At 49.7% G+C, this 70,804-nt stretch overlaps 2 protein-coding genes and 1 long non-coding RNA gene across 8 annotated transcripts in view; 2 read left to right on the plus strand and 1 right to left on the minus strand.

The window, feature by feature from the left end:
* Positions 1-15,478: 15,478 nt before the first annotated feature.
* On the minus strand, positions 15,479-24,028 carry GLRX5 (glutaredoxin 5). The gene is made up of 2 exons (XM_084791441.1): positions 23,688-24,028; positions 15,479-16,058 (listed from the first exon to the last, which is right to left on the minus strand). Exons 1-2 carry the CDS (start codon positions 23,968-23,970, stop codon positions 15,883-15,885), a joined length of 459 nt encoding a protein of 152 aa, XP_084647567.1. The 5' UTR covers positions 23,971-24,028; the 3' UTR covers positions 15,479-15,882.
* A 119-nt stretch (positions 24,029-24,147) lies between these two features.
* Positions 24,148-26,102, plus strand: LOC311603144. Its single transcript, XR_014780964.1, has 2 exons — positions 24,148-24,486; positions 25,916-26,102. It is a non-coding gene; the product is annotated as an uncharacterized lncRNA (long non-coding RNA).
* Positions 26,103-44,042: 17,940 nt separating this feature from the next.
* Positions 44,043-70,804, plus strand: part of SYNE3 (spectrin repeat containing nuclear envelope family member 3) — a 94,996-nt gene continuing 68,234 nt past the window's right edge. The window contains exon 1 of one of the 6 annotated variants that reach the window (XM_084792460.1): positions 44,043-44,185. In XM_084792460.1, the coding sequence (XP_084648586.1) occupies positions 44,152-44,185 (34 nt within the window). In that variant the 5' untranslated portion in view covers positions 44,043-44,151. Of the gene's footprint in view, positions 44,186-44,272; positions 44,383-48,647; positions 49,056-49,078; positions 49,194-56,755; positions 56,981-70,804 lie in introns of those variants that run through there. The other 5 variants (XM_084792461.1, XM_084792464.1, XM_084792462.1 and 2 more) reach the window with 5 other exon arrangements.

Genomic DNA, 70,804 nt, shown 5'->3' on the forward strand with positions numbered 1-70,804 from the left:
GTCTCGGTCTCTCAAAGCCCTGGGCAGAGTGAAAAAAAACATTGCTTTCTGTCTCCCAAGGGAAAGCAACAGCTGTAAGCAATGGCCCATGTGTGCCCTCAAGGAGCCTGAGAGGCTGCTCCTCCCTGCCTGTGCTACGTTCAGGTCCAACGGGCTCCTGTCACTTGAAATACTTCTGCCACTTCGTTCTAACCTGGTTCATTTCCTTTATAATTTCTGTAGGTTTCCTGTTATCAATTACAAACCCACATTTTTAATTCTTAAAAACCCTATTGTCCATCAAAGGTGGCATTTAAAAAACCAGTCCTAAGATCCTTAAATGTCCTTTTACCAGACAGGCAGTTGTGGCATACACCCTTAATCCCAACACTTGGGAGGCAGAGGCAGGCAGATCTCTGAGTTTGAAGCCAGCCTGGTTGGTCTACAAAGTGAGTTCCAGGACAGCCAGGGCTACCCAGAGAAATCCTGCCTCAAAAACAAAAAACAAACAAACAAACAAACAAACAAACCACAACACACAACATCCTCTTATTCAAGGGCCAGGAGGTAGCTTGCTTAGCACCACAAAGCCCTGCATTACATCCCTAGGACCATACAAAACAGGTACAAAACATGCCCTTTATTTTACTCTGACATAACCATGCTTTGCTCTTGTAAACTAGGGTGCACAGTGAAGAAACTGCTGACAGGACCACTCCATGGTAAGGTTAAGGGAAAGAAAGGTTTTCATTGTAGGTGAAAGAAAGAAAATATCAGCCGGGCATGGTGGTGCATGCCTTTAATCCCAGCGCTCAAGGAGGCAGAGCCAAGCAAATCACTGTGAGTTCGAGGCCAGCCTGGTCTACAAAGCAAGGCCAGGACAGCCAAGGCTACACAGAGAAACCCCATCTCAGAGAGGGCGAGGGGGACAAATATGCAGAAGCGTGTGGAAGAGTCCAGAGCAGAGAGAATAGAAAGCAGACTGCATATGGCCAGGGCTGTGTGCAAGAGGAGGGAGAAGAGCGAGAGACAGAGAGTGAGAGCAGATAGTAAAAATAGAGAGAGAGTGACTGGGGAGCAGGCAGAGCATATGAAGGGAGCAGGAACCTGAGGTGCACAGGACCAAAATGCTAGGGTGCAGTTTCAACTGTCCAACAAGTCCTTATGATAGGGACTGAGGGAAGAGGCCGGCATGGGAGTTTATATGCCACCATGGGTATGTGTCAATGGAGCCACAAGTTCCTGAGGAGTGCTGGCTTTTATCTACCTGCCAGAAATCCTCCTGCAGTCCAGCCTGAGCTCATTTTTAGGTATATGAACTGCCTGAGTCCTTGAGACCTAAGAACTGGTACCTCCATCCATTTGAGTTCCACCAGAGGCCATTTCTCACCTTGGAAACACCTCGTCCTCCAGTCTTCGTATACACACTGTAAACATCCTCCACATTCTTGCCAAAAGTGAACACAAGGAATACCTTCGCTAACCTGGGCTGCGCTGTGGGTGGCAGAAAATCCAACTTCCCAAGCCAAGTATCCTGTTAACCTCAGCCCCAAAGAGGCCAGAGACAGGAGGAACCCTGGGGCTTGCTTGCATCCTTCTTTGAAGCCCAAAGGGGTTCTTGGTCTCAAAGGAACAATCCAAGAGTGGCCTACTGCCCTCTTCTGGCCTCTGCACATGTGCATCAGTGCAGGCACCTGCACTCGCAAGCGCGCGCGCGCGCACACACACACACACACACACACACACACACACACACGTGCACACGCAAACTAAATCTTTATAAAAAGGATGAATGCAAGGCATATTAAAGACGTCTAAAAGAAAGAAAACCAAGGGAGATAAACAGGGAGGGAGGGGGCAGTAAAGAGAAGAGGTGCAAAGAACGGTGGCCCGGGTCTGTAATTTCATCTTGTGGGAAGTAGAGGCAGAAGACTGCCAATTTAAGGCCAGTCTAGACCCCACTGGACAGGACTTAGGTGCACAGGCCCCAAATGCGTCAAGGGAGCTTGGAAATCTGGGAGATGCAGTCTTTATTACTGAATGTGCTGCATGCAGCTAAAATCAGCTACAACAGAAGGGAGGAGGGTGAGGCGTAGCCATAAAGACGTGAAGTGATCCTCCCAACGCTAGGCAGATAAACAGTGCAGGGTGTGGATTCAAACCTCTGAGCCGGCCCTCAGCCATGAGGGTCTGTAAGCCATGGCCTCCACCAAGTCCCTGCCACCATGTGTTATGTAAATAAGTTTGATAGTCTACTGTTCTGCCCTTTCAGTCCACTGACTCTATCCCCACTGCTTTCCCTGTAGAGAACCAGGTGGTTCCAAGAAAGGATACATTTCCCCTTCACAAAAGTTTCCAACCTTTTGCTACATGGATCCTTCGGTGAAATACAGTATAGAAGACAGGCCTGCTCTTGAACCAGGACCAGCACTCAAACAACATTGATGTGATGGGGCTGCTACTGTCCTGATGGATGACAACATCAGTAAGGACACCAGAGCCACTTTGCTGCCAGCATCTCCAGGGCTGTTTTCCAAAGGGGACACAGAAACCCTTGCCACCAAGGTGAGGGGTGAGAAGTGTTTATGATGGAACTCCACCCCCCCACCCCCCCACCCCATCCCTGGGGCCTGATCCAGCTGGGAAAGAAGGTCCTCAGCCCTGGGTCCTCAGCTGGTGCAAGAGGAAATGTCTCCTGCCAAATGGAGCCTGCATTTTGCAGGGCCGGGGACAGGCTGAAATTGCAGCTATTTTTCAATGCCTCAAATGTGTGTAGGCTAGCAAAAGCTAAAAGGAGAATCTGTTGACAAAATGATTCTAAACTCCATGAGGAAGCCAGAAAACTAACACAAAAGGAAACTGGGGGGGGGGGGTGGAAAAGGAAAAGAAAAAGCATTGCCTGGTGGTACAGAGGTATGGGTCACAAGTTCAAGGCCTAATTGGACTAGAGAATGAATTCAAGGCCAGCCTGGACAAGTTAATGAGACCCTATCTCAAACAAACAAACAAACAAACAAAACAAAACAAAAACAAAACCCAAAAAGGCCAGGACTATATTTATAACTCAGTGGTAGAATTCTTGTCTAGCTATATGCAAGAACTTGATTCTACCTCCAGTAGAGAGATGAGAGAGAAACGGGGGGGGGGGGGGGGGGCAACAGGGGGGGTAGAGAAGAAAGGAGGGAGGAAAAGACAGAGACAAAAGAGGTAAGTGTAAGGATATTAAATAGTACTACCTCATTTACTCTCCCCAGTAGCTTCACGATAGACTGGTGCAAACCCCACTTCTGATAAATAGAAACTGTAGCTTTGGCTCTTCTGTATCCACTGTGTCCATCCCCTGATCGGGTCTGTGCCCACAGGAATGGCTCCACCAAAATTTAAATCCACGAGTTACAACCAGCTCCTAGATTCAGCATTGTCTTTGGACAATAAGCCTACAGGAAATTTTCAGCACATACATGCCTCACGCTTCCTGTCTGAGTTAGTGTCCTTTCACTCTGAAGAGTCACCATGGCCACAGCAGCTCTTCTAAAGGAAAACATTTAAGTGAGGCTGGCTTACTGTTTCAGAGGTTTAGTCCACTATCGTCATGGCGGGAAGCATGGCAGCGTACAGGCAGACATGGTGCTGGAGAGGAGCTGAGAGTTCTGTCTAGATTAGCAAGTGGCAGAAAGAGAGAGACAACAGGCCTGTCTTGAGCATATGAAACCCAAAGCCCACCTCAGTGACACTCTCCCTCCAGCAAGGCCACACCTCCTACTAGTGCCATTGCCTAGGAGCCTGTGGGGCCATTTTCATCTATAACCTCACATTTTCCAAATCTTCCTCATACCCATGCTCCAAGATGAGTCTCCCTGTCACCCTTGGAGGGAAGGACAGATGGCAGCAACGCAGAAACAGTGGAAGCCTTTCCCGGAGGTAGGGTGGGGCTGTGCAGAGATTCTGACAGTTCAGGGACAGACAGGCTGTCCTGGGTATGACGCAGGTGGACTCCCAAGTTCTTAGGAGATTTCTAAACAACTGAGGCTATGTTTTTTGGATGACCTGCTTTCAGCCTTTGAACAAAACACATTTTTAGTTGAAAATACATTTTCCTATAATATATTCAAATTATCAACTCCTCCCTGCTTCCCCCCACCCACCCACCCAAATCCACACACTCTTTTTCTCTCTCATTAGAATATAAACAGGCATCTAAAATAATAATGATGATGATAGTGGTGGTGGTGGTGATGGTGGTGATGGTGGTGGTGATGGTGGTGATGGTGGTGGTGGTGGTGGTGATGGTGGTGGTGATGGTGGTGGTGATGGTGGTAGTGGTGGTGGTGATGGTGGTGGTGGTGGTGGTGATGATGGTGGTGGTGGTGGTGGTGGTGGTGGTGATGATGGTGGTGGTGGTGGTGATGGTGGTGATGGTGGTGGTGATGGTGGTGGTGATGGTGGTGGTGATGGTGGTGATGGTGGTGGTGATGGTGGTGGTGGTGGTGGTGGTGGTGATGGTGGTGGTGGTGATGGTGGTGGTGGTGGTGATGGTGGTGGTGATGGTGGTGGTGATGGTGGTGATGGTGGTGGTGATGGTGGTAGTGGTGGTGGTGATGGTGGTGATGGTGGTGGTGATGGTGGTGGTGGTGATGGTGGTAGTGGTGGTGATGGTGGTGGTGATGGTGGTAGTGGTGGTGGTGGTGGTGGTGGTGGTGATGGTGGTGGTGGTGATGGTGGTGGTGGTGATGGTGGTGGTGGTGGTGGTGATGGTGGTGGTGGTGATGGTGGTGGTGATAAAAACAAACAAATGGGAGAACAAAACAGAATAGGATAAAGCAAGCAAACAAACAGAAGAAAAAAAAGAGCCAAAGAAGAAGCTCAAGGATGACAACACATACAGACACTGAGATATAAATATTTCCACACAGAGAAACATACAAACTAAACCAGAAAGCCTGATGTTTAAATAAAAGATCTGCAGCACTCGGGGAGGCAGAGGCAGGTGGATCGCTGTGAGTTTGAGGCCAGCCTGGTCTACAAAGCGACTCCAGGACAGCCAACGCTACACAGAGAGAACCTGTCTCAGAAATAAATAAATAAATAAATAAATAAATAAATAAATAAATAATCTGTAAGGTAAAAAAACAAACAAATAGCCCATACAAAGCACTGTGAGACAAAGAAAACCTCCAAAGCTATAATTGATTTAGTTTTCTGTTGGCCGTCTATGGCTAGGTGTGATGGCTGCCTTTGAGTGTGGTTTGTATACCCAGTGAGGCTCCCTTGGAGAAACCTAATTTTTCCTTTGTGAGTACTTATCAATTGGAGATAGCTTTGGGGTTAGGGATGGGGGTGGTGTCTACTTTCACTCTCAGCACTGGGGGCCCCCCCATCTGGCTTAGATCTGTGCAGGCCTTGTGCATGCTGCCTCAGCCTCTGTGAGTACATATGTGCGTCAGTCCTGTTGTGTCTGGGAAGACACTGGTTCCTTGGAGTCTTCCATCCTCCTTGACTCTGACAATCTTCTGCCTCCTCTCCCACGGGGTTCCCTGAGCCCTGAGGGGAGAGATTTGATAGAAACCTCCCATGTAGGTCTGAGTGTTCTGAAGTCTCCCATTCTCGGCACATACGTCTCTATATCCCCATGTGCTGCAGGAGAAAGCTTTTCTGGTGATGCCTGGGGAAGACGCTGATCGATGAGTATCGCAGAATGGTATTAGGAGTCATTTTTATTGCTACACTCCTTTAGAAGATTTTCTCCCAGGGCCGTGGCTTATCTAAAGTTCTTGGCCACCCAGACAACTTTGAGCATCGGTTCCATCATGTCATGGGGTAGGCCTCAGTTCCAGTGAGATAGAGGTTGGCTACTTCCACAATTTTTGCGCAACTATATTGCACCAGCATAGCTTGCAGGTAGAGGTCACCACTGGAGGTTGCAGGGTTTGTAGCTGGGTTGGTGTTTACCTTTCTCCTCTCATAGTGTGCAGAGTACTTTCCAGTACCATGAGCACGAGCCAGTAGGGATGAAATCTCTAGGTTTGGATGGGTGTTGTCTTCAGCAATAGGCCCTTACCATCAGTTTGTGGAGAGAATCCAATAATCTTGGCAATAGCCTGGGTGGATTGGGGGCTTCCATGGGGCCCATTTGGCCAACAACTCAATTATATGTAACCCATTCCCAGAACTGACTGTTATATTTGGTGGGGAGTGATGCCTAGTGAGGGTTTGTTTATTATTATTATTTAGCGTTATTAGCATTTATTTATTAGCATTATTTAGCAACTCCTATTTAAATTTCTTCCATATGTGTGTGTGTATTTTTTTAAAGAAGCTTCTACTGTATTAGGTTTCCACATGACCCTTCAAATGGCTCTTAGTATTAGCTGTCCCTCCCTGTAGTCTGTCCCTTACCTACCTCTTCCCTCTCTCCCCATCCTGTTGACTCTCCCATTCCTCTGTGTCCAAGTATGTGTCATGTGTGTGTATGTGTCCCCAAATGTATGTATGTGTCCATCCATGTGTATTCTCCTGTGTGTGTATGTATGTGTCCATGTATATGTGTTCATGTGTGTGTCCATCCTATGTGTGTATCTGTGTGCATGTGTGTCTGTTCACATGTCTATCTGTCCATGTGCGCGTGCGTGTGTGTGTCCATCCATTTGTCTCTCCATTTTTCCATCCATCCATCCATGTGTGTGTGCAGGGATGTGTGCAAGCATGCATCCATGCATAACTATCTATGCCATTTCCCCTTATTAGGGAAACCCTTACTCCATTTCCATACTTAACCTCTGTAGTTACATATAGTGTAGCCCCTGGGGAAGAATACTTTGAGTTCCAGTGCACTGTCTTATCTAAGAGAAGCCAGCTCTGTCCAGTACCCAGGCTCCTTTCTTCTCCCTCTACTCTGCACTCTATAAACCTTGGTGCTTGCTGTTGCCTTAAGAAAAGCAGATGTCTCTGTGAGTTCGAGGCCAGCCTGGTCTACAAAGCAAGTCTAGGCCAGCCAAGGCTACCCAGAGAAACCCTGTCTCAAAAAACAAAACAAAACAAAAAAGAAAGAAAGAAAAAAAGAAAGAAAATCTGATGTTCTTTATCACCTTTGTCTCTGAGTTATTCTTTAATGGGAGCTATTAATCACCTCCATTGTACAGGCGAGGAAACTAAGGCCCAGACAACATGAGTGACTTAACCACGTTAAGTGGCAGCCAGTCTTCCATTCCCAACCTTCCTCCCCTGTTTCCAGAACAGCTCTCAGCCTGAGGAGACCACGGGATGCTGCTCTGCTGCTTTGCCTGCAGACGTGAGACACACCATGCATTTCGGATATGATTGATACCAAAACCCTTTTCCTGGACCCAAGTGCCTGAGAGCAAGATCTGCTTCCGTGAGGGGAAGCACGGATGCTGTACAGGGGATAATGTACGGCAGCCTGATTTGCTTCCACAGGAAAAATTCTAGAACGAGGCAGAGAGGGCCCCATTTTGGAAGCAATGGCTCCATCTTCTGGTTTTCTATGGTATAACATCCCTAACCCTTCACCCCTAGGACACCAGACCTCAAACATCTCAGGCACCCTGGAAATATTCCATTGATCTTCTATTGTTGGCGCTCAAACTTAAAACTATGTAAGTGTTGCAACCACCTAGAGTTTAAGGGTAAAACATTTTTTATGTTTTTCTTTCTTTTTCTTTTTCTTCCCCCTCCCCCCAAGACCAAGTTTCTCTGTGTAGCCCCAGCTGCCGGGGAACTCCCTCTGTAGACCAGGCTGGCCCTGAACTCAGAGATCTGTCTGCCTCTGCCTCCCGAGTGCTGGGATTAAAGGTATGTGCCACCACATCCAGCAAAATTTTTTTTATTTTTTGGTTTTTCGAGACAGGGTTTCTCTGTGTAGCCTTGGCTGTCCTGGACTCGCTTTGTAGACCAGGCTGGCCTCAAACTCACAGCGATCCACCTGCCTCTGCCTCCAGAGTGCTGGGATTAAAGGTGTGCGCCACCACGCCTGGCCCCCAGCAACATTTTTTGATTACTTAAAAATAGGTGTATTGAGGGAGGGAGGGAGGGACGGGAGGATACAAGTGAGGGGGAACCAATTGAGATGTAATCTGAATAAATTAATTAATTAAAAAAAATAGGTGTACTGATTCCTAATGAGATATGTTTTCTGCCTTTCTGGAAGTTCCATGCAGTGAGGGCTTCGCTGTGCCATTACACACAAAGATTCATATGCACAAATGTATTTGTTAAACAAGAACTACGTGAGGCGGCAGGTTTGGATTAGGGCTCCCTCACTGGACCTCCAAACCACCAGAAAGTCAACATGGAGTCATTCACACCAACGTCTCACATCACCCAACCAAACCTCAGGTACCTGACCTTCTGAGGAGCATGGGAACTGTATAAAATAGCAGCTTAATCCCCAAGCAGCCTGGCACAGTACTGAAGTTCTCTCCCTTAATCCTTCCCCAAAAGGTAACCCGATATTCTTCAACCGTTGTTCTGTTCCTTCTCCCATCTCTGCCTTACAAGAGAAGTGCTTTGTAAGTGGCCAGGCTGCTTTTATTGTTCGTCCCAGCCTTCCTTTCCTCATCTTTGTGAAGCCAGTGTCTCCGCTGAACCCCGAAGAACACTTAGTCCACCTAATGAGATGCAGCACAACCCAAAAAGTCGGCACATAAAGCCAGTTACAATACCCACATCAGTGCCGCTGTTTTAAATGACGCTCAAATGTATGCATGCTTATAGACCATGTGCGGGCTTGTATCCAAACCCGTGCACCAGGGGTCACATGGGCAAGCTTGGCTTAGGTATGGGGAATGTCATGAACAAGTCAAGGCATAAAAGATGACACTGACTGAAATTCTGGAGGAGCGGTAGAGGCTTGTTCTCCAGACAGAGTACTAAGTACCCAGCACTCAGGAGGCAGAGGTAGGTGGACCGCTGTGAGTTCGAGGCCAGCCTGGTCTACAAAGCAAGTCCAGGACAGACAAGGATACACAGAGAGACCTTGTCTTGAAAAACAAAAAAATAAAAAAACCACCACCAACAACAAAAGAAACTTTGTCTCAAAAAACAAACAAACAAAAACAAAAAACTAAAGCCTTCTACTTAACCATATCTTAGAGCGGTCATGTCCTCAGTTTGTACAGATACCAAATCAGGCATCCCAGCCCCAGAGGCTCCCCCAGATCCCCACTGTGGGATCTGAAGATGCTGCTCCCAGGGACAGGTGTTGTGCCTGTGGCCGTCCATCTATTTCTTTCTAGAACCCCAGTGGCCCTTACTGTGGAAACTTTCTTGGCACAGGATCCCCAAAAGAACACATGCCCATTAAAAGCACTAAAGGAGGCCCAGAGCTCCACCCGCGTGCATCAGCCATGGATCCCCAGCTCTCCTTGGGTTCCTTCGCACTTAAACACAACTGGACACGCCTCCAAATATCCCTCCCAGTACCCAGAAGCATCACAAGGCCTGAGGCAGAAGCAAAGTACCCAGTGGGCATGGAACATCCTGGTCCCATGCTCAAAAGCCCAGGGAGAGTAGTTGTGGTGTTTCCTCTGAACCAAGAGATACACAGCAGACATTTGAGGGACAGAAAAAGGAAACCAGAGAGGGTTTCCTAAAGGAGAACAGCATCCAAAGGCTGAAAAGAGGAGAGAAAATATTAAATTAGAATTGGTTTAAGAGATCCAACCAATCACTAACAAGGATCAGAGGTGGGGGGGGGGTTCCCAAGAAGCCACTGGAATAAGCTTCAGAACGGAAAGACCAGGCTCTACAGACTGAAAGCCACTGGAAGATAAAAGAGGAGAGGAAAGAGAATGCGAAGGGAGGGGAGGGGAGGAGAGAGGGGAGGGGAGGGGAGGGGAGGGGAGGGGAGGATGTGGCTCATAAGGAAGCACATACGCCAAAGATTTTTTTAAAGAGATCTTGAAGTGATTTCTTCATAAAAGGGGGATGGGTCACAAATACCTTCCACTATGCTTTCCCACCAGAGCTATAGCTGTTTATGATAATGAGGCCATGCTACCAAACTTGGAGGGCGAATGTCTCTGGTCACAGCCAAGCCTTTCAACAACACAATGGACATGACAAGACCTTTTCAGAAGAGCTGGTCTCACAGAGTGAACCTCTTATTTGACCATGTTGCCAGGAGTTGGGGAAGGGGGATTGTGACAAAGGGAAAGGCTGATGGGGCGGACAGAGGAAGGAGGGTGGAGGTGAGGGCTGGGGAGGAATGTAGACAGGAAGTGAGAACTTAGCACTCAAGACAACAAGTGGCTCTAAGTGAGGCAGCAACAAACACAGGGAGGCTGTGGAGGGTCAGAGAGGAGATGCAAGGAGAGCCTTGCAGGGGGCGGGCCTTACACAGCTGCTTCCTGGGATGTCACAGGAGACCATGAAGACTCTGGCCCGGCCACATGTTCATCTACCACATAGAGCCTTGGTGCCTTTCTCTGGGCATCACATTTGCTCACTGTCTGTCCATCTACCCAGGCCCACCTGCTGCCACTGATCTCTCCCTGGGACCTTCTACTTCCTCAAGTCCTTGGTTATGGGTGACCAGGAAGCAAGTCCCAAAGGCCTGGCCTCCCCTGGTTCTTGGTAAGGAAATGAACACATCCTCAGTAGGCAAGAGTTATTTATCTCAGACCCCTTACCAGAGCTGTGCCAAAGCACCAGGCAAGGCAGGACACAAGTCATCTAGCCAGACATCTAGAGTAAATTACAGCATGCAGGCCAAGGCTCGCACTGCAGCCCTGCCACTCACTGGGCAGTGACCTCGGACATGCAGCCTGATCTCATGGGCTCTCTGTGAGGTCATCTGCTAAAAAGGAAATAATGCCGCACATGCACTAATCTTTTGTGAGGAGTCAGTGAAATATATAATCTCAATAATATGTCTGTCCCCTTACGTAGCTGCCGTACCACATGGTGTCTGTCCACCATAAAAACCCAGGGAGGCAGACACACTATAGTTTCTTAGGGCTGCCATAAGAGACTTAGAGATTTAAAACACTGAATTTTTCCATCCTACAGTTAGGGGTCTAAAGTGCAAAATCAGATTCACTAGACTAAAATCAAGGCCTGTGCTCTTTACTTAGGCTCCAGAGTAGACACCCACTTTGCTTTTTCTAGCCTCTATAGGCTGACTGCAATCCATAATCCATAGCCCTCAGCCCCTTCTGTCACCCTCAAGGACACCCCCTTGTTACACCTCCGCTCTGACTGTAACCTCCCTGCTCCCACTGCTACAACTCTTGGCGAGGACCCAGGAGACCATCTGCTGGGCCCCAGGTAAAATTCTCAGGTTCTGGAGACAAGGGTCACGGCACCCACACACAGTGGGCTGAACAGCATCCCTCACCCTCGCCTTATAGCCCAGCACTTTGCTCTGCAGAGGTTACAGCATGGATCTGAAACAAACCCAAAGGTCTCTGTGCTAAGACTTTCTCCCCAGAGTTACACATTGGGGAAGTGGCAGGGCTATTAAAAGGTGCCAGCCTAGTGGGAACTCTTTAAATAGCTGGTATGTGCCCTTGAAAGAGCATGGAACCCATCTGATGCTGTCACCTCCTGCCCATGCTAAGAGAGGTGCTGCCCCACTACACACAACCCCTGCCCCCTTATACTTAATTACTTTACCAAGGCAACAGGGCCACCTAGTCATGGCCTGGGACCTGCAAAGTGAGCCCTGTCTTCTCTAGTTCAGGTATGTGTTACAGTGAGAGAACGCCAGCACCACCGTTCACAGGAAGTTGTACTTAGGATGATGGTGTGCAAGGCATTTCTGCAATTTTAAAGCCAGGATAGCGGGAAATGGGCGATCTGTGCCCAGCTTACCTGTAAGGGCTCTGAGCAACTTCTCCTTCAGGTTCAAAGTATGTGTACGTTTATGCCGACCCTGGTCCCTCATGGCTGACAGCTGAGCCCAGGCCAGCCACAATCTAGGACAGGAAGAGAACCCACCACTGAGGGCTCCGGTGAGTTCTCCAGGAAGCACCAGTGATGGGCCCGTCAGTCATCTGGAAATATTTCCCACGATGCATCAAGAAATCACCAGGCATCTCTATTAGGGGGACCCCAGGACCACAGTGCTTGCTTCTGACAAAATGGGATAGCCTCTGGTTAAACTGCTCTTCTGAGTGTAACTCCACACAACACAAGCCCAACATTTTAGCTCATTAGAGATTTCTACTGTAACAGGAAAGGGAATTATTTTAAAAACCCTTTGGCCATCTATTGAACCTAACCTTACAGACGTGTGGAGTACCTTCTGCCTCAGTTTGCAGTGACAAACACCATGACCAAAAACAAGCTGGAGAGGAATGGGCTTATGTCATAAAAACAGCTCCCAGGTCGCTCTCCATCACTGAGGATGACCTTACATTTCTGCCCTGCTACTTTCATGTCTTAAGTGCTGTGGTTATGAGCACAGATGTGGGCATAGGGACTAAACCCAGAGCTCCCTGTGTGTCAGGTATTCTACTAAATGGAGCTACATTCCAAGTCGTGATTAGCCATGTTCTGCCACAAGACAGAGAGACCTCCCTCTATTCCCTTTAAGCTTTCAAATGGCGGCAAATCAGACAGGGCCATATAAAGTCCTTATTTGACCAGCATAAACACACACCAAGTCCTCTTTAATGGCCCTGTTTTGAGACTGAGGTAAATATAGCGTTTGCACTTGTCAATCAAGCAGGAAAAGGAATGCACTCAACCCGAGGTTTGCTGAACAGCTGGGAAAGACAGAAGCACAAATTTAGAATGCTGTTCTGAGTTACTGGCCTGTGCTGATCAGCTGGTCAGCTACAAAACTACCTGTGTTACCCACGAGCGAGGAGGGATCACCAGTCAGTTTTCACATACTTCTGAGTTCGTTCCCTCGTCACCATACCCCCCACAGACAAGGGAGCCAGCTTGATTTCTTTTCCTGATGCTGTGATAAAAATATCCTGACAAGAGCAACTTACGGTTCCAGAGTGACAGTATCAATCATGGCGGAGGCAGCAGGCAGGGAAAGCATGGTGGCAGAGCAGGAGGCTGGCTCATCACATCACACGCACACTCAGGAAGCAGTGTGAACAGGAAGTAGCCAGACTACAAAGCCACAAGGCCCACCTCCAGAGACTCACTTCCTCTGACAAGGATCTACCTCCAGAAGGTGCCACCACCATGTGCACACCCTGCCACCAGCTGGGGACTAAGTGGGGGACACTCCTCATTCATGTCACTACAGGACCTGACTTCTCCTCAGTTCAGCCTGCTATGCAATATACTACCTAGCCAGGGCAGCCAGACCTCTCTGGATGGCTGTAGCAGACTCCTACCCATGAGTGAATTCAACAGGGTTAAGGGAGATGAAGGTGTGGCTCAGTGTTGAATACAGGAGACCTGGGGTTGAGAGTCACAAAACCATCAAAAAGTTATGCTGGGGGGCTGGAGAGATGGCTCAGAGGTTAAGAGGACCGACTGCTCTTCCAGAGGTCCTGAGTTCAATTCCCAGCAACCACATGGTGACTCACAATAACCTATAATGTGATCTGATGCCCTCTTCTAGCCTACAGGTGTACATGCAGGCAGAGCACTGTATACATAATAAATAAAGAAATCTTTAAAAAAAAAAAGTTACTCTGTATCCTAAAATAGTTACAAAAGATAGTTGAAATGAAGCTGGTGACATTCATGGATAGCACTGCCAGTCAGTCTCTGATGCTAACAAAAAACCACCTGAAATAAAAATGTTCATTCTTGGGCTGGAGAGATGGCTCCATAGCCAAGAATGGGCACAACACTAACAGAAGACTCAGTTCAGTCTCCCAGCACCGCCTTTAATGCCAGACGTGTGTGGAGCTATCTAAAGTCACTGGAGGGCTGGTGTGGTGCTGTCTGTATGAGGAACTTCCATGGCAGTCTAACCCTCACACTGAACTCTAATTACACAGACCATGAGTTATGTTGACTCCTATGAGATAACATCTTCAATCTTTCCCCTTGGTTATGGTGTGCAAAGCATACAGAAAGCATTGTTCATCAACTCTGGGAAGACGTCACACTACTTCCAGAGACTCAGCGGGATCATTCCCCAGGCAGCCTATTCTAGTCCAGCTAATATTCTAGAGAATGCCCACAGTGCGGTTTAGCTAATACGTTTTTTGTTTGTTTGTTTTTATCATTTCAGTGTTTCCCAAATGAGCCTAAGGAACACAGGCAGATCCAGGAAAAAGCCAAACACAGCAATAATGGAAAAGCGACTCACTCTACAGCTTGCATGGCAGCAAGGGGACAACCGCAGACTGATGTGTGCGACCCACGGCCTGGCATTCATGCACAGGCAGGGGTCATTGGTTAAGGGGCAGGGCTGGCAGCATAGGCAGGATCCTGAGCACAGCCTTCCCTCCAGGGCTCCTCCCTTACCTGCTGGACAAAAGGCTTCCACGATCTATGAGGAATCCACGGGGGCTCAGCTACATGCTCAAAAGAGCTGAGTGTGCAATTACTGTGGTATAGACCTTCACAGACTAACACGCCTTTTCTTCTCCCTTTAGCCTGGAGGTTGTCACTCATGAGGGCCGTTATCCTCTGATCTGCGCCCCCGCCCCCAGGGTCTCTAGTGAAAAGGGGGAGGGGTGGTCTTGGGACAACACTTTCCTTCCCTTCTTTGTGAGTCCCAAACCCTGGGAGCCCCATCCCTTCCATCCTACCTCAGGAAGGGAGTGTGGCTAAAGAGGTCTAAATACACAAAGCTTTCCTCGACCAGCTTCTGGGAGTCCAATACTCTGTGCCCTTTCCATGGGAAAAGGCCACCTGCCTCCTGCCTGTGATTTCTAGGCAGTTCTGTCTGGCCCCTGGAGACTGAATGTGGCTTCCGGCAGAACCAGGCACACTGGGTGTGTCCACGGGTGCGGGGTGAGGAGTCAGGTCCTCCACACCACTCTCTGGATGGATCAGCCCTGGGGAAGTCCCATCAAGACACTGCACTGGGGAACATACGCAGTTCCAATTATTTCCTCTGAGGCCCCATTTCATGAGGAAGAAAACGCTTCAGAGGCCAGCTGATGCCTCCTCCCCATCTAGCGGGGGTGGGGGTGCACACCGACATTGCCTCCAGCGCAGTATCACCACCTAGCTCAAGGGCACCTGCACTCCCGAGGCGCCTTAGGAACTGCAGGGCAGCCTGGGTGAGTGTGAGAGTCAGTGCTGACTAATCACTCAGTAGGAGAGCGCACAGGTAAGCCCTGGGGCTGCACACCGCCCTGGAGTCCATTCTCAGCACTATGGCGACAGGAGGCTGTCATCCCAGCACCTGGAAGGTGGAAGCAAAAGGATCTGAAGGTCAAGTTCACCTGTGGCTAAGTAATGCGTCACCGCCGGCCTGGGCTGTACAGAAGTGGGGAGGGGGAGTAGTGAGAAGCAGAAGAGGGGGAGGAAGAAAATACAAAGGAAAGGCAGCTAGTTCCCAGCATGCCACAGAGCTATACTTGCGGGGTTAACTACTCATACACACGCATGGTCTGTGTTGGCAATTTATTTAAAAAACAACACTCCAGCCATCACATTTTCTTCTCTGTCCACCATTTCCCTTTAGAAGTTACAAAAACATCAGGGGGTTGCCATCTTTATAACCCAACCCACAGACAAGAGTTGGGAGTGACCCCTGAAGCCGGCAGAGAATACAAGACAATGTCAGAACAAATCTGGGTCACAGCAATACCGGATTACGACATTGATTTACAGTGCAGTGGTGAGACGGTCACCAGAGGGTATTCTGAGCCAAAGACCAAAGAAAAAGCAGCTGCCTACTTGCAAGCCGGGAGGCCCAGCGCAAGCAAGGCAGCAACAGGACACCACTCAGTAAGGCTTTTCTGGCAGCAACTGTGATGGGGAGGGCGCACTGCTCAGCGAGGACTGGAGCCTTCACTTTGAGTCTTGGTCCTTCTCATCTGTCAGGGCGGAGCGGATCCCCAGCTTTTTCAGTTCCTCCACCAGGTCCCCATTCTGGTGCATCTGCAGAAGGATGTCACAGCCCCCCACAAACTCGCCATTGAGGTACACTTGCGGGATGGTAGGCCAGTTGGAATAGTCTTTAATACCTGTGGAGAGATGGGAGAGACATCACTGAAGTGATCAGAAGCCAGTGAAACCTCCACCACAGACACCACACCCTGGCTCCTGCAGAAATCCAGGCCCCTCCCTAGGATGGGTCCCAGAGCCAAACGGACAGCACATCACTTGACAAAGCACAGCTTCTCCCCCAACCTTCAGCCCCTGAGGTTTGTGTTAGGATCAGGTAAGGCTCTCGGTAAAACAGATCCATCAGCCAGGGACTCACCCTGGCAATGGGACTGTCCAACCAAAGCACGTGAGACAGGCAAAGCTATAATTATCCATACAGGTCATGTTTTCAGGGAAGAAATGTCACTTCCAAATGTGCTGTGAAATATGAGTCCACCCTGAACTCGCAGGCTGACTGGGTGACCCCACCTCTGCCTTCTTCCCACGGTTCTGAGCGGTGAGGACCACCACTGACCTACACTCAAGACACTGAGTGCATTCTGCCTTTGAGGATTACTGAGAGGCACAGAAAACCCTGGCCGATGCTGCAACTCCTAAGCCCCAGGTTCTCAGCTCCCTGGATGGCCAACTCTACAGAGCCTGGTGCCAGACACATGTATGTAGCACGTGGTGATTAATACTATATGCGTGTGTGTGTGTGTGTGTGTGTGTGTGTGTGTGTGTGTGTGTGTGTGTGAAGGGCTGGGAATATAGTTCAATAGCAGAGCATTTGGCTAGTGTGAATGAAGTTCAGCAAAAAATTAACAAAGGCATAAATACTGTAGGTGTTCTTAATGGCAAAAATGAGCATACAAATACACAAAATAAGTGAGCAGGTGCTTCCAAAAAATACAATATATATAAATCTGAAAATTAACCACATGGTGAGCTTTTTATATAGATAAACTAAAGCACAGGCCTTGTTCTTACTACCCTAACATTCAATACTTTTTTACAACTAAAATTACACAATTTAAGTTACATCCCAATGGTCTCAAAATCTCTTAAGATACTGCCTTTCTCTACAAAGCACTGAGCTGCTGTAAATGACAGAGCTGGAGGGAGCCCATGTTACAGCTTTTATCTTGCTTCTCCAGACAGCGAACACTGAGAAATGGTGGCAGGCTGGGTGTGGTGGGAGCCCTCGGCTAAGGCTGGCCTGGACTTCCCAGAGGCCCTCTCAAATCCTACCAGTCTCCACAGCCTCCGGTATGTAGCACTCTAAACTACCTCCCGAATCCAAGGCTTTCACCATACTGATGCAGGGTGCACGGAACCCTGAGACTACTCTGTACATGGGTCGTGTGTATTTGCTCTTTGTTTGGACCTTGAACTTGACCCTCAAATACCACCTATGGATCAGCTGCAAATCTGTTACCCTTGTGACGGGTAGGGTGTGGGAGTGAGGAACCATTTAAGCACAGGCTTCGCTGAGTCTCCTGAGGTGGACCACCTCTGTACGCGTTGCCTCTGTGTTTCACAGCTCAGCTTTTCTTCCCTGGAAACTTACTGATTACTTTTGCTGAGCATCCACTGATTTGAAACATCAAAATGAAAATACACTTGCTGCCTGAGGGCCACCCCAAACTACCTTTGGGAGAAAAGCATGAAGTGTTTTCCATCATCACTGTTTATCTACTTATCTCCCAGAGAGACAGAGCTTGCCCTCACAGTCCATAGTGGCAGGAAGTCACAGAAGCAGGCCACGCGCTACCAATTTTACAGCTCCTTACTTCACCCAAGCCCTGGCTGGTCACACACGTGAGACTCTGCTCCTGAGGACTGTGCCTCTGAGGGTTCTCCACCACAACACCCATCGCCTAGCTGCCAACAAGTGGCTCTCACACCAGAGACTGTCACAGCTCCACTCTGCCCACTGTCTGGCCTCATGGCTCACATGTCAAGAACTGCACCTCAAGGACAAAGGGCAACCTCTTGGCAGGACTCAAGGTGCCACATGCTGATGGGTCGTTGGGATTACTTTTGTTATTGTTGCTTGCTGGGAGGTTTTGTTTTGTTTTTGTTTTAGACCAGGATGGCCTTGGAATGCCATTTGTAGCCCAAGCTCTTAGCCTCAAAACTTGCAGAGTTACTCTTGCCTTCACCTCCAGAGTGCTGGACCTCAGGTGTAAGCCACAGACCCTGGCCTGTGAGCCACAATCTAGTCTCTTACTCTTCTGAAGACGTGAAGTGAGTAAAGGTCCAATCACTAGAGATCTGCACCTTAACACTAAGGTGCCCTGTAGGGATTGTTTAAATATGGCTTATTTACTTCCCAATTAGTTTTCAAAACTGTAATATTTAATGACAGTCAGGTAGGAACTCTTGAAAATTGGAGGCTCAGAGTAAGACTGGGCTTTAGTGGTAATCATGCTGTCTAGACAGTGATCAAGTTCGGTAGATTGTTGACTGGAAGTCACCCTAAAAGCCGAAACGCTGAGGGATTCAGTTCACTCACTGCTGCCATCAAAAACAAACAAACAAACCCAAGCAGACCACACTGCTAGGCTGGGTTCCTAATGTGCTTCCTCTGCATGAGGACTTTGAGTCTGAGGTCCCAGAGCCCATGTCAAAGAGCTGAGCACGACAGCACATGCCTGTAACCTCCCAGCTCTGGAGGCAGGGCTAGGAGGGGGTCCAGGGGTGTGCTGGCCAGCCAGTCTGCTGGCTCCAGGTTCAGTAAGAGACCCTGCCTCAGAAAATTGGGTAGAGTTACTGAGGAAGACGCTTGACATAGACCTCAATGTCCACACCCATAAGTATTTGCACCCACACTTGAGCCTCCTCCCCAAAACATAACAGCTTATCAAGCCAGAAAAAAAAGAGAGAGAAAATATATGTAAAAATCCCCCTGCCCTGTCCACTCTCAGGAGCTCTCCACACTGAAGCACCTAAGCACAGCACATGGCTGTGGTTTTCCTGGTCTCCGGATGTGGAGTAACCCCAGAGTCACATCGGGCTCTATAGTCTTGAGCTAGGTACATCACATCCTAGGATTACATTTCCTTCATCTCTCCCACCTTGGACACTGGGGATCTCAGCATGGAAACTGCAGCACCCCAGGAGAGGACAGCAAAGGCTGACAGACAAGGCTCGGGTACACACATCAGCGGAGCAGGCTCACTGGCCTCAGAGATGCAGCAAAGGCCCCCAAACTCAATTTCCTCAGCTGTAAAGCTGATCTATGCTGCCTCATAGATTTACTGAGAATATCAAACAACACATAATTGCCGAAATGACTTCCTACTGCAGTGGCAGGTACCACATGGATATGGCTTATGAATGTACGTGTACCCCCCCCAACCACCCCCACCCCATTAAGGGTCTGCTGTCCTGTTTGTTACAGAAGTGCTCTTCTGAGCAACACAGGAAAGAGAAAGCACAGGGAAAGAACACAGGAATGACACAAGCTGAGTGTCCATGCAGTAGTAAGAAAGTAGCATTTGCAGAGCTCAGGGCTGCAGCACTTCATGCTCCTTAAGTATTTTCCATAAACAACCCTATTAACCAATGCAGACCTATGATATATTATCCCTGTTTTATGGATGACGTTGGGGTTCAGAGAGGGTGAGTCACTTGCCCACAGTCACAGAACTAGCATGTGGTGGACCCAGGGCAGCATCTAGGTTTCTAAAATCTAAAGCCAGCCTCTGAACCCATGGCCTGGCTGCAGCTTGTCCTGCCCACAGCTACCTGCTCGCGCTCACTGCCCACGCGTGTACAACTGGCTTACACCTGATATCACTATTCACAGACAGTATTAAGCCATCAGTACTCCTTGCCACTTACTTCTGACCAAACGTGTTTCTGATATTTAGCCATGTTAAGTACATCAGGACCTACTTTGTTTAAGCACAGTATAGTTTTACCCTACAGCACTGAACTACTGTCTGCTACTAAAAAACCAAGATGCCATCTTGTTGGCTCACTCCCACCATAAGCCATGTTGTCATAAATACCTTACACCTGTTTCTTATCCTATGTGGAACCCTCTAGACCTGAGGCACTGGACAAGTTGGCTTAGAGCTAAACCTCTTCCTGACTTTGTGGATAAAGTTTTAAATGTCTTTTGTTTTCTTTTTTCTTTTTTTCTTTTTTTTCCCAAGACAGGGTTACTCTGTGGAGCCCTGACTGTCCTAGAACTCAGAGATCCACCTGCTTCTGCCTCCCAAGTGCTGGGATTAAAGTTGTGTGCCACCACCAATCTGGTTACAAATAAAGTTTTATTGAATTCAGCGTACTCAATGATCATACAGCATACAACAACAGAGCAACGGAGACACTGGGGACCCAGGAGCCCACTGACAGCCTGTCCTTCACAGAGGTAGTCTGTTTCCACCCCCAGACTATCTCACTGGGAGAAGAGAAACAGTTCTGCTCTTCACCTACACTCTGACTGTTAGGGTACACTCCCAAAGTGTGGTGCCAGATGCCCACAGCACATGGCTGGGTCCACACACATACAACTGCATATCCAACCTCTAATACTCACCAGATTAGCAAGTACCCAACTATTGCCTTGAATGCCCAGACACTGCTTCATAAACACTTACAGACTGGGAGAAGGGAGCTAAAAGAAAAAGAGCTCACAGGTAGGTGGGATTCAAAGAAGAGCTTCTAATATACCTGACAGCCAGTGAGAAAACTGTGGGACACACACACACACACACACACACACACACACACACACACACACACACACACAACTGCCAGCAGAGAGGACTCAAATGTCCCACAAGCCATCTACATGTCCAAAGCGAGCGAATGGCTGTGAGTTTGAGGCCAGCATGGTCTACACAGCGAGTCCAGGACAGCCAAGACTACACAGAGAAACCCTGTCTCAAAAAACAAGCAAACTAACAAACAAAACACCAAAGTGGCAGCTAGGCCAGCTACTCTGATGGTGTTACATAATGCACAAGCATATGGCAATGTCACATAGGCTTAGGCATAAAAAAAAGTTTGCAAGGTACAAAGACAAGAAAACATAAGGCGAGAGTTATGCATTCAACAACAGGCAGCCCCTACTCTGGCAGACACTGTTCCTGGTTTAAAGAGAACACGGAGATGGACACAGGACTGTCAGAACGCTCACAGAGAGGTCTGTGCTGTGACTGTGATGTGATTGTGAATAACCACAGCCTCTCATAGTCAGCAACAGTCACAGAAAGCCTGCTGGGCTCAAGCACCTTTCCCAGCACCACAGGCTATTGTGTAAGCCAGCCACCCGCCCACCCCCACCCCCAGACAGGATCTTACAACGCCTGCAGCAACAAGACTGCCCAAGGAACAATGAGGCAGTATTGTGGCCCAAGTTCCTCAGGAGCCCTGCGCTGTGGCCTGTATGTACCCCAGGTAATAAAAGTGAGGACCAGAAAGCATCTCTCTGCACTACACTTCCTGGACACTGGGTGAGAACCAGGGCCCTTTGTAAAACTCTGGCGCAAGAGAAAAGGAAGGACTAATGCTACTGGGGCCCCGCGCTGCAGCAGAACAGGTAAGAGGGCCCCTCCTTGTCTGACAAAGCAAGCACAAGCTGCCTGCCTGCTCCTTGACAGACTCAGGGTATAGACAGACTTGAAGAGTCTCCACACTGCAGAGGCCTAAGCTAGCTAACAAAGGCCCCATGGGGCTGGCGATGGGGGGAAAGAGAGGGGGAAACACACTCACACCAACCTGCCCCATCCAAATGTCAGCCCTCCCACTAACCTCCACTTTTCTCAGCCATGGGAGACAGAGGTTTATTTATTTAGATAACACACTTAGTAACCAAACTAATAATCCAATGAAATCAACAGTCAAGAAATTATAGCTGAACTCATTTTTTTGTAATCCCAGCACTCTGGAAACAGAGGCAAGAGGATCACCAGGTCAAGGCCAGACAGCACTGCATTGTGGGAATTCCCCTATCCCCTTATATATTGTATATGTCATCCTCTCTGGCACAGAAGACACATACTAAAATGGCAGCTACTTTATTACCAAAGTTCATGGCTCTCAAGGTACTTTTCTCTGTGTTGTCTAAAGTGGCCCACCCTGCACTTCTTCCCCGTGATAGTACTGCTAGGCCAGACTCTGAGGTAAAGCAGAGGAAGGAAGGCAAGCTAATGGTACCAGGAATAATGAACGGCAAGCCATGCATTAGGCTCAGAAACTGGTTTTCCTCCTCAGCTAAGATGGACGATTCCAAGGCAAATCTGCTCTCCACAGCCCCTGCCTGGCTCAAAAGAGTTGTGTCTGGGCAACAGCTCACACCTGTAATTCCAGCACTTGAGCAGCAGGAGGCTCAATTCAAGCTCTGGGCCAGCCTGATCTACACAGTGAGTTCTAGGCCAGCTTGGCTAGCTTGTCTAGAAAATAAAAATAAAATTGCATAACAACAACAAAATATCAACAAGAAAATGCAAGGTTTAAATTTTTTCTGTTATTGGGAGGGAGGAATGGGAGGATACAAGGGATGGGATAACCATTGAGATGTAATAAGACTAAATTAAATTTAAAAATTTAAAAATAAATAAAAATAAATAAATAAACTCTTCTGTCATTAGGGTACCTAACTACATAGATCAGAGGCCAGACATGTGAGATGGAAGGCAGACAGACCACCTTCCCGCTATTAGTGTCACATTAGTGGTATTCCGTTACATCAAACATCCAGGCACACTGAATAAGGGAACATAAATTCTAACCAAAGATCCTCAGACTTCATATTGAGCAAGATGTCCACATTGCAATTGTCTGCTTGCTAAGAGTCACGTCTGCAGGGCAGATCCCAGGTCGGAGGCCTGCTTATCTTCCCCAGCAAGGAGCCACCCCTGATCCAAAACTACAGCATGGCCTAAGCCAGATAACCCCTCAAGCCTCACAAGCAGCCACATTTTAGCCTGACCATTTCTTGCCAGGGATCAGGCCCAAGGCCCTAGCTTTTCTCCTCCCCCACTCAAGAGCAAGAAAATTGAGTAAGGTACCAGGGGCTTAGCAGGTCAACTAGACATCAGGACCCAGTCTCTTTGCCTCAGGCTCAGTGAAAAGCCACTGCTCTGGCTGTTCTGACCTCTGCCCTTGGGCTCCAACCTTTCGGCACTTTGTTAATGTGGTAGGGGTCAGAAGTCGTGACTTCCCCTTCCCGCTGAACCTCTCCCAAGGTCCGGCCCTTACACACCGCCCTTCTGTGCTACGGTACCTAAAAACCAAAGTTCGCGTCTTTCCCCACAGATCAGATCCAAACATGAGTCCGGCTGGGCTATGGTGAAACCCTCTCTGCAGAAAGAAGACAGTGCCTGACACTCGGAGCCTTAAACATTAGAGGCCAGCCTTTGACCTCATCCGCACACACGGGCAAGCCTGAAACCTTCTCACATGCGCAGCCATAAGTCCCTCCCCCATCCAGTAGGCCGCTGGTTTACAAGCCCCTCCAAGTGTCCCCCAAATGTGCAAACAAGTCGCGGGTACTCGCTGCGAGTCCCCTTCTCAGCCAGCCACTCCCAAGACGGCCCGGCGAGGGGTCACGCGGCTGACCACCCTCCTCCGACGCTGCCTGAGACAGCTCTCCCCCGGATGGGCCGAGGCGAACCCCCAGCCCAGCTGGCTTACACAACCAGGGCCCTCGCTGCTCGGGATCCGCTCAATTTCACCGCGCCCTCGCCGCCAGATCCCGGGGGCCTGACCTTGCCGCAGCTCCGGGTCGTCCAGCACGTTGTAGGCCGCGTAGTCGCGGACTCCGTGCAGCCGCAGGATCTGCACCACGGCGTTGCTGAAGCCGCACTGGGGCTGCTCCGGCGTCCCCTTGAGGAACACCACCACCTTGTCCTTCTTCACCAGCGCGTCCAGCTGCTCCGCCTGGCCGCCCGAGCTCGCCGCCCGCACGCCGGCCCCTGGCAGACCGCCGCCACCCACGCCGCGCCCCCAGCGCAGCAGAGCCGCCGCCGCCCGGCTCAGGGACCCGCTCATGCCCGCTTGCTTCCCACCGCCTCTGAGGCCACCCCGGAGCTTACGGTGGCCGCGGTGCCCGGCCCGCCCACCGGAGGCTCTCATTGGACAGTCTCTGGGCGAGTCTCGTGATTGGACAATAGTGGCTCAATTTCACCAATCACATCGCCCACACCCTAGCAGTGGGCTGTCCCTGGAAGCCGCGTTCTACAGGCTTGCCTGTGAGCGTGAACGACCGCTTTGCGTGTTGATTGGACAAATTAGACGTCCATCAGGGACAATGAAGAGCAGCGAGAGGCGCGACTACGGGAAGACGACTTTATTCACGTGGGAGGTGGAGGGCAGCCCAGATACCCTAGGATAACAGGAACAGTACTAGGCGGGGCTTCTGCAGCCCGTGGCACGCCGGGAAGGAGTCACTTCCAGACGTAGCTTCCGGTTCCGTTGGCGGCGTCTGATTGCTACGGGAACGCGGCCGGTAGTCTTGAGATGGCGCGAACCAGAGAGGCGGTAGGGCTCCGCGCCTCATCAGCTGAGGTGAGCCTCGTACCTGGCGTGTCCTGGCCTGCCCGGGGCTCTAACCTCGAACTCTGCCTCACGTCTCGTCCTGCCCGGGACTCGAGCCTCAGACCCGTGTCTTGCACGTGTACGGCCAAGCCGTGTCCTGCTGCTTCGCGTGAGATTCCTCCTCTAGGATGATTTTTTTTAGCACAAAAATATAGCTATTGTATTGTGTGTATGATCTGCGTGCATGCACCTGCCACAGCGTGTGAGTGGAAGTCTGAAGAAAACTTTGTGAGTCCTGTCCCTACCTCCGCCCTTTTCAAAGAGTCCGGATACAGACCTCGGGCTTGCAAAGTCTTTTTACCCGCTGCGCCATCTTCCTGGCCTCTAGATTGGTGTTCTTATCTTAGAAAGGTGTAAAACGCCCTAGCTGTGGAACAGCTGGTTTGGGGACCTCGGTGACGACCCTTCTGCCCACCTAACCCCTTGAACCAGGATCCGGAAGGTTTATTGAAAGAACTAGCAAATTGATGGGAGCTGGGCCCGGTGGCCGTCGTCTGCAAAGTGGCGGCACACTAGAAACTGAGACAAGGAGCAGCGTATAACAAGACCTTTTAAAGAGGGGAAAACAAAGTGTGAGGATATAGCTCAATAGTAGATCGCTTTCTGACGTCCTGAACTCCAGAACATGCACACAAGTGCAGAACAGGTGATGATGGCCACTGGATGGAGTCCCTGAACAAAATGTGCAGGCACATCTGCTTGTGTTAGTGCAGAAGAGAGAAGGCCTACTACTTGCTCTGCTCTCCAGGCTGTGTATTGTTTGACATGCACTTACTCCCTGGAACAGAGCTCCAGCCATGGTGGGTGCTCTTCCTGGTAGATAGCACGTGGATCCAGAGGCTGGCCAGCAGGACTCAGTGGCATGCTGTCTGATCTGTAGTCTCGGCCCTGCGCTGGGTTGGTGGTACCCTAGAGCACACCAGACTCGCAGAGAAAGCATACTCCGGAGGAAGCTGAGGCAGGCCTGCTCCAGAGCCAGCGGTTCCATGTGCAATTTTCCTCTGATAGTTTCCGGGTACTGTTGCCACGGTGATAATGGCTGGGCCTGTGTCATTGTCGATCCACCAACAGTCAGAGGAGCTTTGCAGTCAAGATATTGTTTAACAGACAGAGTGGTTTCTGTTGGACACTTAAGGACTGCTACAAAGCCACTGGTTACTAAAAATGTGGCCGGGGGTGACCTGTTCGCATCTGAGGAGTAAATGTAAAATCAGAAAGTGCACAAAAGTGAGCAGTGAGGTCCATGAAATAATGGCTCAGTGGGACACCTGAGCCAAGTAAACTAGGAAGACGGAGCTGGGACACTGCCCAGTCAGTGTCTTCCGCGTCAGTCAGCTTTGTTGATGCTCACTCCCTTTCTAATGATGAGCCTAAAACTAAAATCTTTTTTATTTTGCAGACCCTTTGATTCCAGGCACCATGTAAAGACATACAAGAAACGCTGAGGTGAATTGTCTGTTCTGAAAGTCAAGCCTCTGTGCCTTTAACAGCAGAGTCGGCAAGCTTTTCTTTATGCTTACATTGCTGTGAGTAGTTTTACTTTTAAAAAATGAAATAAATAATTGCCAGCAGTTCGCTTCCAGCAAGCTGTGTGTCTTGCCTACTCTAAATCATCTGATTGGCTTTTATGCTCACTGGGTGAAGGGGGAGAATGTGTAGACACAGTAACAGCAAATGGCATGTTGCTGACTCTTACTGGTGACTAAATTCCTGGTAAACACAGCTTAAGGGAGCAAGGGTCCGTCTCACAGTTTGAGGGTATAGGTGTCATGGCAAGGAAAACGTGCTGGAAGGCGCTTGCGGCGGCTGGTCACATGGCATCCACAGGCAGGAAACAGGTGCGTGCTGCTGCTCAGCTCCAGGTCCCCACCCTACCGGATTAATATACCCAAAGTCACCGGAAGTGGTGATGCTCACCTTTAATCCCAGCACTCGGGAGGCAAAGGCAGGTGGATCTCTGTGAGTTCAGGGCCAGCCTAGTCTACAAAGTGAGTCCAGGATAGCCAAGGCTACACAGAGAAACCCTGTGTTGAAAAACAAAAAAAAAAGAGAGATACCCAAAGTCAGGATGGGTCTTCCACACTTCTCACCCCCTCCTTGCTGCCCCCCCCAAACCTTTCTGGAAAGATCCTCATGGACACATCAGAAGTGTTTTTTTCATGACTGTAAATTCAGACAAGTGGACAATAAAGACTGAACTATCATACAGACCCAGTGTATAGTTTGTTACCTTAGGAAGTAGTTTTTTTCCTCTTGAGCCGTGAGATATCCAATTCAGCTGTCATGTAACATTACAGTAACCAAGTGGGAAGATCGCTGAGCCCATTTCTTAAAAATGCAGCACAGCTGGGTAGTGGCGCATGTCTTTGATTCCAGCACTTGGAAGTAAGACTATGTTAAAGTGTGTGTGTGTGCACAATGTAACACTGTTGCTTTCTTTAGAACGTGAAAATATGAAAAGGCACACTTCTAAAGCAGTGGTCAGAATTGCTCTCTTAGTGCCCTGTGTGTCAGCTGTGGGTGTGCGTCCTTGTAGGGAAGAGAGGTGGGAAGTTTACTTTCAAGAGTCCTAGGATTTGGGTTAAAAAAACATAATTAGAGCCCCAAATCCCCCCCTAGGAATGTGTTAACTCAGGCATCTAACCGTGTCTTTCCTTCCCTGCATACAGATGAGGCTTTGCTATATTTGGTACAAATCTTCCTTTCTACCCACCTCCCAAACCACCATGATGCCAGTGAAAATTGATGAGTCTTCCTGTATCTCAGCCCTGAACCAGCCAGAGTGGGCCCCAGGCACTGTCCTTGTTCCTTCTTTCACACCTAGTGCCACCACCTGTGTCCTTCACTGCAAGCAGCTCTTAGAAGGGGGTGGCTGAGCTAGAGAGATGGCTCAGTGGTTAAGAGCACTTCTAGAGGTCCTGAGTCCAATTCTTAGCACCCACATGGTGGCTCACAACTATCTGTAACTCTGGCTCCAGGGAACCCAACACCCTCTTCTGATCTCTGGACACTGTGTGCTTATGGTACACAGACATGCATTCAGGCAAAACAGTCAGTACACATTAAGCAAAAATGTAGAAGTGGGGAGTGCTCATAAGACCAGGTGATCTAGGTGTGTCTGGCCCTGCTGCCCAGAGCTTTGGAGGTGTTGCCCTAAGAGAAAAATGGCTGCTTGGGTTACAGGGCTGGAACCACCAAACATTCCTACACTGAAGGTGGCTCTTGGGACCCAGAAACTGAGCTAAAACGTGGCCCATCCCCGTGAGACACTTCACTAGGACCTCATCACTTCAGAGCATCACTGGCCCTGCCGTTAACCTGACGCCCAGGCAGCACCTAGAATAGCATGTGGGAACCAGGCAGAGCCCGCTGTCCCAGGGCACCTTCTCATCCCCCAAGAGGTAGCCAGGCCTTGGATTTTGATTCCCTTTATCTCCACAACTGGTTTGTATTTTACTTTCAGTTTGGTTATGGCTTAATTTTTGTTACATTTCTTGAGACAGTCTTGCCATTAGAGCCTAGTCAGGCCGGAAATCTGACAGTCTCTTGCCTTAGCTTCCCGAGGGCTGGGATTTCAGGTGTGTACTGCCATGCCCTGAAGCTGCGGCTTCTATAAATACTTCTCTGACCTTCCCTGGGGAAGCCTAGGGTGCAAGGTGCGGTGGTGTTTGCCTGTCTTTCCAGCAGCACTGGAGGGACTGAAGCTAGAGGATTTCAGGTTGAAGATGGCCCCTTCAAAAATAACAGAGGGAGGTGGGCGTGGTGGCGCATGCCTTTCATCCCAGCACTTGGGAGACAGAGGCAGGCAGATCTCTGAGTTCCAGGACAGCCTGGTCCACAAAGCTAGTCCTGGACAGCCAAAGCTACACAGAGAAACCCTGTCTCAAAAAACAAAAAGCTGGGTGTGGTGGCACACGCCTTTAATCCTAGCACTGGGGAGGCAGAGGCAGGTGGATTGCTGTGAGTTCGAGGCCAGCTTGGTCTACAAAGTGAGTCCAGGACAGCCAAGACTATACAGAAAAACCTTGTCTCAAAAAAAAAAAAAAAAACCAATCCAACAACAACAAAAAAGAAAAACAAAACAGATGATGCAGGCCATAGGATTTTGTTACTTTCATATTCCACTTTTAAATTCCTGCTGAGCTATAGTAATACCAGAAAATCCTGCAGAATACTAAGTGAGCTCTCTGGCTTGCAAACACATGCATACTGTATTTATGTGCACATACACATATCTACATAAGAGTGATATTTATTGTTTATAACATTGTCGTGTACCATCATACCTCTAATGAGAAAATCCAAACCATGTTTTTAACCTCTGAAAGTGTGCTTGCTCCTGTTCCCTTTGTCCTAGTCCTGCTGCTGCTGTTTCTTTTTTTCTTTCTTTCTTTTTTTTTTTTTTTTTAATTTTTCAAGACAGGGTTTCTCTGCCCTGAAAATCACTCTGTAGACCAGGCTGGCCTCAAACTCACAAAGATCCACCTACCTCTGCCTCCCAAATGCTGGGATTAAAGACATGCACCACCACCCCCAGGCTGCTGCTGCTTCTTTTTTTTTTTTTTTTTAAACCAAGGATTAAACTCTTTGGCCAGATGCCATTATTTTAAGTATTTGTTTCTTTTGCGGGACAGGGTTTTACACTGACCTTGAGCGCACAGCAGTCTTCCTTTCCAGCCTCTAAATGCCAGAATTTCAGGGGTGAACCACCACACCACACCCAGCCTGTATGTCTTTAAAGTTGGACAATTGTCAGACTTTGTTTTATTGAGAATTTTACTATACACCAAATCTAAAAGAAAACACAGGAAAATTTTCCTGTAAAATTGAATTAAGAATCAAATGGCATAAAAAACAAAAATGCAGGGCAGTGGTGACACACACCTTTAATCCCAACACTTGGGAGTCAGAGGCAGGTGGATTGCTGTGAATTCAAGGCCTACAGAGCGAGTCCAAGACAGTCAAGGCTACACAGAGAAACCCTGTCTCTAAAAACAAAACAAAACAAAAAAAGAATCAAATGGTATAAGAATTAACTAAGCAAGATGGCTCAGTGAGTCAAATGGCCTGCAGCCAAGCTTGATGACCTGTGTTCCATCGCCAGCTCCCACATAGTAGGAGTTACCCAACTCCCCCAAACTGTCCATTTCCCCCTACTGCCTACTTAACATGCAGTGCCATTTTGTTTAGGGTTTGGTTTGGTTTTTAATAGCAGATAATTTCTGTCATTCATGTTACCTCCCAAAGACTTACGAGGAGGTGCCTAGACCACAACGTAGAAAGCAATGAGCCAGCCAGTGCCAGGAGGCCCTGGGCCCTCTGATAACCTTGGCCACAAGAACATATAAAAAGCTTGTTTTCTTCCCAGTGAGGAGTGAACCTCAGGCTCCCGCTGAGTCAGAATTTCACTGGGCACTTGCCAAACATTTGAGGCCAGATAATGTCATGTTTTCAAAACATTGCGATCACAAGAGTCCACTGCACACAGGATTCCCCTTGCCAAAATAGAAGTCTCCCCAGGGGTTTGGCCAAGGTGGTCCAGTTAGAAATAGGGAGAGATAATAAGTTTTCATTCTTTTTCGGAAGAAAATTGAGAGAAGTTTTAACAACCATTTCTTTTTCTGCCTGTTTAGCCAGAAAAATAGCACTTGTTAATCTATATGTTGTGTTTTTGAAAGTATAGCCCAGTAAGATACCAAATTCCAGAGAGTTTTAATTTAAACAAAACAAAAAACTATTCTGTTTTTCAAAAATGCAAAGAGAGGAAGCTTGTTTCAATGTGAAGTTAGCATTTGTGGTTCCTTCTTCAGAAGGACCGAGGTCCAGCCTTCCTGTGACTTTTTCCATGAAGCCCTGCTTGTCCAAGTTAGTCCTACCCTGAAAGTGCCATCCGTCCGCACAGCTGTCTTCACACTGCACAGCTGCAGACCTGTGATAATTCATACATGTTCTAGACTAGGGAAGCTGATAAGATCCTGCCCTTCCTTGTCTCTCTCTCTCTCTCTCTCTCTCTCTCTCTCTCTCTCTCTCTCTCTCTCTCTCTCTCTCTCTCTCTCTCTCACACACACACACACACACACACACACACACACACACACACACACACATACTCACTCACTCACACCCTGCCTTGGATCTTGCCTATAGCTATTGTGACCCTCCTGCCTTTGAAGGTGTGCGGTACTCCTCCTGACTTTAATAAGATTCTCTTAAAGAAATTGTTGCTTATAGTTTATTTTTTAATGTATTTTATTAATTTATTCATATTACATCTCAATTGTTACTCCTCCCTCCCTCCCATTTTCGCCTTACTCTCCTCCCCTATGACTGTGACTGAGGGGGACCTCTTCCCCCTGTATATGCTCATAGGGTATCAAGTCTCTTCTTGGTAAGCTTGCTATCCTTCCTCTGAGTAACGCCAAGCCTCCCCATCGAGGGGACGTGGTCAAATATGGGGCACCAGAGTATGTGTGAAAGTCAGTCCCCACTCTCCACTCAACTGTGGAGAATGTCTGTCCATTGGCTAGATCTGGGTAGGGATTCGAAGTTTACTGCCTGTATTGTCCTATGGCACCATCCAAGGACAAAACGTGCAGTTGCTTATAGTTTAAAAATAATTTTTTTTTCAGAGTCTCTCCATTTTGGGGGAGGGGGAACTAGGCATTTTTGTGAGTCTCCTGTCTTACCCTACACAACCAGCAGGGGGCACTAGTCTCTAGAATTTGCAGAAGCTGGAGCAGTGTTGATAATGTAGTCTGGGAATCAATGAATTCCCCAAATCTGCACTTCTCCCCCAGTGCCAGTCCCTACACTATGGAGTAGCTAACTCATCGTGGCATATGTAACAACTGACTGGTATTTGACAGATATTCTGAGATTTAAAAGGGGGTGTGTGTGGCTCAGCTGGTAGTCATGCTTATTTAGCCTGCCGGAATTTCTGAGTTCAGTTCCCAACACTGCTTGAATAGGGTGTGATGGCGCATATCTGTAATCCCATCACAGGTGGAGGCAGAAAGACCAGAGAGTCGAGGTCATTCGTGGTCACACGATGAGTTCCCGCAAGCCTGACATACATGAGACCCCATCACCCTCATCCCCTCTTCCCTCAACCAAAACAAAACAAAACAGAGCATCTGGAAGCCTTAGGGTAAGCCTGGGCTGACTAGACACCCTGTTTCAAAAAAAATATGAATAAGCAAAAAAACTTCAAGGAGATGGATGCTTTCTTCTTCATGATGCTAGTAGAACAGTTTTCTGGGACAGCCGTCATGTTAGTCTGTGGCCAGCACCTTGGGACACTGTTCATCAGGTGGTGCTTGAGTGATAAGGGCATGGAGTCCTCCTCCTAAGTAACCACAGCAGGCTTGTGGAGGCAGCAGTGACCTGGCAGGAGGCCCTGTTCACTAAGAAGTGTAGTAAGCACCACTGGGCCGTGTAGTAGAAGGTGCACAGTGGCGGACACCAAAGAACATGAGTGTCATGGCGTTTGATGGCTGCTTGGCCCCACGTCTCAGAAACGTGTGTTCTACTTCGATTGCTTTATTCATCATGCCTCAGCCACCAGCCTGTGAGTTCCCAAAGAGGATTCATTGTGTGGCTTGGCGCCTTCACACAATCCCTGGTCTGTAGGGTCTGCTTGCTGCATAATTCTAAATTAACAAACAGGAAACACAATCTACAATCCAAGACAATCTCAACAAGTCCCAGAGTGTGAAACTTAAAACATAGTGCCCCTTTCCCAAGACCCCAGAGGATGCCTGAGACCACAAGTAACTTTGAGCCCTCTGTATACTATGTGTTTACAAACACGTGATGAAGCCAACGTATAAATGAACTCGAGAAACAAGAACAACAGGAACAATAGGAGGAACAGGACAGTCGTAGCGATGCTGTCATGGAAGCTCTGCGACTGGCCTCGGTGCACTTCCTCCTTCTCCCAGTAAGGAAGAACTGTACAGCTTCTCTGATGAACCCAAGTTACCAACACCCCTGTGCTCTGAGGACACAAATAAAATAGCATGACGTGACTACAAGAGTTGCAATATACAACAGGAGAGCTGAAGAGCAGCGCAGCCGCTGCGTGGCTCACGGGCAGGTAGTATATGTGGATACACTGAACAGAGGATGCTTCACTTTCCCAGCAGGACAGAGTGGGATGACAAGTAGCAGACGCTGCCAAGAAGGAGTTCAATTTAAAACTCAGAAATTTACTTTTGGCAGCTTCTATTTAATAAATTTGGACCTTGGTTGGTTGTGGGAAACAAATCTGCTTCTAAGCAAAGGCTGCTATGCTGATCATAGATGCCATAGAAAGAAAAACACCTGCGTGCTTTCGGTTGTAGGGTAGAGCAACTGCTTTGCATGCGCAAGGCCTTCACTTCAGTCCCCAGCACCCACAGCCCCTGCTGCCGTGCTACATAGGACATTAGGAGGAGACCCACACTCACAGTCCCAAACACCTCAGTGTGCAAGAAAGAATGTCTAAGAGCTGGCAGGAGTTGGGTTAAGGGGACATGTGAAGAGGACCTCAGGAGTCAGAGAAAGCTTAGGAGGTGGCACTGTGGCTGCAACTCAAAAGAGCCTCCTTGTAAGAAGGAGGAAAATTCCAGAAAGAGGAAACAACCAGGACAGGGACACAGGCCTTACAGTGATGTGGGCAAGGTAAGTGTGGGCTGGCTGGGGGGTCTGATGGGGATGCCTTCCTTACTAGGCAAGACTCCAGAAGGCCTCTGCCTGCTCAGTCAGGAAAGCACAGTAGGAAAGCTGAGCGAGCCCACACAACAGCCACTTAGGTGACTGCAGGAAAATGGAACCATTCTGGTCTCCGGTAGTGTGGTGGCTCCCACGGGAGGAAAGCACCCATTGTGATTGGCTGGTTGTAGGTTCTGCTCAGCCCTGCTGGCTTCCTGCTGATTTGGGGGAAATGGGAGGATGGAAGGTCAGAAGACAGAGAGTGGGTCACTTTTGGACACTGTGTTTCTCAAGGCACCTGAGGGATATCTAAATCATCAGGCTATAGTCGAAAGAGGAGATTGTTCCTATGATCACCTCTACAATAGAAGTCTTTTCATCAATAACGGAGGTAGGCGTGGGCCTGGAGAGAAAGGCCAGGTGAAGATGAACCCTGAGTCTGTGGAGTTGTGGAAGAACAGCCATGAAGATTGAAAAGGAAGAAGGAGGGAAAGAGAGGGATGGAAAATGTCCAAGCCACAGTGAGGCCAGGTGAGGGCCCAGGCTTCCTGCTTTGGGCAGTGAGGGAAGTGATGCTGGGGACTCAGTCCTGACCACGGGCGGCCACTTGCCCTTTCAGCTCGGCAAAAAGTTGGGCACTTGCCACCCTTCTCCAACTGTGAGTAGCCCCTGTATGTGAATCTGTGTTCTACACCATCTGGAGAGCCTGTGAAGTAAGCAGAGGGCCCAGCCATTTTCCCCACATGTGTCAGTAACAAACAAGAATTTGCACAGGATTGAAGAAATTGCCTCAACTGGTACCTGACCCTTTTGCCTGGGGCTTGCAAGACCTTCCATGTCCGAGGCCACTAGGATGGGTGGATAGGTGTACCTTCCTTTTGTTGTTGTTGTTGTTGTTGTTGTTGTTGTTATTATTATTATTATTGAGACAGGGTTTCTCTGTGTAGCCTTGGCTGTCCTGCACTCACTTTGTAAATAAGGCTGGCTTTGAACTCACAGTGATCCACCTGCCTCTGCCTCCCACGTGTGTGCTGGGATTAAAGGTATGTGCCCCCCCCCACACACACTCCAGGTTCCACCGCCTTTCTACAAGACTTGTTTCTGCCTGCTGACCATGACTTTTCACCAAACCAGGGAGCATATTGAGTGGCACTTGCTGTTTTTCTATGTGTACCCTCTCCACCATCAAAGAGGAGATTTCAAACCAAAGCTCTTTAAAGTCTTAGGCAGTGGCAGTGTCTAGGGCTTGCAGTGATTACTTGGAAGACACGTTTTCTGTCTGGGTCAGGTGCCAGTCACCAGCAGCAATATTATAAGGTTTCCTGAAATTAGGCTATTACAGTGAAACTTGGTCTTCACTATTCAAGAAGTATCCCGTCAATCAAGAGTTATGATCAAGATGAGGCTGGAGAGAGGAGTTAAGTCCAATACTCAGCATAGCAGCATGTTCCTCAGAGCTGCTGGCCAGCAGACTAGCCGATCTGGATTCAAGGAGAGACCCTCCCCCCAAAATAAGGCGGAGTTATTGAGGAAGCTTAATTATTTGACAGTTTTATACATATGATGTATTTTGGTCAGTGTTTGGTGAAAACTTCCTGAGAGATGTGAACAAATGTCTATTCACGCCATAGGGCACCAGTGTTGGCCAAAGCAGGATTCCACCGAAGAGAGCTGTGGGGAACCGATGAGGTTTCTAGGCTCAATTAACAAGCATGGCTGAGGGGTTGTGTATAGGACTGTGAGTGACCCCAACCAACCACAACATTGAAAAGTCTCACCCAAGCACGGACTCTCTCACTCTCTCTCTCTCTCTCTCTCTCTCTCTCTCTCTCTCTCTCTCTCTCTCTCTCTCTCTCTCTCCCCCCCCCCCCCAAGAGTTCAGCTGGCGGGGAGGTATAGAAAGGAGAGGCTGGAATCTCAGGTAAGGTTCCCATTGCTCTTCCCAGCCCCTCCTCCTTTCACAAGGGAACATCAACCCCACCCCCACCCCAGGACGCTTGCTGGCTGTCACAGCTGCACTGGTGAAGATGGTAATGGGCGTTGTGCTGGAAGGACAGCACCCAACAAGTCACTTTCAGCCCTCACAGGGGCCTGTCTGACATTTCTAAGCCCTGCCATTCAGATCAAGAGTTAGCCCAGGCCCCAAAAATCAGAGCACCTGTTTGTCTATGGACAGACGGAAGTATCACAAAGCCCGTCTGAGTTCTGAGGCCCTGACTAGGATGCCAAGGCCACGCCTTCAGGAGTCAGCCAGGGCTGGGCACCCTGCTATCACACAGCTTCTAATATTATCTCAGGTTCAGAAAGCAAAGAGAGAACGCTCCAGTGACTTTGAAAACTGTGTCTCCAGGGAGCAAACACCAAAACTCTCCTTTTCCCACCTAGTAGCCACACTTCCTCACTGGCACCCTCTTCACGAGTTGGTTTCAGTTTCAAGGTTCTGAGCCAGAGTCAGTTTATTACAGGGCACATTCAGGGAGATCTTCCCGTTCACAGCACTGTTCTACGTGATCCTCCTGAAGGCAGTCACTGGGCAGACAGCAGGAACTGGTGGTTCCTCTCATGGCTGTGGGGTCCTGGGCGATAAGACATCTGGGCCTGCTCAGTGAGCTGGGTGTGTCAGGCCCAGAGAAGAACCCAGTCAGGAGGCTTTGATTCTGGGACCTTTTTTGCTCTGCCAATAACCCCAGGGCTGGAACCATTGATGTTATGAAGTCTGCATGTGGATTTCAAAAGAAAAAGGAATAAGCCAACAGGCCAGGTTTGCAGTATGCTGCTGTTTAAATATGAATGATGAAGCTCAGAGGGTGGGTGACCTTCAGTGCCAGGAGCACATATTTCGTGTTTAGTCACCAAGGAGAAAGCTGAGCAGGGATGTGACTTTCCTGGTACGCAGCAATTCTGAGAAAACAAAACCACATTCATTATGTGCAGTGGCCTCAGAGGCCCTGCATGCTCCCCCGTGCCATCAGCCCGAAGCTGGGCAGGCAGATAATAAACACGACCAGAAGACTTTAGCTTGCACATGCGCAGGTGAGGTACTGAGCCTGGCTCATGCCCTCAGGCCCCAGATCCATCAAATGACTTCTCTGTGTGACCAGAGCTAGCTGTTTCTTGTCTTATTTTATCTTATCGATAACCTTGACCCCGAGCAAGCTTTAACATTTGGGGCAAAACAGACCTTTGCATGGACATAGAGCCTAAGAAACAGAATGGAATTTACTCACGACCCAGAAAATGGTCCTCTGCAATGGCCATCACACAGAATTTGAGTGACTAAGAGGTTGAGGAGATGGCTAAGCCGGTAAAGGTGCTTGCTACACAAGTCTGGCCGCTGATGTTCAGTCCCTAGAACCCACATAAAGGTGGAAGGAGGTTACAGCTGGCCCCATAAAGCTCCTCTACCACTCCAGCACAACCCCTGCCCTATACACACATCATGCACAGAGACACAAAAACAAAAACAAACAAAGACACTTTAGGGCTGGAGAGATGCTAAGAGATGTTAAGAACACTAGTTGCTCTTACAGAAGACCTGGGTTTGCCTCCCAGCATCTGACTGGCACATATAACCCTCTGTTAGCGTTCCAAGAATCCAGCTCTCTCTTCCTCTGCCTCTATGGGCACCAGGCTCAAAGGTGATGTAGACATACATGCAGACAAAGCATCCATACACGTAAATTAGAGGGGAAATTAAATTATTTTCTTTATAAAGAATTAGAGACAGAGGAAGGCAGATCTCTGAGTTTGAGGCCAGCCTGGCCTAACAGGGGAAATTCCAGGACAGCCAAGGCTACACAGAAAAACCCCGTCTCGGAAAAAGCAGTATGGGCTGCGAGGCTGGGGAGATGGTCAGTGGGTAAAGTGCTAGCTGCACAAACACGAGGACCTGGGTTCAGATCCCCAGCAGCTCTGGAAAGAATGCTGGACTTGGCCCTGTACACCTAAAGCCCCATGCTAGGAAGCAGCAGGTCCTAGGGCTTGCTAGCCAGTCACTCTAGCAGAAGTGGTAAGTTCCAGACTTAGGGACGAGACCCTGCTGCAGAGAAATAAAATAAGGTGAAGAAATGATTGAGGAAGACATCCCAACATTGACCTCTGGCTCACATGCACACACACACACACACACACACACACACACACACACACACACACACACATACACACATACACACTAAGGTAGAATGCCTGTCATTGTATATCTGGTGAGGCAGGCTTGCGGTAGCTGGGCGATGATGGGCAAGGGGTCGCTTTCTCTGCTCCCTTATCTGTAAAGTGCGGTGGCAATCAAGGCTACCCAGAAGAGTCGTGCTACAGCAAAGGACCAGCGTGTCGCCTGCCTCTTGGTAAGCCCTTAGAAAACACTAAATATCTTTAGTATTCTCCATCATTTAAGATTAACCCACAACCCAGAGTCTCCCGAGGGCCTTCCCTCAGCCCCCAGGCCTTCCCCTGCTTCTGTCTCTAGAATCCTCCGGGAGTCCATGTTGCAGCACCGCCTGGCATTTGCTGCTGTTTCCTTGCCCCATGTGCTCTCAGGCTGCTACCCCCACACGCTCTGCAGGAACATGTAATTTGCTTTTATTGGATTTCCACAGTTCAGAGCTCGGCCCAGAGCAGTTGCTGGCACACAAACATCCCAAGTTAATGCAGTGGAGGAATAAACAATTAGGAAGAACAGAGTGGGTGTGGGTTGCCTGTGGGGACTATACCAAAAAGCTGAAGATATGAAGGTGCATCTGCGGAACCCTTAGGGCAGCTTCACAAGGGAGAACTGAGCCAGAAGCAATGAATGTCCCTCCATAGGGAGATGATTAAGCCAGGATACATCCATGCCATGGGCCAGGGCTCAGCAAGAGGGATATGCAACTATCTGCTCCAACCAAAGAGTGCAAAGAGCCAACTCTAAAAGGCTACATTCTGCATGTGTCTGAGGCGTGGCTTCACTATGAAGCCCAGGCTGACCTTAAGCTCCAAATCCTCCTGCCTCATCCTCTAGAGCAATGGGGTTACAGACTTAAGCCACTGTATCCAGAGGATCTGAAGTAGAGATAACTATCTTAAAATGAAAACAACAAATAACAATACAGAAAGAAGAATGGGTTGATGGTCCCAGCATTTAAAAGGAGCAGATGGGGCAGGCTGGCAGCTTGCACTGACAGAGTGTTTTGTCTTGACGTCTTCTGTCCAGTGTCCTTCCTGTGACTCCTTCTCGTTCTGCTAGATGCTGTCAGCAAGGGAACTGGCAAGGGAGAGGGGCTGTGCAACTTCTTGTAACTACATGTAAATTTAAAATCATCTCAAAGTAAAGCAAGTAGTTAGACGATGGGAGCAGAGAGCTCTGGCTTCCGGGAGCCTCTTCCAGAAGGCTTTCAGCTTTCAGAAGTAAAGTTTGTCAACCGTATGTTAGTATTTTTATTTCTTGGAACTTAGCAGTAATAATGTCGAGTCACAGTGAATGGTGGTTTTGTCTAACAAGATCAAAATCCTCACTTTTAGAATTTTATGTGTAAAGGTGTTCGCCATGTATGTGTCTGTGCACCATAGGCATGCCTGGTGCCCAAGGAGGTCAAAGGAGGGCATCGGATCCCCTGGAACTGGAATTACAGATGACTATGAGCCACCATGTGGGTGCTGGGAATATGACCTCGGTACTCCAGTCCCAAGGCGTTCACGATTTAAATTGGAGAGATATGCTAGTGATGATCTTTTCTACTTTCCTTATGTCACAACTGGAAGACTTATAAGCAAGCAGTAAGAGGGTGGAGACAGCAGTTGGAATGGGGGTGGTGGTGAATCAGAACAAAGTGTAAATATATATAGTATAGTGTTATTATATAATATATAAATAGAGAGAGTGCTAGAAGTGTTACAATAAAACCCATTCTTTGTATACTAACTAAACTTTTCATTTTATTTTGGGACAGGAAGACTTCAAGCTCACTGTGTAGCCAAGGAGGACATTGAATTTCTCCTTCTCCTCCTTCTATCATCCAATGACGGGGACACAGGCATGTGTCACTATGCCTGTCTTAGGCAGTGCTGGGCACCAGACCCAGGGCGTCACAGATGCTAGGCGAGTGCTCTTCCAGTTTAGCCACATCCTAAAAGGCTAACTTAAAAAATTGTTCCGGTTTGCTTCTGTTGCTGTAATAAGCACCAGGACCAAAAAGGGTTTATTTGGCTTACACTTCCAGGTTCATCATCACTGAGAGAAGTCAGGGCAGGGACTCAAGCAGGAGTAAAGGTAGGAACCACTGAAGGATGCTGCTCCTTGGCTCCTGCTCAGGCAGCTTTCATAATACAACCCAGGACAACCTGCCCAAGAATGGTACCTCCCACAGGGTCACCATTAGGAAGATGTCCACAGACCAGCTTCATGGAGACAATCTCCCAACTGAGATATCTCCCAGCTAACTAGGAGAGAGGTACCCCCCCACCCCCCACCCCTGCCAAGAATAGTGGTATCCTACCACTTGGAAGGCTGAGGCAGGTGGACTGCCCCTGATTCCAGACTAGCTTGGGCTGCATTAGGAGATACAAGGTAGCTAGGGCTACAAAGTAGCAAGACTCTGTGTCAGAAAAACCAACTATGTAACTGACCATCCAGACAAGCAAACTGAGGACTATTTTTTAAAGCCCAAAAGTCCAAACTGACATCGCAGAAACTAGGCTAGAACCCAGTCAGACACCCTAGAATCCAGCCCTGTGTAACCCCATACCATAGTCTCATTTTTTTTTTTCGAGACAGGGTTTCTCTGTGTAGCCTTGGCTGTCCTGGACTCCATTTGTTTGTTTGTTTATCTGTTTGTTTTTTGAGACCTTGAACTCATGGAGATCCACATGCCTCAGCTTCCCGAGTGCTGGGATTAAAGGTATGTGCCACAACGCCTGGCTCCTGTAGTCTCATTTTTTAAGATCAAGGGCTGGGGACATGGTTCCATTGGTGGAATGCTTGCCTAGCACACAGGAGGATCTAGGTTCGATTCCCAGCACTGCAGAATGAATACAAATCCAAACATTAAAACAAAACAACAACGAAAGCAAAGCAAGTTGTGCTTAGAACACTTCACTCTAGTCCTATGGGGTGCTGGGCTGAGAGGTAACACTGAGAGGCAGCTGCCCACAGGGAAGGCAATTTACTCAGAGAATCGAACATACCAGGGCAGTGGGCTCCTGCAGGACCCCAGGTATAAAGGTATGAAATGTACCCCAGGTATAAAGGTATAAAGTAACATTTGGAAAAACAAAAGACAGAAACAAAGCTATTTAAAAAAAAAAAAAAAAAGACGCTGAGAGCCGAGTGGGGGGTGAAAACCAGCTCTCCATGTTCAGAGAAGGACCTCTCTGCCAGGGCACTCCAGAAATGGATACCCCAGAAATGGACATCCCGGTGAGAGCTTTCCACACGTGCTTAGCCAAGAGGCGGGAGATAGAATCAATCGTGCATTTGCAGTACAGCACTGACACTCGTGGGACTTCCGGACAGTGCACCTCTTTCCTCCCCTCTTGCCTCGTTTTACCCATTCATACGAAGGGGCTGTATAAGCTAACAGCAAAGCCATCCCTACTTTCCCCTCAGCCTTTCCGTGGAGGCTGAACACATAAACAAACAGGAAATCACACGGACAGAACGTAGGAGCTGGCTGCTGGGGAGGCTGGCTAAGCAGCTGCCAGTGTGTAGGGGACACTGGGCTCGCTGAGTGGGTCCCTGCTTCCCAGTGAGTGTTGGTAGAGACGCAAGCACAGAGGAAGGCAGAAACAGTGGGAACTTCACTTTTTGGGAGACATTTTTGCATTGCACAAACAGCCCCACTGAGAGTGAGTCAGAATTTCCGAAAGGCATAATTTTAGTGCCCTTCTTGCGGTTGCCTCTCCAGGCTGCCTCTGAAAGGGAGGCCTCAGGCGGGGTTTCCTGTGCTCAACTCCAGAGATGACGAGGGGCTCTCCCCCAGCCGGTTGCCAGAAGTTTCTTTCCAGATAGTGTGTGTGTGTGTGTGTGTGTGTGTGTGTGTGTGTGTGTGTGTGTGTGTGTGTGTGAACTTTTACTTTGTAGTAGCAGTTAATACCTTCCTAGCTGCACATTCTCCCCACTCTCGCAGAGCGTCCTCAGGGCTTTTTCCATCTGTGTGGGACGCTTCCAAGTAGAAAAGAATCCCTGAAGAAAAACAAAACCCTAGACTAGTGAGATGGCTCGGTGGTACAGCAGTAAAGACGTTTGCTGCCAACCCTAATGGCCTGAGTTCGATCCCTGGGACCTACATGGTAAAAGAAAGTACCAATTTGCACAAGTTGTCTTCTGACCTCCACGTGCTCACTATGGCTCCGGATCCCTCCTTTAGTTAAATAAAGATATGTAAATTTTAAAATATTTTTATTTTATTTTTACGGGAGCTGAGGGTAGAACCTTAGGCCTTCTGCATTTCTGCATGCTAGGCAATGCTCTACTACTAAGCTAAGTTCCCAACACATAAAAAAAAAAAAGCCGGGGTATGGGAGTAGCCCAAGGTGACCCCCCCAGAACCCAGAACCCAGAATCACAATACCATTAAATATTAATACTAACACACAGTGAGTGAAGTCCTGGTTTTGATGGGTGTGCATATCAACCTTATGAAAAGCAAAGAGCATGTTGCGAAAAGCATCAAGCCAAGGATAATAACGACAGTCAACCTATCTATCTATCTATCTATCTATCTACATATGCAGCACTTTAGGTGTGTTATTTGGTGTGTTTGCATGCAGAGGGCAGAGGTCATTAAATGTCTTCCTCTATTGAACTCCACTTTTTTTTTTTTAAGGCAAGGTCTTTCGCTGAAACTTGGAGCTTGTTTCAGCTAGAGTGGCTAGCCAGAGAGCTCCTGCAGTCCACCTCTCCCAACCCCCACCCCCACCCCCAAGCAATCGTCCCAGCACTTTACTATCTGATGGCATTCTGCAGTGCACACTTTATGTGTTTTAACCTGTGTGATAGCATTGCTGAGCCCCCTCAAGTATTTGAAGGGGTTACCTGGCTCAGCTGATAAACCAGAGAGACGCAAGTCTTGGAGTTCAAGTTTCCACTGCTCTGAATGTCTTGTCCATGGTAGGGAGAGCTCACCTCTGTAAACCCCTCCTCACATTCCCAGATACTAGCGTATGGCTGGCCTCTGCAGATGTCTGAGGTAAGTCTTGAACAGCCATATGCCAGGGACCCTAGCTATCCTATCAGACTCAGAACCATAATGCAACTGCTCCTGCCAAGTGGTCCTCACAACACCAGGCACAAGACCATTCAAATGTCTATTATTAGACCTTTTTAACAGAAGCAGAAACCAGGGATGACTAACCAGCTGAGGGCTGCGAGGGCTGTTTTTGTTTTGTTGTTGTTGTTGTTCCCCCCCCCCATGCCCACCCCACCCACAGGGTTTTTCTGTGTAGCCCTGGCTATCCTAGAACTCACTTTTGAGACCAGGCTGGCCTTGAATTTAGGGATTTGCCTGCCTCTGTCTCCCGAGTGCTGGGATTAAAGGTGTGCAGCTGCGTCAGGCTAGCTTTGACTGCAGGTATGGGACTTCAGAGGGCCAATTGATGCATTTACAGAAGCGACAGAGCCAGCTCCATCCCAGAACAAAGCACCTGAACCCTCAGTGCTTTGCTTTCCCTTTAAGACAAAGCTAATTACACCCTCCTAACTGCTTGGAGGATGGAGTAAGGATTTAACAGTGGGGGGTGGGAGGGGGCACTCAGGTTGAAAGCATTCTGAAAAGCAAAGGCCTTATCCAAAGGTGAGCATTATAGTAACTGTTAGTCACTTGCCCCCAACCCCCCCCCCCACCTGGCTGTTGTAACCCCAGGGACATGCGGCAGCAACTTGTTGGACTCAGCACCAGAGGTGTTAGACCAGGGGAGGAGGCCCTTTGTGTGGATCTTCTCAGGGTAATTATGACTTAATGAATGGGCTCCAACTAAGGAGTGTCTGAACCTCTGGTGTTGTGCTTCAAGCTAGGTCCACCCCCAGTGTTAATCCTGGGCTTTATGTAACTCTTCTGCTTCCTCCTCAACACACACATAAACACACACACACTCCCCCCCCCCCCCCCCCCCCGCCTCTCTCTCGTACCAATACGTTCTGGTTGAGAATTTAATCTCTTTTAGGAAATGGGAGGAAGGGGGCACTGTAACTGTCCTTGGGTTTGTATTGGAGCCTCTCTGTTATCATTTATAAAGTGGACTGGACACACACACACACACACACACACACACACACACACACACACACACACCAGTCATGAAGACAGAGAGAGGCTCACGTGGTACTAGTGTCTCAAGTTGTAATCTCTTTAGCAGCGGGCGTTCTATCCAGAAGAGACAGACCCAATCAGGAGGATCTGTTACTGCATGGAAGAGATAACTGTGGAGCCCTAGGGTGTTTTGTTTGTTTTGTTTTAATGAGTTTGAACAAGGTCTGAGGGGAAGCTGACAACCTGGCAGGTGGAGTGTGTCTGGCCCTAGGCAGATGCAAGTGCAAAAGCCCAGAGGCAGAAACTTAACACTTGCTGCTCAGAAGCAAGGTTGAGGGGGTGGAGCCTGTAACTGGGATTGGCCAGTGGGATGGGAAGATGCTGAGCTGGGGCAAGAAGAGCAGAAAGAAGAAATGGACATGCTTGAGTCTTGGGCTTAGTGGGAGTTCACAGCATCGAGGCTAGTGGGCTGGGGCGTGGGAAGGTATGGGTAGAGAAAGTACCTTCTATCAGGTTGACTGATGGGTGTCATTTCATTCTTTTATTTGATGATGTTGCCTGTGTCCCTTGCTCTCTCTAGGAGGACATCTGCTGATCTTTCCCCAAGTCTGGACAGGGGAGCTAATTTCCTTCCCACGACCTCCTTCTCCTCACGACTTTCTGGAATGGACTAGAGGCAAGTGAAGGCCTCGGATCGGATCCAGAGACCCTCTAGACTGACATGGACACGATATTGCCGCCCTTCTGGCCGCGAGGTTCGTCCTACGCCCGGGTTCCCCACCCGCTGTGTGGCGGGGCTCGGGGCGGGTCCCTAAGTGGGCGGGACAGTCGTGGTGTCCCCCGCCCCGCCCTGACCCGGCCCCGCCCCGCCCCGGAGCCGCCCGGGACGAAGGGCGCAGGAGGGACTCGGCCCAGCCTCCGGCGGCGCCTCGCTCCGTCCGCTCCCGGCAAGGTGAGTGAGGAAAGGGAGGTGGGAGGCCGCGCGGGGCCGGAGAGGGTCGCGCCGCAGTCCCGAGCGTACCCCAGTCCTGGCGCGTCCCCCGGGAACCGCAACGCGGGAAGTCTGGGGAACCCACGGAGGCGCGCGGGGGCGGGGGCCAGCGTGACAGCTGCGGGCGGGCGGAGCTTCGGTTCAAATGCAACCGCTCCACCGGCAGCGAAATGCCGGGCACACTAGAAGCTCGGCCCCAAGACGCTGCAGTGCCTGGGGCTGTGCGTCCCGTGAGCCGGGTGTCTTACTTGATCTCCCCTCTTCGCCTCTAGAGGCGGGCAGACTTGCCAACGCACAAGTCCCCAGGGCCCGGAACGTCCCAAGCTGGGGACTACGAGCTCGCCAGGGAGAACCTGAGAGCGCGCAGTGAGGAAGGGAAGTCCCATTCGGTGCCCTCGGTTTCTTTCAGTCACCTACCTTGCTGTGCAACCTTGGGCGAGCAGCACAGCCTTGCTGATGCCCATCCTACCTTCCTAAGGGGAACTCAGATGTTGCCTTCACTTGAAGTCAGAACTGGGCGGGCGTCTCACATAGTCTGGTTGGCATCTGTTTCAAAACTGAAAAGTGGTGTATTCAGTGCAAGGGTGGTTGACATTTAATATCTTTGGCTCTGGGGCTTCATCTCTGTAGAAATGGTTTCTTCTATAATGGATAACCAAGGTATGCTTGTAGGATGGGTTTAGTGCCAAGGGGTGGTGCGGCGGCGGGGGCAGGGGGAATGGAACATCCCATCCCTTATGGGTGGGGAAAAGTGATTCGTTTTCTAGCCGGGCAACTATGTTCTGAAGGCTAACTGGACAACCCCGTTCATCTACCCAGAAGAGAAGAAACAGGCTGAGACGGGGCTGGGGGGGGGTGGGGGGTGGGGGTGGGAGTGTGACTTGCTCAAGGCGGCACCAGCCAGGATCCCTATATTGCAAGGGAACTTGGCTTTCACGAAAGGGCTTACTCAGCCTTGCCTCTTGCTGGGGGAGAGGTGGTGGAGCCAAGAGCTCACAGGGGTCAGGAGCTGGGAGGCAGGAAGGTGTATCTGGGCCAGCGGGTTCCTTTGCTGGGTTTCCTATGAACTGTGCCCCAGAGAGACACTAGCACACGAGGGCTCCCACGTCCCCCAGGCCTGCTGACAGCCACAGCTGAATGGAGCTGCTCCCAGGAGCCAGAGAGGCCCTTCCAGGGGAGGTCTATGTAGGAATGTCGCAGGGGGCCTTATTTCTGGAGTCACTGAGGGAGGGATGAGAACCCAGGATCGTTTGTCCCCTCAGTCCTGCAAAGACCTCAGGGTGTGGCAGAGCTGTTCTGTCTCCGTGGGAACAACTGTCGGCCCTAGTGTTGGGGGTGGGGGAGTTGCTTGCTTTGGAGTGACTATGGCTCCAGCCCTACCTGGACAGCCCCTTTGTCTAGTGATACAGAGACCTGAGGTTGCTGGGGATCCTGGTGCGGCCACTCTGGAAAGCATGGCTGGGCAGGGGAGCATTGCCTCCAAAGGACTCTGGAGTCTGTAAGCCTAGAAGCTTCTGGCCTCCTGCGTCATCTTGCTGTAAGGGATCGGAGTGACCTTTGGCTTCACCTAAGTATGGGACCTCGAGCTGGTTGTTTCACCTGTCAGTCTCAGAAAAGGGGCACCCTGGCTCCCCACAGCCCCTGTGTCACTGGGCGCTATGAGCAGGGGGCGTGATATTCACAGACTGTCATGTGGTGTGGATTGGATGTAGCAACGAAGAAGTTGGTTGTGTGGTTTGGGGTATATGGGGGGCTTGATTAGGGTACCTGGGGTCTTCTCTGTTCTGTCTTTTTCCTTTCTGCTTCAATTTCCCCAAATCTGTGAAACAGTCAGTAATCTAGGTCACTTCCCTGGGGTCCTCTCAATATTGAAGGCTTGTCTTTGACTCTGGGAAGGAGGGTGGTCACAGAGCCTATAGAGGCGTTCAGATGTGGCTGTGGAGTGTCCTGTTGTACAGCTCCCAGGTCCCAAGGAGGAAGCAAGGATCCTATGATGGCATCCTGCTGGTGAGGAGACTGGTATTGCCTGCCCATAGGCTCTGTGGCTGGTCCAGGATTTGAACTCCTGACCTTTGAGTCAGGGCCATTTATTATTCCACACATCCTGTCTTGGGGCAATCCAAGGACAATGTTGCATGTGAGTCACTGGAAAAACTGCCCATCAGGTGGATCTCAGCCATCAGCAAGCCGCTGAGAGAAAGAAACAAAAACATGGGCTGGAGAGATGGCTCAGAGGTTAAGAACACTGCCTGCTCTTCCAAAGGTCCTGAGTTCAATTCCCAGCAACCACATGGTGGCTTACAACCATCTAAAATGAGATCTGGTGCCCTCTGCTGGCCTGCAGACATATATTCAGACAAAACACTGTATACTTAATAAATAAATAAATCTTTTTTAAAAAAGAAAGAAATGAGAACATGGATTGTGAACATTCCTCCGCCCCTGTAACATCAATAAATTTTTGGCACCAAGACAGAAAGTAGGAGAAGCAAATAGATGTAAGGGACACGACACCTGCCAACCTCAGGATGCTTAGCTTTGGACTTAGTGCGCATGCCTGAGACTGTGCGGCCAGGAAACAGATGGGGAGCCCTGGCTTCATCTTCTCTCATGTGATGTCACTTCCTTTCAGGGTGTCTGAGGAGATAGGTCAGGGCCATGCTCCCCAGAGCCTAGAGGGGCGGAGCAGACCAAAGGTGGCAGCCGTGGTCCATATTGTCGCTTGCCTTTTTACTGCCTTTACAACGTAAGTGTCGCCTGGACCTCACTAAGCCTGGGGCCCAAACTGCACAGGCCTAGCATCTCCTCAGTGCAGCAGGAAGTGGCTGAGGAAACTCAAAAGCTCAAAACACTAGGATGGTGGTGGGCTGAGTGGAGGACACACACCTAGGAAGGGTGAGGATAAACCGACGCCCTTAATTGGAAATCACACACCCCGTGAGGTGGCAAGGAACAAGGCTGGAAGGATGTTGGCAGTTAGGAAAGAAATCACATTTCAGTCATTTGCTAAGCGTCTGTATACATTCTAATTTGTTTAGCACATGTGGAGATTTAACTTCACACATAAGCCTGTTTTTGTTTGTTTGTTTGTTTTGAGAGAGGGGGGCAAGGGAGGGAGGGTCTCTTGTAGACTAGGGTACCCTAGAATAAATAGCTGAGGAGGGTCTTGAACTCCTGACCCTCCTAGCTCTACCTCCCCTGTGCTAGGATTGCAGTCATGTGTGACTACAACTGAGTTATGTGGTGCTGGGCATCAAAGCCAGGGCTCCGTGCATGCTACACAAGAGCGCCACAATTGAGCCTACATTCTTAGGCCAAGTTTGTTACTTTGAGACAGAGTCTCAATATGTAAACCAAGCAGGCCTTGAACCCATGAGCCTCCTGCGTCAGCTCTAGACTGCTGGGGTTCTAGACATGCCTTGGCGCGCAGGGTTTAAGTAGGTGTACAGGAGAAAGAAGGGCAAGAGGTGGTTACCGTGAAGCCAGCATGGCTGTTTCTGGGGATAACTGTTAAGGGGTGAGCCTGTTCCCTTCTTTTTGTTTTGGTTTGTTTTGGTTTTGGTTTTGGTTTCTTTGTTTTGTTTTTCGAGATCGGGTTTCTCGGTGTTAACCTTGGCTGTCCTAGACTCACTTTGTAGACCAGGCTGGCCTCGAACTCACAGCAATCCACCTGCCTCTGCCTCCCGAGTGCTGGGATTAAAAGCATGCACCACCATGCCTGGCTAAGCCTGTTCCCTTCTTAGGAGGATCCATTCTGTTCTTTTTCTTCAGCCCAGTAGACGGCTCGTGTGTGTGTGTGTGTGTGTGTGTGTGTGTGTGTGTGTGTGTGTGTGTTTTAAAGTATATGAAATGTTTGTTACATTTATTTATTGTGTGTAAATGGGCATGCATGCCATGACACCTGTGTGGAGGTCAGAGAACAGCATTTAGGATTGTGCTTTTTCCTTCTACCACGTGTGGCTGGGGATGGAACTCACATTGTCAGGCTTATCTGCAACCGACTTTATCCACTGAGCCATCCCCATGTATTTTGAAAACATTTCCGTATTCCATCATTATAAATATGAGATGTCTTACATAGTACATGTAAAATTAAAAGATAATAACCAGCATTTTCAGAGTCTTTTAGTAAATTACTCATTGTGCCTAGATGTTCATCTGGCTGGGTTAAAAAAAAAACCACACAAGCCCCACTGTATGACACATAAGTTCCCTTTATTGCAGGGACACAAGCTCCCTCTTCATTCATCCTACAAGGCCTGGCGATGGCAAAGTTGGGAATCTCAAAAGCATGCTGGCCTAAATGATTTGCACTTCCAAATTGTAAAATTATGACATTTTTGAGCTTGGAGGGACCTTAGGTCACCTGGTTCAGTTTGCTGGTTTAACCACCCAGAGAAATGCCCTGGCCAAGGTCAACATAGGGCACATATGTACACAAGGACGACAGTTCACAATGGCCGGCCACACCTGTGCATGACTCTTATAGGGATGCCACCTGTCACACTAGCCACACTCCCTGGCATCTCAGCCTCCTCCTGAGGCCAGGTTGGGCTGCGCAGGTGTCACACCTGAGATGACACTGATTTGACTATTTTCATTTTCAAGAAGACGGAAGAGACACGGTGTGCAAGGTGACTCATGAATAGAAACGTCCCCGAAGGTGGTACAGGAGCTTGGCTTGGAGTCTCGTTTCCCAGACCTCTAAGGCAGCTGCTCTTTCTCATCCTGCTTGATAATTCATCCCCAGACTGCACAGTGCCCTGGGTATGGTCAGTATCCATATGTTGTTAGGGAAACGGGTTCACAGATGTGGGGTGCTTTCCTCCAAATCCCGCTGCAGATGATGGCAAGGCAAGAGAACCTTCAGTGAGAACCGGAAAGACAGTTCTTTCATTTTTTTTTCATGTACTGGGCTGTGGACACATTGTTTTTACTCCCGAGAAGCAGAAAGTCAGGCCAGCCTGGCAGGCCACAGGGAAATGGCCTTGTGGAAAACAGATGGGTGGGGTGCTTGCAGCTGTCAGGTTGCAGGAGGCTCTGAGCTGACAGCCCAGCCTGGCCACGCCACCTCATGCACAGAATGTGCCGTCTGCAGGACAGAGGTGGGGTGCACCGGAGGCCTGCCTGGTTTTGTCCCGGTGTATCTGGCACACCCTCAAATTCCTAGCAACCTTCCCTGTTCCCATGGGGGGGGGGTGTTCTTCCGGCCTGACCTTGTGTATGAGATATTCTTACTGTCCTTGTGTTTTGAACACGGGAGACCACATGTAGCATCATGAGGGTGCTTGTAAAGTTCTGGATGTTGGAGCATTTCCAGTTTTCAGATTAGGGATGTTCAACTGATGCTTATAAGTGACAGTTGCACTGGAGAGTAAGAGAATTCCAGAATTCTAGATAGCCTTGCCTATAATTTTGCATACAGGGAAACTGAATCTCCACAACCAGACACAGGTGTGTGTGTGTGTGTGTGTGTGTGTGTGTGTGTGTGTGTGGTGGTCAGGGATCAATGTGGGGAGTTTGTTCCTAAGGAACTAGCCATCCATCTTGATTTTTGAGACACAGGGTATCTCACCGACCTGAGACTTGACTGATGTGGCTGGACTGGCCACCAAGGAGCCTTGAGTGTTCCTTCTCTCTCTATCTCTTCCCCAAGGGTCCTCCTGTTTGTTGCCCACCCAGGTCTGGGATTACAAGTGTGCCAGTGTACCACCACCACCACCACTACACACACACACACACACACACACACACACATACACACACAGACTTTTTTTTTTTTCGAGACAGGGTTTCTCTGTGTAGCCTTGGCTATCCTGGACTTGCTTTGTAGACCAGGCTGGCCTCGAACTCACAGCGATCTGCCTGCCTCTGCCTCCTGAGTGCTGGGATTAAAGGCGTGCACCACCATGCCCAGCAGACCTTTTTTTAAAATGTGGGTTCCAAGGATCAAATTCAGGTCTTTGTGCAAGCAAGCTACCTCCCAGCCTGGCTGACTCAAGTCTTCTGGTACGTCAGGGTCAAGAATGGACCTCCTGACTCTTGCCCAGTGCGTGCTCTCTCTCTCTCTCTCTCTCTCTCTCTCTCTCTCTCTCTCTCTCTCTCTCTTCTCTCTCTCTCTCTCTCTGTTACCTTCCTCCATGCCATTGTTGATGGTAGTGTGACGACATCGTGGCCCCATGAGGATGGGGAGGTTGGTTTACTGGGTTAGGCCCAGGCCATCATCACCACCACACTGGGAGTGGTGGGACTCCGGCTAAGCCTCAAGTTTTATGTGAGATCTAAAATGGCTGAGCCCCTCCCAAGAAACATTTACTAGAATAATGCCAAAGGCTGACTCATTGAGGCAGCCTCTTTCTCCCATAGTGGGAGGAGCTGACATTTGACCTTCACCAGTCTTAATTGCCTCCGCTTTACGATGGGAGGCTCTGCTTAGGTGTCTATGAAGTCTGTCCACTTGGATGCCCTATAGTAGGTATTTGGGGACCTTAGATTGGCCCACACAAAGGGAAGATTTCTTAGGTTTCTCTCCCTTTCCTTAGGCATTGGCTATGCACCCCCTTCCTGTCGCTGGGCTTCTTTTGGGTCCCACAAAGCCACACTTTCATTCTGACTTTCCTCCCCTCTCTACCTGAGGCAAGCAGTTACTTCTGCCAACTGCCTTTCCCTGGCATTCCTTCCACACCTGGTAGACAGCGCCTCCTACCCCACACCGCGCCCCCATCATGGGCTTCCATTTCCTGTTTCTTGTACTTTTGTTATTGCTTCTTAATCACTGGCTTCCAGAACTCAAGCCTGGCTCCCCACCTGCCGTTGCCCATTTATCTGCACAGCTTGCTGGCAGCCAGGAGAGTGGTAGTTATAATTATGACTTAGACAAAAGGCTTTCCAGCCTAAAGAGGACCTGACAAATGCTGGGGGGGGGGGGCAGGGAGGGAGGCAGAGAAACAGATGCTCCAGGCTGTGGAATGAACTGGGCGGGGCAGACCCTAGTGTTTCCAGGATGCACAGAGCCTCAGTGAATTCTGGAAGGGAAGACCCCAAGACAAGCTGTGACACCTGTCCTTATCTCTCAGGCCCCTTGTCAGTCAGGGGTCTGTTTGCTCCGGGAGATCTGAGGGCCAGCCCTGGAGCCTTGAGATGAGTTGGCCTATCGTCTCTCCTTGGCTGGGACACCCACACCCACACACCCACACACACTCCCACTCCCGCCCCAGCCTTCCCATTTGGATCTTGGCTCCTGGTCCCAGCCCCTGAGATTTCTGCCCACACAGTAGCACCTTCCAGCATTCAAGGCGAGGGCTGTCATTATCTCTTATCTCTGGGCCACTGTCTGAAATGTGAGCTCTGGGCCCTGCCCATTGGCTTATCTCTTCTCCAAAAACTTGAGTGACACAGAAACCACAACCAGCGTTGCCACTCAGTACAGTTTCCCTCTGGCATCTCCCAGAGGGTTGGTTCCTGGAACCCTGCAGACACTTGGATGAGCCGTGACAGAACACCTGTGGGAAAGCGGCTCAGGGGAAGAGAGGGTTTTTCTTGGCTTGGGGATGGAGCACACGGTCTGTTATTGGCAGGGAAGTGTGGCGTGCTTGGCTCGCTTTCTCTGCCATTTACTTCAGCCTGGACCCCAGCGCAGGAGTGCTGCTGCCCATCTTCATGGTGGGCCCTCCCTCATCAGGTAATCCTCTCTGGAACCACCCTCCTAGCCACACCCAGAGGTTTGTTTCCATAGTGATCCTAGATCCAGTCAAGTGGATGATGAAGATTAGCTATCACAGACACCAAATGGATGATGCACAGACCTCTATATAAAACATGTCCTTAAGTAACTCACGAGTGCTACACACATCTTTCCCCTCTTTTCTTTTAAGTGTGCTTCTATTTGTTCTTAGGATCTCTCTACAGGCACGCATCACTACGCCCAGCTCTTACTGTGTAGCTCTCTCTGGCTGACCTAGAACTCGCTGTGGTCCTCCTGCCTCAGCCTCCCAGGGGCTGGGATTATAACATGAGCCATCACATTGGTTTTCGTGCACTTGAAGCCAACTCTAGATCACATGTAATCCCAACCTAAGATGTATACCATGTGGATTGTCGCTAGGCTGTATTATTCAGGGAAGAGTAAAACGAAGTCTACTCAGGGCGGTGCTGCGTCTGTTCTCTGAATAGTATTTTCTGTCTGTCTGGTTGCATGTGGATGTGGAGGGTCGACTGCGCCCATGGAACAAGCGCATGGGGCCAGTGATGGGTGGGCTGGGCATAGAGGGGATTCTCTGCCCAGTCTGCCTCCTCCACCAGTCAGCCAGACCCTTGCTGAGGACCAGCCTTGTGCGCTGCGTTCTTTATCTCTCCTTCTATCCCACAGCAATTCAGAGAGGCACGCTGACATCACCCCTGCTTGACAGAGGGTTAAATAACCCGCCCTTGTCAGCTTCAGGTGCCAATGGAGTTAGACGGTTGAATTCAGGTGCTCACATGCAGGGATCTCAGCCTGATTGTGAAGACGGAGAGCAAACCCGTCTAACCTCCAGCCTCCCGGCCAGGCAGCTCTCCTCTGTAGCTCCAGGGCCTCCTGTGCCAAGCTAGTCCTCACAGGAAATCCTTCCCCCAAGCCATGGGCCCAGGAATGCCTTAGGTCCTCCAGAGCCAGGGCCCCACCCTGGAGCACCCGCCCCATTCCCTCCCCCTTCTCCCCAGAACTCCATTTGCAATCTAGACTTGCTGACCACAGGCTGGAGGTTGTAGGTAGCACGTGAGCCAGCTGGGGTTGCCAGGTTAAACGGTCGGTCGGGTTGGTCGTTCACTCAGCACTGGGCAGCCAGCCTGATTGAGTAATTTGCTTACTTGTCTATTTATGGAGTTCAAACTCAACTTTGCTTGGAAATGATTTTAAGGAATGGGTATTTTTAAAAGGTTCTTTTCTGGAGGCTTTTCTTGTTTCTGCTTTTTCCCTCTGGCTAAAAAACCACCCAGGTGCCAGGCTGGCTGCTCCGAGGTGAGGTCTTGGCTTCATTGAGGAGGACTGAGGATGGCCTGTGAGTTCCTGTGTTTGTCACCCACAGGAAGTGGCAAGGTTAGTCACAAAGCTCCTAGCGGGAGTTGGCTGTGGTCTGGAAGCCAGAGAGACACGTGCTTGTGGCTGGGACCCGAGCTCTTCCGCTCTGTAACCTCCATACCCTGGACTACTGCATTCTTTCAATGTACTTGGCCTTGACTGAGATGGAATGGGTAGCAGTATGCTAGGGCCACATCCCTGCTCGGTGGGAACAGTTTGGTGGATAAGAAGGATGCTCGAACATCGACCTTGCCAGCTGGTGATAGCCTGGAGGGAGGGAAGTTCAGAGGGCTGGGAGGGGTACCAGGAAAGACTTTGTGCATAGCCTGGAAAGCCTTTAGACACGCATTCGTGTGTGTGCATGTGCACACACACATGCACGCTCATGTGCACATGTGCATGGCCAGAGGAAACCATTTGGAGTCTATTCCCCGCTTCCACCCTGTGGGTCCTGGAGAACGGAACTCGCGTCATCAGCCTTGGTGGCAGGCCCCCTCACCTGCAGAGTCATCTAGCTGATGGAAAAGGCCTTTTCATTTCAACCAAGAGCAGTCTTGCTGGGCCTCAACTCCCTCTTCTGGGAAGAGTGGGGCTGGGAGGAGCTCCTTTTATCATCTTGCTGGGTCCCCCAAGAAGTCAGGAGGCCTCACAGAGCAAAGTATTTCTTACATCATCTCTCTTCCTATGCAAAGATGGGTTCCAGTTTAGTCACTTTCTTTCCCCTGGGCCTGAGGTACAGTCTGATAGGCCTGGTGGAGACCTGGGTTCTCTAGACTGTAAAATATCTTGGCTGTCATAACCTTCTGGTACAGCACTGACAAGTGGCTGGCCACACCTTCCCTGCCCCCTGAGCATCCATCCACATCAGGACAGTCCTCCCTGGGTGCTCCCAAGCATGGAGGAAAGGCAGCAGGAAGCTGAGCACTTCTGCCCCCTCCACCCACCGCACCTGCAGGGAGTTGAACTGACACAGCTGCTGGTGACTCTGTCCTCAGCTCAGGTGACAGGCTGTAGGCTGCATACCTTTTGCCTTTTTCTCTTATGGGATTAATCTGGGTGTGGGGAGCAGCAAGGGCTCCAGCACAGTGGGACCTGCTGTCTGATTTCCAGGCTTGACCTCCTGGTTCTCAATGTAGAACTCAGAGCAGAGCTCCAAGCCAAGGACAATGCAGGACTGATAAGAGACATTGAGTATTACAAGGTCAGGGCTCCAGATATGTGGAAAGGGGTGACCTGAACTTCTGATCCTCCTGCCTCCAGAGTGATGGGATTACAGGCATGTGCCATGACCACACTTGGGTACAGGCAGTGCTGGGAATTGAGCCTAGGGCTGTGCGTGTACCTTGAAGGCACTCTGCATGCTCAGTTACATCCCTGGCTCTTTCTGGTTCTTTGAACAGTACTGATTAAAGGATGCTTCCACGGTCACTTGGGTTGCTAGCGGGCCAATAGAATCAGGCATCTCTGCAAGTAAGGCCATTTCTTTTGAAAACTCCCAGGCAGTTCTAATGGGTGAGGATGGTTAAGAGCCCTGGGGTGGCCTGGGACAGCCTGGGACACTCCAGGGTGGCACTAATTTGTCCTCTTTCCATTAGTCCCCCTCACTGTCTGTCAAGAAGCAAGCTTCTGTGCAAACTAGAGACACCATTCAGAGAGACGTACTCAAATGTGTGTCTATCCAGCCCGCTGGTTTCTTAGGATGTGTAATAGACGTGCCATTGATCCTGCTTCCTTATGTGAGGCAACCGTAAAAAGTTTCCTTTTACTTAAGTCAGGAGGGAATGAAGGAACAATCTACACTTTTGTGGTGGCTCCATTCATTCCTTTGAGACACACTTGCAAGACCTCCGGCGACTCTGTACCACACCGGGAAGCCAAGCATCAGGCATGATGTTGTGCGTACAAGTGGCGGAAGGGGTGGGGCCGATGTCCTGGAGGAGCCCTCACCTCAGATCCCAGGACTCTCCAGGGAGCTAGGGTACACTGGAGTGGCTGAGGGTTAGCATAGGGGTTTCCCAGGAGGCTTTGAGTCATCCTTTGGGCCTGGTGTGGGGAATTCGCTCCCTATGGTCTGTTTGCCTCTTCCCAGAGAATACTGAGATCTTCTCTCTGGTCCTCAGAATATTCTCCTGGAGTCACCATTGTCCTATAAATTTGGAGAATATATTACAGGGCTTCTGTGCCCACAGGTGCCCGGGACCTCACTGGAACAGGGGCCAATTGCTCATTCAGGAGCCTTGAGGCAGGCAGGGGATGGGGGGGCTGCTGGTTCCTGTTCACACCTGTAGTCCTGTACTTAGGAAGGCTGAGACAGGAGCATTGCTGTGAATTACAGTCCGGCCACAGGAGTGTGAAGCAGGTTTCCGTGCAGTGTCTGCTGATTGACTGGGAGTCTGGGTCAGGGAACTCGTTTGTCCATTTGCTCAGCAAATACCCAGCTCTTTCGAACAATGCCCTTGCAGGGCCCCTCGGGAATTTACATCCAATTGATCTGGGAGCTTGCTGACGGGATTAATTTAATCAGCTTCTTTACCCTGGGGTGGGAGCTTTCATAACTCCTTCCTGCTTGCCCCACATTCTTGGAGGACCAGCATTGTGGAGGTCCCCACAGCTAGGGGTGACCCCAGACTGAGGGCATTGCTCCACAGAGAGTTCCAGGTCAGAGGCTCCAGCCTACACACAAACCTTTAGGAAGGATTATGTTTTTCTGAGTTTCTTCTAGACAGGTGAGGAAGCTTTCAGAAGGTTCCAGAAACAGGATTGTGGAGTGGCCATTGGAAGAATTGAGTCCTCCAGGTGTCGTGCCAGAAACACTAGAGTTAAGTCTCTGACTAGTTTTAACTTTGGTGTTTTGTATTTTAAAATTCAGCATCAAGCTGGATGTGGTGGTGCACGCCTTTAATGCCAGCACTGAGGAGGCAGAGGCAGGTGGATCTCTGTGAGTTCAAGGCCAGCCTGGTCTACAAAGTGGGCCTAGAACAGCCAAAGAAACCATGTTTCAAAAAAAAAATCAGAAAAATTTCATTTTATATTATGATGGTGATTATTAATTTTTATGTGGTTTTATTTATTTTTAAGTCCTGCTATGTAGCCCTGGCCTGATAATTGCTTTATAATCCAGGCTGGTCTTGAACTTGTGACCTCCCAAGTGCTGGGATTTCAGTCGTGTACTCCATGCTCTGCATGGTTTTCCTTTTTTGTGTTTGGAGGTGGGTGTGTCCTCACGGATGCTGTTGCCTCAGTTCACTGGGTGTGTGCAGTGTCACTCTGAATGTCAAAGCTGTGCCCCAGGAGATGAAACTCAGGCACAGAAGGCAAAGACTGACCAGAAGCAGCTGACTTTAGAAGCAGGATGAACTGAGCCAGGGTCTTCTTTGTCCAGTGTAGAGATGGGGACACCCAGCCATCAATCCCTGGTGGAAGTGTCCCTTTGTGGTCCCCAGAAGAAGCTGCTTGGTTTCTGGCCGACTCTAAGAGCATACATACAGGCTGCAGGACACTGTGAGTGGCCAAGAGGGGAGGGGAGGGGAGGGAAGGGGAGGGGAGGGAAGGGGAGGGGAGGACCTTGGGAGGGGACATGAGGATGGAAGTAGGTGGTCAGCTGCCCTCAGTTGGCCTCAGATGGAAAATTCACCTGAGCTCAGTACTTGCCACGTAAGTGTTCTGTGGAGATTTACATGAAAATGTCCCCATAGGCTCATAGGGTGTGCCTAAACCTTAGGGATTAGGACCAGTGGTTGGAGTAGGTGTGGCCTGGTTGGAGAAAGTGTGTGGACACAACAAATAAATAAGTAAATAAAGACATATGTACATGCATGCATATATACATCCATATCAGTGGTCAAACCTGCAACCCTTGCCAGCTGCTCAACAGCTCTAGGGAAATCACAAGATGCATAGGCCAGTATATAAGGCGCCCTCCTCTGTGACCAAAGGAATTCATCCTCCCACAACGTGGTGGCAGTTTTGCTCTTTGTGGGTCCACTTAGGACCTTGGCATTTGCCTTTCATGCAAAGTCCATGGCCCGTCCCTTTCTTCCAGGAACTCAGTTAAAGCCAACATTGTCTGAGAGGAGGGAGGAGACAGTTTAGAAAGCTAGGTGGGATTGTGTGCATGGTGTGTGTGTGTGTGTGTGTGTGTGTGTGTGTGTGTGTGTGTGTGTGTGTACATGCCCCACCCCCAGAGGGGGTGAAAATTGGGGGTTTTACATTTTGACCGTCCTTTTCCACTACCTAGCTGGGTTCCCTCAGGTGCTCCAGGGAGAGTGAGAGCCCTTCCAGCTCGCGCTGGCTGGAGAGAGCTCTGCACACAGCTGCCAGCACTGTTCTCTTCTTTGGTCTGACTGTGATCACCCAACACAAGCCACCTCAGAGGGAGGGGAAGGGAAGCAAAGCGGAGAAAGGGGGACAGCAGTCTGCTGCCTCCACTGAGGCCCAGGCCAGTGCAGTCAGCGCTTAGAAAACAAAGGGCTCCCTAGGATCCTGAGGTGGGGGTTGCACTTTTCCTGCTGCCTAGGGGTTTTGACTAGTTCCCATTCTGTGTTTGCAAGGGGTCACCCATTGGGCCATGTGACTTTCTGTCACCCAACTTGCAGCAAGACCTGTGACGCACCAGAGACTGTCTCCTGGGGGGACTTCATTTCCCTAGGGGCCAAGAGTCATGGCTGGCAGGCTGTGGGGATTGTAATAAGAATGTACTGGCTCTTAGCAAGGCTTGGAGACATCAGGCTGACCACCTGTGTATGTAAAGCATGTGCCTAGGGATGGAGTCTCTCTCCCCACCTCTTTGTGGCCCATCATGAAGGGGATGCAGACCTGCTCCTTCCCAAAGGACTTTGGGAAGGACAAGGAGGCAGAATGATTTGCTGTGTGACCTTGCTCAGGTTACTTAGCCTCTCTGAGCCTGTCATAGGTTTCTTTCTTCCTTTCTTTCTTTCTTTCTTTCTTCCTTCCTTCCTTCCTTCCTTCCTTCCTTCCTTTTTTTGAGACAGGGTTTCTCTGAGTAGTCTTGGTTGCCCGGGACTCACTTTGTAGACCAGGCTGGCCTCAAACTCACAGAGATCCTCCTGCCTCTGCCTCCCAAGTGCTGGGATTAAAGGCAAGTGCCACCACCGTCAGGCTATCTTGGATTTCTTATCTATTTAAGGAGTAGGAGGGCCTGGTGTGGTGGTGTACGCTTTTAGCCTTTAATCCCAGCATTTGGGAGACTAGGCAGGTGAATCTCTGTGAGTTCAAGGCCAGCCTGGTCTACAGAGAGAGCTCCAGGGCAGCCAAGGCAACAGGAGGATTCAAGGAACTTATATGAACTCTGCTGGATGTTTGGTATCCTGGTAGCAGTGATGTCAGTTTATGGGGACTAGGGAGGCAGGGGGAAAAGGAAGGGCCCATAGGAGCATAGGCAAGCTGGGGTGAACCTGGGAGCTGCATGGGGCCCTGCTTCAAGCAGCCATGTCGGAAGACAGGCAGTAAAGGGAGAAGGGCTGAGGAAGGAGAGTGTCCAGCACCAGGCTGTTGGAAGAGTCCGTGCCTAGACACTGCTAGTCCCTCACAAGACCCTCATCCCTCTGCCTCACACACCCTGGAAGATTCTCTGAGAAACTAGTGGAAGTACCCTGGTGTTTCCCCCCACCCCCACCCCCATCCACCAAGAGCCTTTCAGGTCCTCCCCTCATCCTCCAAAAGCCTGGCCCCTTTATTAAATCGATTAAACCCGAGTGCTCTGGGCTGTTTTATAGGACCTGAGAATTGGCGAAGATATTTTCCTCAGAATGAAAGTGAAGTCACCCACCTTACACATAAGGAAATCCAGGAGCGGAGAAGTTAATACCCTGAGGTAGTGCAGCCAGCAGATGAGGAAGCCAGATTTAGTTGTCACTCTGAAGACTTGGAAGCCTGTCTGGTTTCTAGATCGTGGGCAGGGAATGTTGTACTGGACTCTCTTAACATGAAAAATCTGGGAACTCTGAACTTACTAGCTTTGTTGCCGTAAAGCCAGCCTTCCTTCGTTCTTTCCTTCCTTTCTTCTTTTGTTTGTTTGTTTTGTTGAGACAAGGTTCCTGTATGTAGTCTGGCTGCCCTGGAACTTACTCTGTAGACCAGGCTGGTCTCAAACTCATAGATCCTCCTGCTTCTGCCTCCCAAGTGCTGGGACTAAAGGTGTGCGTTGCTACCACTACCACCACCACCACCACTGCTCCTGCCAGAGGCTTTTCAATTAAAAAATGAGGACTGGGAAGATGGCTTAGCCTGCTGGTCTTACTGAGTACCTGAGTTCCTGCTCCCTGAACCTTGGTCAGAGGCTTGTAGTCATCTATAACTCTAGCTTTAGGGGATCTGATTCTCTTTTCTGGTCTCCCCAGAAACTTGCACTCACATACAAATACCTAGGTGTACACACACACGTACACACACACACACACACACACACACACACACACACACACACCTGCACATAATCTAAAAATTAGATCAAAATACCAGTGCCCTTAGTTCTGTTGCTTTTAGGAAATTTATTTGTTACCATTATTCCTATTTGAGAAGAGGTGTCATACAGCTCAGGCTGGCCTTGGCATCCTTTTTGTGGCTGAGGATGACGCAGTACTGGCCATTCAGGCTTGTACCAGCAGCAGCTAGATTATATTCCAAAAGTGTACTGAGCATTACTGTTTGTGCTGTTTCCCACATTTGTTTCCATCTCTACTTTTTTCTGACACAATGAAGCTGAGCATAGTATCGTTAAAAATGGTGGCCCACTGGCCAGATGCCACCGGCTCTTGTCAATCATGTGTTGTTGGAGCATAGCCAGCTCCTTCAGGGGTCATCTGCGGCTGCTTTCACACCCCCAGGGCAGGTTTGAGGAGCAATGACAGAGACCATGTGGCCACATAGTGTATTTACTGTCTGACCCTTTCCAGGAAAGCTTGCTGGCTGGTGCCTGGTCCAGGAGCACACTGTTGGGCAGCCTCTTTCCTTCCCTTCAGCCCTGGCCTCAATTAGTCATCACATTTCTCACGGCAAATGGCCCAGAGTGTTCCATGGGGTTGGATGCCACTTATTTTCCTTTGTTGTTCTCTCTTTGCTGGACTGCTCCATGCACCTCTGCTTTCTTTTCTCAGCAGGGCAGTCATTTGGTGAATGCATGATTTAACCAACACTTATGCAGAGCCCACTGTGTGCCCGCAGGGCGCAGGTTTTAAGTACTTTTAGCCATAGCAAACCTCAGGTTGCAGTCAGCAGGTCACAGGACTGATTTTGGTGCAGGAGGTGTGACGGCCATTGGCTGGTGCTGTGTTAAAGTCAGGCTTGAATCCAGGCAGGCTGGCGCTCGACTCTCCTGCTCAGATCAGCTGTGAGGAGGTGTCCTGGGGAAATCGGCCATGTGCGGGGCAACTCCTGTGTACAGTTGTTCAGGCTGTGACTCACAGGCGTTTGTCCTACTCCACCCAGCAGCCCACACCACCCAGATTTAGCTCTGCTCTGCTCTTTGATGGCTGGCTGCTTGGCCCAAGTGACCACAAATGGTGCCTTGTTGATTAAATTGGCCCCATGCTATATAGAAGGCCAAACCCAGCAGTGCCTAGGGGTCTATGGTGGCTTATCCCTGAAGAGCTCTGCTTCTTCCTAATCTAAGGGCCCTGGGGCTTACCAGCGATGAAGCAAATGATAAATCCACACATCATCCACTTGTACTGAGAAATCCAAATACATTGATCGTGACTGTCTAGGAATCAGGAACCCAGGAGAGAGAGAGAGAGAGCTCAAGCCATCTCTTCTATAGAACCGCCGGGGCCCCTTACAGCAATAGCCAGGATTGCTATGGCAAGCTCCTTAGTTTTCCCTGGGTCAGAAGCCTTAGGGAGGCTCATAAGAATTTCAGACATTCTCTCTGGGAGAAAAAAAAAGTCCCAAAGGCTCCGTACAGTGACAGCTGTACATGGCACCTGGTGTCCCTTCCAGGAGCCCAACAACAACAATCCATTTTGGAAAAGGACATTAGTGAGCACCTCCAAAGGACACATATACTCTGGTGGTGGGTTCCTGAAGGTAGCCTCAAATTTGGGGAACTGAGGCACAGGTGTGGGGAGTACTCAGTACAGAAGCCATTGTTCCAGCGGAGGGACAAGGCTGACCGGTTGGGTCAGGGTCAGCGGAGAGCAGGGTGGCACGATCCTGTTTGCTCACCTCTGTGATCTCTTGCCCACCAGCCTCGAGTGGGCGTTGAAATGTGACCTGTCATCAGATGAATCTGGCATCTCCCAGGCTCAGGAGAAAAGAGATGCTGACCATGGTATCTGTGGGAAGATACCACACCCACATGACTGGGGATAGTGTCTACTTTGCTGTCCATGCTATGTCCAATGCTACTGTAGACTCCCTGGCAGCCTTGTACTTTGGGAATACACGAGGATGTTTCACCAGGCCCAATAGCTCTAAGCCCAAGCCATGCACGCTGCCATGTTGTCCCCACATCATGGATGAATGTTCCCACGGAGGGGGTAGCCCAATGGAGCCGAGATGCCATCCTTGTCTATCTCTGCAGTCTTCTGGGTGTGGGGGAAGTCCTGCTCTGACTCAAAAAGGAAGCCCCCCCTCGGTTGTCTGTGACTCACTTCCTCATTCAGGTTACCGGTTCCCTGCTTGGCACCATTGCTGACAACAGACACATGTGAGGGATGCTTTCCAAGTCAGAGTCTTAATGGCCCGTCTGATCTGGGAAGGAGAACTGACCACTCTGAGCCTCAGTTTCTCCAGCAGGAAGGTGGAGAGTTCCTGAGTCCTGGTATTCAGCTTGTCAGTGTAGTTACACATGGCTACTGCTAGGCTGGCCCCACGTGGGAGATCCTGCTATTGTAATTATTAACATTTGATTCAAGCTACAGGACCCTTCTCTGGCATGTGTACATGACCTTGACAGTGCAATTGTAGGTCACTGATTAACGTAAAGTTGGGGAGATGAGTTACCTTTCAGTAGCACTGGCTGTGGAGAATGTCTGGTCACTTTTCTTTTGTACAATTAGTGTGTGTGTGTGTGTGTGTGTGTGTGTGTGTGTGTATGTGTGTGTGTGTGTATGTGCATGCATGCACATGCATGCAAGCTATAGTATACATATGAAGATAAAAGGCCAACTGTGAGATTGGTTTTCTCTTTTCTCTTGGGTTTGTGGGTTCTGGGGAATCAGACTTAGGGGTTAGTTTTGGTAGCAAGCGCCTTTACCTGTTGAGCCATCTTTCTGCTTGTTTTTGTTTGTTTGTTTTCTGGGACAGCGTCTCTCAGTGTAGACATGGCTGTCCTGGAACTTTCTGTGTAGACCAGGCTGGCCTCAAACTCACAGAATTCCACCTGCATCTGCCTCCCGACTGCTGGGGTTAAAGGCGTGCTCTATCTACCATGCCCAGTCCTGCTGAGCCATCTTGAGGGCCTGCAGTTTTTCATATTGTTTGAGGTGAAGTCTTACGTAGACCAGGCTGGCTTGTTGCCAGAGGATGACCTTGAAGGCCTGGAGCTACGGCCTCTGACCTCTCAAGTGCTGCAGCTGGGCTGCGCTTTCCTCACCGTTTGTTTTGAACTCTTGCGTCTCAATCTTTAATCATTCTGAGTTAGGATTTGTGTTTGGTCTGAAGGAGGGCTCCAGCTAGTTGTTATTATGTCCAACATGTTTTGTTGAAAACATCCTTTCCAGATAAATACTCTTTGTGCCTTTGATGGAAACTAAGTATCTGTCTATATAAGGGTAATCATTTCTTTATCTGAAGGTCCCAGTGAAGAAATAGGACACCCCTCCCCACCCTCCCGAGAGGCCCAGGTTTTTATTGTTGTTATATTGGTTTGGTTTGGCTTTTTTTTTTCTTTTTGAGACAGGGTTTCTCTGTGCAGCCTTGGCTGTCCTGGACTTGTTTTTGTAGATGAGGCTGGCCTCGAACTTACAGCGATCCACCTGCCTCTGCTTCCCTAGATACTGGGACTAATGGAGTGCGCTAGCATACCTGGTTCCAGGTTTTGGTTTGGTTTGGTTTTGCCAAGTTGAATCCTGGCCATAGCTTTATCCCTGTGATGCTCTGTGGTCCTGGCAAGCTAGGTGTGTGTTTCCCTCCCGTGCTCCCAGCGCTCTGGGAGACTAAGCGAGGTTTCCTCCAGTCTGAAGCCACTCTTGGCTCAGTAGATGTCATCTCAAAGTAAGATCCCAGGTGACTCTTGGCTAAACTTCAGACTCATATCTGAAAAACTAAGAACGGGATCCATGGGACATGCAGAGACTGAGGAATTTGCCCAGAACCTTCCTCTTCTGGCTCTTTAGGGGGCTTTATTGTGCCGCTACCTTGCAGCCAAAGACTTAGAACCACAGTCAGCTCTGGGTGGTCCTAGCCTGGCCCTGTGAGAGCCAGGCTTGTTTTCCTGAGAATGTCAGTGAATGCTCATTGGCTCCTCTGTGCCACTGTATGAGGGCTTTGTGCACTGAGCAGGGGATACATTTTGATGGATTAGCAGTCCAGGGTTGAATAGACGGGCATGCTGGCTGGTCCTGTGCCCTGAAGGCTGCAGGTTCCCAGGGAGGAAAGCAGTTTAAGGTTCTACTCACAGAGTCCTTCAACAAACCTTGAACCAAAGCTAGAGAGTAGACCTCTCTCCTCTCACCTGCTTCCCAGAAGCAGCTGTTATTTTACTTGACAGTCAGTTGGTCAACTTAACAACCTACTGACCAACTGGATGCTGAGCAAGTGGCTGTGGGAAACTTCTGGAACCAAACTGCTCCAGCCTCCAGCCTGGTTCCTCAGGCACATGAGCAGGTTATTTAACATCTCTCTACCTCATTTCCTTATTCATAATATAGAGCTAATTATAGCATCCTGCTCGGGAGGATTTGCCCCTAGAGCAGTGTGAAGTGCTGTAGACAATGGCTGGAGTTGTAGTGTGGAACAGTGACGTATTTAACGCAGCTGTTTTAAGGCCACTCTGCAGCTGGTTTTCCAGCCCAGGGCTAAGACTCCGTGGAACACAGTTGTAACATGGTAACGAGACACAGTTTGCCTTTAGAAGGTCAGAACAGAAGTTGCTAATGATAGTGTTTCATTCTTGGGGCGGCAAGCATTTCCGGTATTTCCAGTGAGTCTGTTAGAAATATGTCCTGAGGGAATCAAAGTGCCCCTTCCCATTTAAAGCTCACCCATCCGGAAGGGCCTGGAAGACAGGTTGTGAGCACTGGTCGTGTTTTAGCAGTAAAGAGTTCAGTGGCGGAGGAGCCTGCCCTAGGACCTATATCCCACACCTGTGGCCTTCAGAAAGCTCTTACTTGGGGGTGAACAGGGCATTATCTGAAGTCCATTCCTGCCTCTGGGTCTGGCCTTTCTCAGGCTTCTTGAGCTGGTTGAAAGTGTGTATCAAGTAAGGAAATAAGGAGGGAGCACATTTGAGGACCTACTAAACTCCGGCAGGGGGAAGATTCCTGTGAGCATTGCCAGATTCATCAACTCTCCATTCACACATGTTGGGAGTGCTTGCTGTTCCAGGGGTTGGAATCAGAGCAGGCCGGGGCAAGGCCTTGTGTGTGTTTATTTTTATCTGTCTGTCTGTCTGTCTGTCTGTATCTATCTATCTATCTATCTCTCTCTCTCTCTCTCTCTCTCTCTCTCTCTATCTCTCTATCCATCTATCAATTTTTCGAGATAGGGGTTTTTCTGTGTAGCATTGGCTGTTCTGGACCCACTTTGTAGACCAGGCTGGCCTTGAACTCACAAAGTTCAACTCGCCTCTGCCTCCCCAAGTACTGGGATTACAGACATGCACCACTGTGCCTGGCTTGTGGGTTTATGTTCTCAAGGCACATGGGCATACAAACTTGGAGCTCAGTGGCCTGTTTAGCACGTTTTTGATCTTCAGTGTTGATGATGTTTGTGGCAGCTTCAAAAACTACATGGCAGTCCAGGTCCTGTGGAGAGAGCTGCTGTGGACCAGCAGGAGGATGGGCCAGAGCGTGTAGAGGTACCTTTTGGCACTCAGCTTGCCTCATCCATCTTGAATGACTCTATTTGTTTTCTTGGTTTTATACTCTCTTGCCTATTGATTCAGACTATCTGGTTTTGTCCTCAGAGAGCCACTTATTCAAGGAGTTGACAGATAACACCCCCCCTGGACCTGGATCAGGTTCTTGTTGGCTACATGCCTCCCCATCACTCAGCTTCTCATCCCCATGGCCTCCAGTCAGTGCTTGGCACTAGTACACTAGGGAGCGTGGAGGGTGGAGAGCCTTGGGCAGTGGCGGAGTCTCCAAGCTCAGAAGCCCAGCAGGGAATACTGGAACATAAGTGTAAGAATCAGCAAGATGGGGCTAGCACATATAGTACCAGCTACTCATGAGGATGAGCCAGAAGGTTCCATTGAGCCAGGAGTCTGAAACCTGGACAGCATAGCAAGACTGTCTTGTCAAACAAGAGGGAGTGATTCAGGGGGCAGGGGGAGACAGCGAGCTGTTATATCTGAGGTCTCAGTTGGAGGTATGTAGTGAGAGGACCATGGTCACTGTGGCTGACAGCTCTTTGAGGAGGCACAGGTTTCCTGGGAGAGGCCCAGGAAGTGGCTAGCTGGCCAGGCAGGTTTAGTGGGTTCTGGGCAAGTATCCTGTCTGAGGAGACAGAGGTACTGGAAACTGGGCCCGTGCTAGCTTGGCGTGTGCCTAATTTTCCAGGACCAGATAGTACCAGCGAGTGGTGAGCACAGGCATGCTGGGGTTGACAGGTACCTGTGGGGACAAGATGTGACTTCCTGGAGGATTCCACCTTGCTGAGTCAGGTCTTCACAGGGACGTTCCCCAGGCGAGGGGCTGGTGAAATGTCCTCCCAGTGAGGCAGGCCCCTCGATAGTCCTTCTGCCAGTACTTGGACATGTCAGAGCTGTGTTCCCTGTTGAGGTGTGGGTGGGGCAGCTCTGCCTCTAAGTGAAGCCTTTTGGCCTTGTCTGTTCCACTGACCACACTTCCCAAGTGGGACTGTGTTGGTGCCTTTTCCTCAGAGTAGGTACTGAGCTCCGTGGGTATATGAGAGACAGCTTGCTGGGGGAAGAGGCGACAAAAGCTGGAGTTTAAGATTGCTGGGAGCTCCAGGTCTGGGAGACATATTTGGCACAGGGAGGTGACATCAGGGAGCCCTGCCATCCTGGAGAACAGCCAGCTCCTCAGGTGACCTTCAGTGCCTCTGGGGAGGCAGAGAACAGTACGCAGGACTATTGATTACTCTACAGAATCTACCAGAAGCTTCCTGAAAGGGCAACCATTAGAATTGGGAGCCTGTCTGTGCCCTGTCTTTCTCTAAAAGAGGAAGGCAGCTCTGTGTTCTGGAAGAGAAATGGATGAGGCAGGGTAGGTCAGAGTGCAGGGAGCCAAGATTCTCCCTCCTCTCTCTCTCTCTCTCTCTCTCTCTCTCTCTCTCTCTCTCTCTCTCTCTCTCTCTCTCTCTCTCTCCCTCTTCCTTTCCCTCTCCCTCTCTCCCCACCCCCCACCCCACCCCCTGGCTCTGACTCCGCTCTGTCTCTTTCCCACTACTGTCTCTTATGTGTCTTGGTCATTTTGCCTGCATGCATACCTGTGCATGTAGTGCCCACAGAGGCCAGAAGAGGGCATCTGATCCCCAGAGCTGGAAGGTTGTGAGCCTCCACGTGGGTGCTGGGAATCTAACTCAGGTTGTCTGGAAGCACAGCAGTGCTCTCTTAGATGCTGAGTCCTTGATCTAGCTCCTATCTCACTGTTTTAGAAACTGACAGATAAGTTCTGACAATTTGGTTCAGCAGGACTTCCAGAGTTTCTGAAGGGTTTGAGGGTAGGTGCCACTGGACCTAGCTTGCTGGTCTTCAGAGGTTTGTGTAGGGGTGTGTGTGTGTGTGTGTGTGTGTGTGTGTGTGCGCGCGCGCGCGTGCACGTGCATGTACATAACCACCTTCAGTGTGAAATACAGATATTTAATATGTCTCCTATAGAGCTTAGCTGTGTTGATTGGCTGGCATCAGCTGGGGATGGGGCACTCCGCATCTCAGCCAGGCCTCAGTGGTCCCAACACTCACCTCAGCATGATCTACCTAATGCAGATTTCATCCCCATGCCTGCAGACCCACTCTGCCCACTCTGTCAGCAGCTGACCTTGTGGCAGGGAACCCCCTAAGGGCCTCTGTGATTGGCATCCTCCTGAAGCCTGTGCTAATTTCACCCAAACCCAGAGAGCTGTATGAAAGCTTTTGGAGCCCTGTGCTGCATCAGGGGTGCCCACAGTGGCCTCCTGCCTTTGAGTTGCCAATGCCAGAGTTCCCCAGGAGGAATCTTGGTATCCCCCAGCCCAAGCCTATAGATAGATAGCTTGGGGCAGCTCCTTGGAGATGCTATTGTATAGGCAGCCTATCCAGGGACAGAGGTGGTCCTGACAGCAGCCAGTTTCCTCAGCTATGGACCATTCATCTGCACACACCCACACAGTCTTGTTATGTAGCTCAGGCTGACCTGAAAGCTACTGTGTAGGCCAGGATAGCCTCAAATTTATAGCAATCCTCCTGGCTTAATGTCTTATGTGCTTGGATTGTAGGAGTGTGCTAGTTGATGAATGCAAGAGTTTTATCGTTCTTTTGGTTGTGGTGGTGGAGAGGCACTGAGTCAGGGCCTCATATAGCCCAAACTGGCCTCAAGCTTGCTTCATAACTGAGGGTGACCTTGAACTCCTGATCTTCCTGCCTCTACCTCCCAAGTGTTGGGATTACAGGTAAACGCTACTGTGCCCAGCTCAAGTGCAATTTAAAATAACAACAGCAGCAGCAGCAGCAACAACAAAAGTAACTGAGGCCAGAGAGTGACATATTCCTTTAATTCCAGCTCTCAAAAGGCAGAGGCCAGAGGATAGCTATGAGTTCAAGGCCAGCCTAGTATACACAGTGAGTTCTAGCCCAATGAAGATTAGTGAGACCCTATCTCAAAAAACATACAATGCCTGGGTGTGGTGGTACACTTCTTTAATCCCAGCACCCAGGAGGCAGAGGCAGGAAGATCTCTGTGAGTTCAAGGCCAACCTAGTCTACAAAGCAAGTCTAGGTCAGCCAGGACTACAAGAGAAACTCTGTCTGGAAAAACCGAAACCAACAACCAGAGAAACGATCGATGTGGTTTGCTCCATCTATGGATGCAGAAGCCATGGGCATCAAAGAGGGCTGACTACAGAGCTAGCAGACTGAGAGGCAGTGGTACCCCACCTCCCCAGAGCTTGTATGCATTTCACTCAGTCCCTGAGCCTGTTTGCTACTGTTTTGTTACCTCCAAGATGTGATAAAAAATTGGGATGATTCCAGACTCTAGAATCTGCTGCCCTGGAAAAGTGCAAGGCTAACCGAGCAGCATGCAGGTGCCTGGTTCATCAGCCAGTTCCTGCTGGCCATGTTCTTGGGAGTCCCCCGGCCCTCCTTTTTACACTCCATTCTTAGAATCACCTTCTGTTAACACCATGAAAGAGAATCCCGAGGGCAATACCCTTGGCACTCTGGGCAGTCATCTCTCTGGCGCATCTTCTGCCATCCCCCTTAGCGCAGAGGTAGGGAACCTTCCCGCAGCACACTTGGAGGAGCTTTGGGATTAAAACCAGCTGTGGCTCAGATCACGACATTCCTTCCGTGTGTTTGAGGCCAGAGGGAAGGAGAATGGGAGGGTGGGAACCATGTGTGGCAGGGAAAGCCTGAGTCACTGCGGTGTCTGATGAGTCACAGCTCAGGGGGCATGTCCCTCAGGACTGAGGGTCAGTTTGTGGTGGGCCAGCTAGGGTGACCAGGCAGGAGCACCAGGATGTAAGTGCTCGGAAGGCCACCGCAGGGCCTACCTTTCTTTGGTCATGATCTCCTCACCACACCTTCTGGGGTCCTGAACAAAGTGCCAATAGGCCAGATGGGAGGGCACAGCATGAAACCGGCTGGTACGGCAAGTTTGAGGGGGCCTGGCTGCCCCCATAGAGCTTGTCTAAAACTTTAGGTTCTTGAGCTGAGACCCAGGTCTCTGAAGATGGCCCATAGAGGGCTGGTAGCCCCAGATTCCTGCATCACTTGGCTGCTCTGTATGCCCAACATAGGCAGGGGCAGGCAAACTCTGTAGCACTCAGAGCTAAGAACAAAGGGCTTAGGCTTGGGCTATCCTGGGTTCAAGTCCAGTCTGTGCTACTTGCAGGGCTAGTTCTTGGTGTCCAGGAGAACCTCAGTTTTCTTTCTCCACAGAAGGATTGTAGGTGCCTACATGGCTCTCTGTAGGATAAATAAGTGGATAGTTATAAACCCTTCCTAAAGACTAGCGGTTCTCAACCTTCCTAATGCCAGGAGCCTTTAATACAGTTCCTCATGTTGTGGTGACCTTCAACTATAAATTTATTTTTCTTGCTACTTCATAACTTTATGAATTGTAATTTAAATTCTGTGTTTTCTGGTGGCCCCAAAGGGGTCGAGACCCACAGGTGTGGGAACTGCTGCTATAGAGCCAGGGACGTGAAGGGCGCCCCGGAAGTGCTGGCTGCAGCTGTTATCACCCAGAAGCTGGAATTACCACTTCTAGGCAGGTTTGCACTTCTCTGACTTCGTTTTCCTCACTGTGGGGTGGGGCTGACAATGCTGGACGTGTGCTGTAACTTTGAGAGCCTGACTTTGCCCCTTGCTTTATTTGAGGGGGTATGGTTGTGTTTTAGAGGTGTCCTGAGCAGGCAAGTAATACTGCAGCTATGCCAGTGTGCAGTGGATTTCAGAAAGGGCCGTCAGGGTGGTGTGTGTGTGTGTGTGTGTGTGTGTGTGTGTGTGTGTGTGTGTGTGATACAGTCTGTCTGTCTTAGTTTACTTTTGATTGCCGTGATAAATATCATACCCAGAAAGTAACTTGGGGAGGAAAAGGCTATTTAACTCATTGTACATCATGAAGGGAAGAGCTCAGGGCAGGAACTAGAGGCAGGAGCTGAGGCAGAGGCCATGGAGGAGTGCTGCTCACTGGCTTGCTCCCCATGGCTTCCTCAGCCTGCTTTCTTATATCACTCAAGACCACATGCCCAGGGATGGCACCACTCATCCTGCGTCAGTCATTAGTCAAGAAAAGGTCCCACAGACTTGCCTACAGGTCAGTCTGTTGGAATAATTTTCCCAAATGATGTTCCCTCTCCCCAGATGACCCCAACTCATGTCAAGTTGACAAACAAAACAAAACAAAACAAAACAAACAAACAAACAAAAAACAGCACAGGAGGATGAGGCTAGGACTTGGCATCTTACCAGTGGGCTGGAGGTGGCAGCCACTGTGGCCCAAAGCAGACACCACAACCACAGGACTCCTCACCCAGCAG

This window comes from Acomys minous (genome assembly GCF_964271855.1).
Source record: "Acomys minous genome assembly, chromosome: 8".
Classification (NCBI taxonomy): domain Eukaryota; kingdom Metazoa; phylum Chordata; class Mammalia; order Rodentia; family Muridae; genus Acomys; species Acomys minous.

Coding starts and splice junctions, on each gene's coding strand:
- GLRX5 (XM_084791441.1), bottom strand. CDS start 23,970: ATGAGCGGGTCCCTGAGCCGGGCGGCGGCGGCTCTGCTGCGCTGGGGG. Junction 16,059..23,687: donor CGACCCGGAGCTGCGGCAAG/GTCAGGCCCCCG, acceptor ATCTCTCCACAG/GTATTAAAGACTATTCCAAC.